The sequence below is a fragment of the Gopherus flavomarginatus genome, chromosome 6, assembly GCF_025201925.1.
Source record: "Gopherus flavomarginatus isolate rGopFla2 chromosome 6, rGopFla2.mat.asm, whole genome shotgun sequence".
NCBI lineage: Eukaryota > Metazoa > Chordata > Testudines > Testudinidae > Gopherus > Gopherus flavomarginatus.
The window spans coordinates 136774660-136846503 of NC_066622.1; the positions used below are offsets into that span (position 1 = coordinate 136774660).

The 71844-nt window shown below is 44.0% G+C and overlaps 1 protein-coding gene across 1 annotated transcript; it reads left to right on the forward strand.

Annotated features, from left to right (window-relative positions):
* The first annotated feature begins 1344 nt into the window (after positions 1-1344).
* On the forward strand, positions 1345-57485 carry SLF2 (SMC5-SMC6 complex localization factor 2). The gene is made up of 20 exons (XM_050957994.1): positions 1345-1529; positions 19028-19071; positions 19789-20498; positions 21553-21595; positions 23632-24815; positions 27205-27287; positions 28142-28261; positions 28876-29043; positions 32969-33071; positions 37064-37139; positions 39492-39633; positions 40432-40534; positions 41516-41692; positions 42329-42426; positions 46803-46890; positions 47487-47615; positions 48280-48357; positions 52394-52480; positions 54135-54203; positions 55152-57485. The coding sequence occupies exons 1-20, from the start codon at positions 1435-1437 to the stop codon at positions 55185-55187; spliced, it is 3633 nt and encodes a 1210-aa protein (XP_050813951.1). The 5' UTR covers positions 1345-1434; the 3' UTR covers positions 55188-57485.
* The last annotated feature ends 14359 nt before the right edge of the window (positions 57486-71844 follow it).

Here is a 71844-nt window from a genome sequence, read left to right on the forward strand (position 1 = left end):
TGTGTAGCTGCAAGCCCCACGCCAGAGCCTGGCAGCTGCGTCACAACGCCATCCAGGACCGCCTGGTAAAGGCCATCGCTCCGCACCTGGGAGAAAAAGCCACCAACCGCACCGTCCCTGGCACCGACAGCCCACTGCGCCCGGACATCGTCGTCACGGACGAGGCTCGAAAAAAGATCATCCTCGTTGATGTGACGGTTCCTTTTGAGAACAGGACCCTGGCCTTCCGCGAGGCCCGAGCCCGAAAGCTCGAAAAATACACCCCCTTGGTGGACACTCTGAGGTCAAAGGGCTACGAGGTCTATACCGACGCCCTGATCGTTGGGGCCCTGGGCGCCTGGGACCCTTGTAATGAACGCGTGCTTCGGGCTTGCGGGGTAGGCCGTCGCTACGCGCAGCTCATGAGACGCCTGATGGTCTCGGACACTATCAGATGGTCCAGAGACATCTACACGGAGCACGTCACCGGTCACCGCCAATACCAGGAGTAAGCGGGCGTGACTCCGTGCACCCGAAGGGGGGAGGAGATTTTCACACTCCCCCGTTGGACTCTATCCCGAGCCCTGAACCCACCAAACCAAACTCCACTACGTGAGGGTCGCCCTATCCTCATCACCCAGCTCGCTCCTTTATTCCCACGGCTGTCTGTAACCTGTTTGTATGAGCGATGTACCCTCACTGCCTCCCGACTGTATCTTGATCTCACCCCCCGTTCACCCCGCATTGGGGACATGGCAGACTGTATATGGTATATGCTGCCCAATACCAAAATACTGAACCCCCCCCCCCCCGTAGTCTGTATGCTATCCCCGATGAAACAATAACTGATGCTTTAAACTCTCTGTATCGTTTATTTTCAAATATTCACTTAGTTACTCGTGGGGGCATCTGAAGGGGAAGAGAATGAAAATACAAAACCAGCAACTGTTTTATTGAACAGACTAGACATGTGGGGTGGGGGGGTCACTACGATGAGCCCCAGGCCGGGGCGGTAACTCCCCTCACCCCCTATCGCTTTGTGACGCGCAGACGACGCTTCGCGCGCGCAATAAAGGGAACGGGGCGAACCTTTCCCGCCTTCCGTGCACGGACCAATGGGAGAGGCGGAGGCAGCACACGGGAGACTCGCCAGACATCTTCCCACTCCCCGCCTCCATCCGTCGAGAGGCGGAGTCTAAAGGCAGTTGCCCCGCCCTTACAGCCTAGCACCCAATCAGAGGGGACCTCGGTCTCTTGTTCCCCCCCATCCATCCTGAGAGCCAATTGGAGAGTCCGCCCTTCGCCTATGTAGCCAATCAGAGGGCTTCAGACAAAGGGGCGGTGCCGGCAGGGGCGCCGCTCACAGCTGGGCGGTGCTGTGGAGAAGGGCGCGGGCGCGGGCAGGGCTCTGGTTTCCTCTCGCGGCCGAACGGAGGCCTCCGTGCCGCCGGAGACATGACCCGGCAGCTCAGCGCCGGCTCCGCACAGGGCTCGCCCGGCCGCCATTTTAAGCCGGCGGCTGGAGGCAGAGAGGGCGCCCGGGACTGCAGGTAGCTGCGGGCAGGGCCTGGCTCTGGGGCGCGGAAGCAGGTGTAAGCCGGTGTCCTGGCGCGCCCTCTGCCGGCGGGGGTGCCTGCCCCGCGGGAGACCGCAGCGCCCAGCCTGCCTTGTGGGGGGGGTGTCCCCTCCCCATCACCCAGGGGGACTGCAGTGCCCAGCCTGCCCTGGGTGTGTGTGTGTGTGTGTGTGTGTGTGTGTCCCCACCCAGGGGGACCACAGCGCCCAGCCTGCCCTGAGTGTGTGTGTGTGTGTGTGTGTGTGTGTGTGTCCCCACCCAGGGGGACTGCAGTGCCCAGCCTGCCCTGAGTGTGTGTGTGTGTGTGTGTGTGTGTGTGTGTGTGTGTGTCCCCACCCAGGGGGACTGCAGTGCCCAGCCTGCCCTGAGTGTGTGTGTGTGTGTGTGTGTGTGTCCATCCCACCCAGGGGGACTGCAGCGCCCAGCCTGCCTTGTGGGGGGGGTGTCCCCTCCCCATCACCCAGGGGGACCGCAGCGCCCAGCCTGCCCTGAGTGTGTGTGTGTGTGTGTGTGTCCCCACCCAGGGGGACTGCAGTGCCCAGCCTGCCCTGGGGGGTGTGTGTGTCCCCCCCCCCACCCAGGGGGACTGCAGCGCCCAGCCTGCCCTGGGGTGTGTGTGTGTGTGTGTGTGTGTCCACCCAGGGGGACTGCAGCGCCCAGCCTGCCCTGAGTGTGTGTGTGTCCCCCACCCAGGGGGACCGCAGCGCCCAGCCTGCCCTGGGGTGTGTGTGTGTGTGTGTGTGTGTGTGTGTCCCCCACCCAGGGGGACCGCAGCGCCCAGCCTGCCCTGGGGTGTGTGTGTGTGTGTGTCCACCCAGGGGGACTGCAGTGCCCAGCCTGCCCTGGGTGTGTGTGTGTGTGTGTGTGTGTGTGTCCCACCCAGGGGGACTGCAGTGCCCAGCCTGCCCTGGGTGTGTGTGTGTGTGTGTGTGTCCATCCCACCCAGGGGGACTGCAGCGCCCAGCCTGCCTTGTGGGGGGGGTGTCCCCTCCCCATCACCCAGGGGGACCGCAGCGCCCAGCCTGCCCTGGTGGGGGGGTGTCCCCTCCCCATCACCCAGGGGGACCGCAGCGCCCAGCCTGCCCTGAGTGTGTGTGTGTGTGTGTGTGTGTGTGTCCCCAGGGGGACTGCAGTGCCCAGCCTGCCCTGAGTGTGTGTGTGTCCCCACCCAGGGGGACTGCAGTGCCCAGCCTGCCCTGGGGGGTGTGTGTGTCCCCCCCCCCCCACCCAGGGGGACTGCAGCGCCCAGCCTGCCCTGGGGTGTGTGTGTGTGTGTGTGTGTGTGTGTCCACCCAGGGGGACTGCAGCGCCCAGCCTGCCCTGAGTGTGTGTGTGTGTGTGTGTGTGTGTGTGTCCCCCACCCAGGGGGACCGCAGCGCCCAGCCTGCCCTGGGGTGTGTGTGTGTGTGTGTGTGTGTGTCCCCCACCCAGGGGGACCGCAGCGCCCAGCCTGCCCTGGTGTGTGTGTGTGTGTGTGTCCCCTACCCAGGGGGACTGCAGCGCCCAGCCTGCCCTGGGGGGTGTGTGTGTGTGTGTGTCCCCTACCCAGGGGGACTGCAGTGCCCATCCTGCCCTGGGGGGGGCTGTGTCCCCCCCCACCCAGGGGGACCGCAGCGCCCAGCCTGCCCTGAGTGTGTGTGTGTGTGTCCCCCACCCAGGGGGACCGCAGCGCCCAGCCTGCCCTGAGTGTGTGTGTGTGTGTCCCCACCCAGGGGGACCGCAGCGCCCAGCCTGCCCTGAGTGTGTGTGTGTGTCCCCACCCAGGGGGACCGCAGCACCCAGCCTGCCTTGGGGGTGTGTGTGTCCCCTCCCCACCACCTAGGGGGACCGCAGCGCCCAGCGTGCCCTGGGGGGAGTGTCCCCCCTACCCAGGGGGACCACAGCACCCAGTGTGCCCAGGGTGTGTGTGTGCCCTCCCACCCCCCTCCCAGGGAGACCGCAGCGCCCAGCCTGCCCTGGGGGGTGCCCCACACCCCTCCAAAGGTGACACCAGAACTCAGCATCTGCTGCTGCATCTCAGTTTTTCTAGGAGGAGTCTCTAATATATACATGGGCAAGTGCCCGACTCAGAGGAAAATAAGTACTGTAGCATGCTACTTTCCCAAATTCGAGACTGTTGGGCAGGTGCCTTCTGGGCTTGGTTTGGCCTTCATGGGGTGCAAAGTACTACTTGTGGTTTAGGAGGGTTGTGAGATAGCTCAGTGGTTTGAGCATTGGCCTGTTAAACTCAGGGTTGTGAGCTCAATCCTTGAGGGATCCTTTTAGGGATCTGGGAATTGGTCCTGCTTTGAGCAGGGGGTTGGACTAGATGATCTCCTGAGGTCCCTTCCAACCCTGACATTCTATGATTCTATGACTCGCCTCTGTGGAGCTCTGGGTTGTTGCTTGTGAAATTCCTGTGTTGATTCTGCTGTTTATCAGTTCTTCACCTGCTTGTGAGAAAAACAGTGTTGTGTTGTTTAATAACAGGTGCTGATGGCAAATTGATCTCTGCTTTTCGGAGGGTTGTAGGCAATGGGCTAGATCTTTCTTTTATTTGGTGCCAGTGAGTCTGATAACACAAGATGGCTGAATGGCAGACTTGGGAGCAAATTGAAAATGGTGACTGAACCAAAAAGTACTAATTCAGCAAGTCAGTCATACTGGAGTCCTACCCATGTGTGCAGAGGTTGCAGCTCTCAACATGTACTGATCTGTTTGGCTACAATTCTTCTGGACTCAAATCAAGAGAACTGGTCTTAAGCACTAGAACTTCTGTTTATGTTTAGCTCTAGTTGGCATGTCCCAGATATGACTAATACTAGCTCATTATATTGAAATAAAAGCAATGTGAGTGTGGCACCAAATGAAATTTTTTTTATACCAGCTGGGTTCATCTGTCCATCTGTTCTTGTAACCCATGCTTGCTTGGTGTGCTGTGTTCCCCACTAGTGGCACCTAGCCCAGCTAGAGATGGATGAGGCAGCTACAGTCTTAGGTAAGAGCCATATTACTTTTAGCTCGTGCAGTAGAGGCTCATACACTAAGCTTCAGAGGTCTCGGGTTCAATCCTGCCACTGATGACCAGGTTCTGTTGGTGTTAACGCTTGCGATCAGCTGAATTCTGCTGATGACTTGGTCAGCTCCATCCCAAACTTTCTGTATGTGACAGGAGGTTTTCTCCTACATGATGGAACACCTTATTTTGCCCTTCTGTTCCCTTTGTTTTTCCTCCGTCTTAATATTACCTGTTCTGGAGGGGAAATGGGTATGGTTTCATTTTCCTTTCTGCATGACTTCCTGTTTGGGAAAGTGAAACTGATCTGTATGGCTTTTGTTCTTTGTGAAGCATTCAGATGAAAGTGGTTATTTTGAAAATGTCTGTTGGCCAACTTGCATCCTGTTACTTTGCAGACTTTGAAAACTGTCATGAGATGGTAGATGTTAAGCTTCCAGAAGGACAAAATGAAGCCATCACTCTTATAGATCTATTAGTTTGAGATGCTGTTGTGGCAAGGGTAGGTATGTTTGGTACCCTGCTCCCATTTTGTGTAACTGTGGTTTGTTTGTTGGACTAGCGATATTGGTGCTGCTGCAGATTTCTTTAAAGATTAAACGTGAATCTGACTGGATCTGAATAAGATGGATATAGATAATAAACACGTTGGAAGGACTGTGGGTCCTTATGTTCTTAAGCTATTAAACAGATTAGTTTCAGTGGTTAAAAGTCCTTTATAAGGAGCTTTTTTTAAAAGTAGGTTTGTGGTGTTATTTCCTGTTTTATGAGATGCAAAGAAGGCTTGAAAAGTATTAGATGGAATGTTTGCTTTTTTTCCCCTTAAATTGAAGGATTTTGTTTATGCTTCTTGTCTTCTTATCATGAATGTTGAAAAAGATCATCCCAGTTGTGTGGGGGGTCCCCCTGAGTCCTTTTTGGTGGTCTCAGATGTATTGTGTACTTGCACACTAATTGAAAGAGAGAGTTGGTAAACACTTTTTTCCCCCTTGAAAACATAAATTGAAGAAGATGTTGACAAAAACATGTTAAAGTCTGACTGAAAAATCTTTCCCCTCTCAATTACTTCAGTGGTTGTAACACTGTCACTTCACACCTCAACTGCTAGAACAGGGCCTCATCCTCCCTGTTTGACCTACCTCATTATCTCTAGCTTGCCTGCATATATATACCTGCCCCTGGAAATTTCCACTACATGCATCTGACGAAGTGGGTATTCACCCACAAAAGCTCATGCTCCAAAACGTCCCTTAGTCTATAAGGTGCCACAGGACTCTTTGCTGCTTTTACAGATCCAGACTAACACGGCTACCCCTTTGATACTGTCACTTCACTAGTTCTCCGTCTTCCAGGCTGATGACCTGGATTTTCAATTTTTTTTTTAAAGGGGAGGCAAAAATGCACTCCTTCCCCAAATACACACAAACCTATGCATCCTTTTAGGTTTTTACCCCCACTGAGTTATTTGTCTTTGTTGTGTTTGCCTTTTTCTGAAGTATCTAATATATTTCATTGTCTGAGAGAGGATATTAGCCTTGAGTGATCATTGACCTATTAATAGGACAGATACTATTGCCCATGGTTACAAAAGGCAGCGTGTCTTTAAGGTCTATCCTTCTACCCTTTCTGTTCTAAATTTTACAGTGACATTAAAAAAAAAAAAAAATGATGAAAAGAACAAATATCAAATAAAATTGCATGCCATTTACTATTTTAGCCCTGAAAGAAAGGTGCATATACTCAGGTTTTTCTGTCCCTTCTTTGGGACTGAAGTTTCTGACCACTTGCTTCAGAGTGCAAGGGCCGGGAAGATGGTGCTTGTGTGGGCCTGCAGGGAGAAAGCTGGAGAATAGAGCTTCCTACAAGAGCCTTTCTTCTCCTGCTGGGTGATGCAATGGTGGAAGATATTTAATTATCAAAATAATGATGATCAGGGCTTTTTATGTACTGTTCATGACTTGTCTGTCTTGATGATATGTAAAATTATTTTCTCCAAAGTATGGATTTTCCCCCAAGTGTGGCTGTGATGTTACATCTACCCATGATGTTAACAAGAATACATAATTAGTTTTCATGTAGTCATATAGTCTGGTCACAGCACACATTTGTTGCAACTGTGAGTATACTTTGAAATTCAAATTTTAATTTAACCCATTTAAATTAACATTAGGGGCAGGAAATTTCCCATGTGTGCGCGCCTTAAAAGCAAGGAAAACAAAAGTTAATGGGCTTTTTTAAAGATAAGATTTCTCCTCCAGTCTTTTTTAAAATCAAATGTAAAAATTAATATATTAGTATTCTTAAAAGGTGACTGAAAAGTGCTGCAAACTCAAACCTCAGTTCAGCAGGGTACTTAAGTATGTTCCTAACACTAAGTGTGTGAGTACTGTAGTCACACTGACTTTCTGGGGGCATGTGCTCAAGTCCCTGAATTGAGGCGTTTGCTAGACTTCTAGATACAGAGCTAACTGTCATTTTCTGGCTCGGAGCTAAAGACCATTTTGTAACGTCTCTCATAGCTTGTTTTATTGGAATTATGTAATCACTTCAATCTGTAAAAGCATAACCAAAATATGGGTAATTGGAGATCTTAAATGACAGTCCTCAGCAAATAAAGCTGGTCTTTGTAATCTTATACTTTCCATCTGCATACTAATTCAGTTTGACTAGAGTGTTAGAAAGTACTCTCTGGTTACATCACCCCTAGGAAACTATTTTAATAAAGACCACTCACCGTACATCAGACTCCTCCTTTCAACATCATCTATTTGGAACCTAAAGAAACTTCCACAATAAAAATAGGAACCATCTTGCAAGTCAGCAATAGACTCATGGACTTTAGGGTCAGAAGGGACCAATATGATCATCTAGTCTGACCTCCTGCACAAAGCAGGCCACAGAATGCACAAAGCAGGCCACAGCACCAGAACCTTCCAGGACAACAGATGCAAAAGCTGCAGACACAAATCTCCACTGCTACAATGATCAACATTTCCCACAACACACGTTTCAAGATCCATGGGCCCTACACATGCCTATCACAATCTGTAGTGTACCTCATTCAGTGCACTAAATGCCCTAACAACTATGTGAGTGCAACCAGACAGTCCTCATGCTCTCAAGAGGCAAACAATAGGACAAAAAAATACACTATCACCCGTGGATTAAAACTTTTCGCAAAATGATCACCCTACATCTGACCTCTCAGTCCTCCTCCTCAAAGGAAACTTGCACAACACTTTCTAAAGACAAGCCTGGGAGCTTAAATTCATAACTTTGCCAGACTAAAAATCGTGGACTGAAAAAAAGAGACTGGATTAATGGCTTATTATAACAATCTATAATTAAAGCTGCGAGTTTGTCATAACTTCATTCTCTTCTTGTAGATGGTGCTCATTCCATTACTTTTGAGTTAGACTGTTACAAGTTCTGCCTCCAGTGGCAAGACTTCAGGAGACAGGCTCAACCCTGCCCTTGCCCCCATTGCCCTGGGCCCTCACTGCCTTTCCCCTCTGACCTCCTCATCTAGGGCTTAATTTTCCTGAGTCTTGCTGAGAAGTAATGTTAACAAACATAGATGTATCAGTTTTCACAGCAGACTTACTAACTAGCTGGGAGGCTGTGGTAAGTGGTACTTGTATGTTGGTTAGTATCCCATATGGTTTATCACAACCTCCCAGCTAGCTACTGAGTGTGCTGTGAAAAGTGACATTAACAAATATCATACAAATCAGCAAAAACAATGAGGAGTCCTTATGGCGCCTTAGAGGCTAACATTTATTTGGGCATAAGCTTTCATGGGCTATAACCCACTTCATCAGATGCATGGAGTGGAAAACACAGTAAGCAAGTATGAATACACAGCATGTGAAAAGATGGGAGTCGCCTTACTGAGTGGGGGGGGGTCAATGGTAAGGAGGCCAATTCAATTAGGGTGAATGTGTTGTACTTAAAGTACTGTACAGGATCTTTTCCAGAGGGTAAGGCAGAACACCTCATTTATTAGTAATACATATATTAATTAACACTGTATCATATGCATATGATATATATATTTTACACTTATACATGTGCACACACACAATATTAGTTGCTCCCCCTAACTGCACTGGCCAGGTGAGTTAGATGGGGGAGGGAGTGGAGCCGGGCTTCTGCCGATCCGGATTGATGCTCCCATGTTGACAAGGTGAGACCTGGGTTCCTCTGCAAGACACCTCACATTTATAGCAGCTTCCCTCTTATGCAGATCTGTACCAAATTCAAAATCTGTGTCTGTGTCCATTGGTCCTTTGTCCTGCTTTCTTCTGGGTGTTGTCCCAATGCTGCAAAGAGGGTGTTTCCAAAAGAAGGTGCTTGCTTCTAATCCCCACAGCTGTCAATAAGTCTGCTCTTCTTTAACGAGCCCACTTGACAGGTTTTATTGTCCTTGGGTCTGGCTTCCATCCGCTCTCCAAGGGTTGCAACATCTGGAGGTGCTGCGTTTCACGCCTTGCTCATTCAACAGGGCAGTTGATTAAGGGAGTAGGGGGGAAGATCTTATTCTACTCCTTGCAAAAAGACATTTTTCTTCTACTTTAACTATCCTTAGGGGCTATAACGTAATACCAAGGCTTAACACTAAGTTTTCTATAAGTGTTTCTACATAGGGATCTGATACTAAGTTCCTATATCAAAGGACTTGGTACAAAGTTGTATGAAAATAGCTTAATACAAGGCTATACAAAGAAGCATAATACAAAATCATATGAAAGTTATGTGAAGATGCTTAATACAGAGATTTATCTACAACAGTTGACAAGAAGGGGTGAATATCAATGGAGGGAAAATTACTTTTTGTAGTGACCCAGCCTCTCCCAGTCTTTATTCTGGCCTGATTTGATGGTGTCAAGTTTGCAAATTAATTTTAGTTCTGCAGTTTCTCCCTGAAGTCTGTTTTTGAAGTTTTTTGTTGAAGAATTGCCACTTTTAAGTCTCTTATTGAGTGTTCAAGGAGATTGAAGTGCTCTCCTATTGGTTTTAGAATGTTACAATTCTTGAGGTCTGATTTGTGTCCATTTATTCTTTTGCGTAGAGACTGTCCGGTTTGGCCAATGTACATGGCAGAAGGGCATTGCTGGCACATAATGGCATCTATCACATGGGTAGATGTGCAGGTGAACAAGCCCCTGATGGTGGGGCTGATGTGGTTAGGTCCTATGATGGCGTCGCTTGAATAGATATGCGGACAGAGTTGGCAATGCGGTTTGTTGCAGGGATTGGTTCCTGGGTTAGTGTTTCAGTTGTGTAGTGTATAGTTGCTGGTGAGTATTTGCTTCAAGGCTGGGCTAGGAACCCTGTTCTACTGAATGTAATCCATTGTTCTGTCCATTAGACCATACTGCTTCTCGTTTTACTATCATATTTTTTTCCTGGTTAGTGGCTGAGATTTCTGTTTCAATTAAAGGATTTAATCCTTGATCAGGGTAGATAACGTTGCTTGACTGGCTCCTTTCTGAAAGGACACAGAAGTTAGAGCTGGCCAACTTACCTATCTTGAGTCTCTCTTGTGTGGATTTTCGCAAGATTTAATTGTTACCCCTTTTGATAGATAGGTATTTGGGTGATTAATGCAGCCAAAGCAACTCGCTCTCATCACTGCACTGACATTGAGTTTTATGTCATGTGATCCAAAAGGGGAGTCTTTCTGCTTCTGTACTGTCTAACTGAGTTTGGGATCTGAAAAAGGGCTACCTGGCTAAGCACAATCCACAGAAGATGGAGGTGATACTGATTTGATTTGGAGTGACCTCTAGAGAGAATGGTAGAGTTTTTATCTATCCTCTTGAAGGTCGTTGGTTTGGTTTTGTCAGCTTCTTATAGTAAGATACGCAACATATACCGTATGTACTCGATCATAAGCCGGTTCATTTATAAGCCGACCCACCTCAAGATGGATGAGTAAAAATGGAAAATTTTTATAACCTGTTCATAAACCGACCCTATAATTCACAGGTCAGCAAACTTTGACTCCTGGGCCATCAGGATAAGCCACTGGTGGTCCGAGATGGTTTGTTTACCTCGAGTGTCCGCAGGCATGGAGGTAAACCTAAGTAACAAAGTGTCCTGGCATGCCAGCTGCTTACCCTGATGGGCTGGGACAGCAACTGGTGGGGAAATTTTTTTGGGGGAGAAGCTGGGAGTCAGAGGAGTAACTCCTCTGACCACCCCCCACATGACCCCCTCTCTAGCCCAGGACCCCCACACTCTCCCCATCCCATCCCTTCCCACCTTATCTGGGGAGGGCCAGGGGAGGATGTCTCTGAGCTGGCCGCAGCCTGCTCCAGAGCTGCAGCTGCTTTGGAGGCTGTGGGGAGAGCAGCGTGGCCAAAAGTGGAGAGACTCTAGCCCTGCCTCTTCCCTTCTGTCTCTGCTGGCTGTGCTGCCTCTCCTTGCTCTCTCTGTTGGGGAGGGGGGGGGGAAGAAGGGGCTGTATCCCATCTCTCCCTCTCTATACCTGTTTATAAGCCATGTCGGATTGCTGTTGCTGCACATAAATGTCAAATAGCAGCAGTGCCCAAAAGTTTGCTTTTGAGGGAAAGGGTGTGTACATTTGGCAAAGAGATTCCCCTTGGATGTGTACCTGGTCAGATAGACAAAAGGTGAGTGAGGTAATATCTTTTATAGGACCAGCTTCTGTTGGTGGAAGAGACTAGTTTTTTGAGGTTACTCAGAGCTCTTCTTCAGGTCTGGGAAACTTATTCAGGCCAGGACTACACTATAGACCTACGTCAGTATAACTACATTGCTCACACACCTGAGCGATATAATTATACCGGCGTAACCCCCTGTGTAGCTAGTGCTGTGTCAGTGGGAGAGCTTCTCCTATCAACATAGCTACCGCCTGTTGGAGAGGTTGTTACACCAATTATATTAGACCAGTAAAAACCAGCAGGATCTTATTAAAGGGGACAAGACAAAGATGCCACATTTATTATGATAACAATTTGATTCATGACTAACAACTAATATCTTAATTCTTATACACACACATTATACCTCGCGCGCGCACGCACACGCACACGCGCACACACACACACACACACACACATATCCATCAGATGTTCTGTAGCTGCTGCATAGTTACCAGTCCTGAAGATAGCTTAAGTTCATAGCCTGATTTTGTAGCTTGGGTTTGTAGCTTGTGGCGGCTAACTGGCCAGGAAAGCCGGGCACAAGGACAAGCTGGATCTCTGTTGGGCAGGCACTGATGTCCTTCCATGTTGGCAGCAGAATGTTACCCAGAGTCTCTCATCTCACCCTTCTTTTTTATAGGCTTTTAGTTTGGATTCAAAGTCTATAGGTCTTGCTGTGTCACACTGCCTCTGGGTTTAGATTGATCACCCATCAATTGCAGGCGTGACTTTCAGCCTTGAACCTGGCTTTGATCTTCCTTCTGTTGTTCCGTTGTCCTTTTCTTTTTAAGGTGGATGCTTCTTACTTTGTTTAGGGCTGTTGTCTAGGTCTTCAGCTGTTGGTATTTGAACTTTATCTCATCAGGACAGGCTGGGCCTGGAGGTTGATTCCGTCATTCATACATACCTCATTCACACATCTAAACTAAACTAATAAGATTACAGCAGGGTTTGCAAAAATGAAGGTTGGAGGAAGCTTTTACAAAATGGAGTGAGTGTTTTAAAGTGGGGTTTGAATTACAATATGGAACAGAAGTTACAGTGTAGGCAAGTGTAGTGAATGGTGAACAGAAGTTACATTAATAAAGTGAACTACTAAAAACGATTTCATTTATCAGTTCTACAAGATGGATTAACTACACTGATGGGAGAAGCTCTCCCATCAGTGTAGTAGCATTTTCAGTAAAGTGATGCAGCTAAGCTGTAGTGCTGTACATGAAGGAAAGCCCTCAGGGCGGGGTCTACACTTAAAATGCTGCATCTGATACAGTTTCACGTGGGAAATTATTGATGATGGGAATCAGTATGAAAATTGAAAGATGGATAAGGAACTGGCTAAAGGTGAAACTACAATGGGTCATACTGAAAGGTGAACTGTCAGACTGGAGGGAAGTTACTAATGGAATTCCTTAGGGATTGGTCTTGCGACAAATCTTCATTAACATTTTTATTAATGACCTTGGCACAAAAAGTGGGAGTGTGCTAATACAATTTGCAAATGAAACAAAGTTGGGAGGTATTGTAAGTATGGAAGAGGACCAGAATATCGTACAAGAAGATCCGCAGGACTTTGAAAAATTGAGTAATAAATAGTAATGGGATGAAATTTAATAGTGCAGAGTGCAAGGTCTTGCACTTAGAGACTAACAACAAGAATTTTTGCTGTAAGCTGAGAACTATCATTTGGAAGAGACAGAGGAGAAGAGAGACCTGGGTGTATTGGTTGATCACAGGATGACTATGCCCATGTGATACAACCGTGAAAAAGGCCAAAGAAGTCCTGGTATGCATCAGGCGAGGTATTTCCAGTAGAGATAGAGAAGTATTAGTACCCTTATACAAGGCAATGGTGAGCCCTCATCTGGAATATTCTGTGCAATTCTGGTCTTCCATGTTGAAGAAAGATTAATTCAAACTGGAACAGGTGCAGAGAAGGGCTAGTAGGATGAACTGAGGAATTGAAAACCTACCTTATGAGAGGAGACTCAAAGAACTTTGCTTGATTAGCTTAACCAAAAGAAGGCTGAGGGGGAGGTATGATCGCTGTCGGGGATAAATACCAGGGGGGAGAGGAGTTATGTAAGTTAAGTCGCCAATGTAGACACAAGAACAAATGAATATAAACTGTCAATCAATAAGTTTAGGCTTTGAAATTAGGCAAAGGTTTCTAACCATCAGAGGAGTGAAGTTCTGGAACAGCCTCCCAAGGGGAGCAGTGGGGGCAAAAAACCTAACTGGCTTCCCGACTGACCTTGATAAGTTAATGAAGGGGATGTTATGTTGAGACTGCTTACAGTGGCACGTGACCCATCTGCGACTGCTAGCAGCAGATATCTCCAATGGCCGGTGATGGGATACAAGATGGGGAGGGTGTGACAGGGTATCCCATAAGGCTTTGGGGGGGGGGTGCTCATAAATGTATGTGTGGTATAACTGGAATAGGGTTTTGCTACATATGCTATGTAACATCTGTGTGAAGGTTATGCTCTACTGGTTATGGTCATCCTAGTTGTATGCAGGCACCGTTTGTGTCTTCAAAGTTATGAACATTGGCTGTATAATTGCTTGATTTCTAAGTAGCCTTAGTTAGAACATTTGGTCACTTGGGAAAAGAATGTGCAAATGAAGTGCTCAATACAAAAGCACTTAATGGATAAAAGAGCTTGGAAGACTCCAATCCATGCAAGAAGTCTACCTGAGGATGTTCAAAGTAGCATGTGGGTAATGGCTGCTACCTGCAAGTCCTGAGTCATGCATGGGCATGTGACTTGCCCATGTGATTCTGAATCTCCATTTTGTGACTGGATTCTACACAAGGTGAGGATGGGGTCTGGACCCACAAGAGAGAGTCTATTTAAACCCCCGGGAGACCCCTCCATTTTGTCTTCAGCTGGCTAAAGAAGGAGCCTCTCCACCCCTCGGGATACTTGAAGGAAACTAGAACAAAGGACAGTAACTACAGGGGGTGTGAGTGATTGCTGGACCCAGGCTAAAAGGAGATTAGTGTGTGTGAAAGCAGAATGAATTGTGAAAATAGAAAGGATTAAAGAAATGCTGTCTGTACCTTTAAGAAAACTGTTGGAATGCTGCAATTCAGGTGTCAGGAATACAGACATTAACATAGAACAATTGCACCGTTTAAGGGCAATTGGTGAAGTATTAGCCTTAGATGATAAGAGTTAGTAAGGAAGTAGGATATGCATGCTGTGCCGCAGGTGAATTTTACTGTTTTGCTTTCTTTGTCCCTTTGTCTAAGGGCTTGTCTACATCACAAAGTTGCAGCGCTGGTGAGGGGGTTACAGCGCTGCAACTTAGGAGGTGTACATATCTGCAGGGCATCACCAGCACTGCAACTCCCTGTTTGCAGTGCTGGCCGTACTCCCGTTTTGTCTCGGGTGTAGAGGATCCAGCGCTGGTGATCCAGCGCTGGTAATCAAGTGTAGACACTTACCAGCGCTTTTCTTGACCTCCGTGGAATAAGCAGGTATCCCAGCATACCTGAGGAAGCCTCTGGTAATCAAGCTGGTCTCCTTCCCCGGTTTGCTCTCGCGTTCCCCGAACCCCTGTGCAAGCAGGTCTCCTTCCCTGCGGTTTGCAGGGTGGTTCGGGGAACGCGAGAGCAAACCGCGGCAAAGCTGGTCTCCTTCCCCGGTTTGCTCTCGCGTTCCCCGAACCTCCGTGCAAGCAGGTCTCCTTCCCTGCGGTTTGCAGGGGATTCGGGGAACGCGAGAGCAAACCGCGGCAAAGCTGGTCTCCTTCCCCGGTTTGCTTTCGCGTTCCCCGAACCCCCCTTGAAGCCGCCCAACAGCGCTGCAGTATGGCCACATCTAACACCACTTGCAGCGCTGGTTGCTGTAAGTGTGGCCACTCTGCAGCGCTGGCCCTATACAGCTGTACTAATACAGCTGTAACAACCAGCGCTGCAAAATTTTAGATGTAGACATACCCTAATTCCCGCTCTTTTATCTGTATAAATAAGACTGTTTGGGTCTTGCATGGCCACTCACATTGTTATTGGCGGAGCGCTGCGCTAATAAAACAGGGTAGTCTGACAAATTGTGAGTCCTGATTCTAACTTTGACATGTGTAAAAGGAAGCATTCTGGAACTGGTGAGGATCTTATCTGTATTTAGTTTGATTAGACATAGATTTGCGCATTTTATTTTATTTTGCTTAGTGACTTACTTTGTTCTGTCTGTTACTACTTGGAACCACTTAAATCCTACTTTCTGTATTTAATAAATCACTTTTTACTTCTTAATTAACCCAGAGTATGTATTAATACCTGGAGGAGCAAACAACTGCATATCTCTCTATCAGCATTATAGAGGGTGAACAATTTGAGTTTAGCCTGCATAAGATTTATACAGGGTAAAACGATTTATTTGGGTTTAGACCCCATTGGGAGTTGGGCATCTGAGTGCTAAAGACAAGCACACTTTTGTGAGCTGTTTTCAGGTAAACCTGCAGCTTTGGGCAAGTAATTCAGACCCTGGGTCTGTGTTGGCTCTGACAAGAGTGTCCGGCTCAGCAAGACAGGGTGCACAAGTCCTGAGCTGGCAGGGAAAGCAGGGGGCAGAAGTAGTCTTGGCCCATCGAGTGCTGACTCCCAGGGGGTTTCTGTGGTCCAACCTGTCACAGAGGGCTCTGAGTTGTGACTGAGAATTCTTTCCCATGTTTCTGGCTGGTGGGTCTTGTCCACATGTTCAGGGTCTGTCTGATTGCCATATATGGGATTGGGAAGGAATTTTCCCCCAGGTCAGATGGGGAGAGACCCTAGGGTTTTTTTCTCCTTCCTGTGTAGCATGGGGCATGGATCAATTGCAGGTTTAAACTAGTGTACCTGGTGGATTCTCTGTCACTTGAAGTCTTTAAACCATGGCTTGAGGACTTCTGTAGCTCAGCCAGAGGTTAGTGGTCTATGACAGAAATAGGTGTGTGAGGCTTTATGGCCTGCAGTGTGCAGGAGGTCAGATTAGATGATCACGATGGTCCCTTCTGGCCTTAAAGTCTGAGTCTGAGATGTGTCGCTGTAGCACTTAAGTGAAGATGCTCCTGTGCCGATGGGAGAGATCTCTCTGGTTGGTGTAGTTAATCCACCTTCCTGAGAGGCAGTAGTTACATCGATGGGAGAAGCTCTCCTGTACATGGTTTTGTGTGTGTATATTCAGGGTGAAGTGGCCCATTACCACCCCTCCAGTTATAGGGAGGAAAAGAAGGCGGGGGGGAAGCAACTGGAGGGGGGGCTTGTTAGTGGATTATAGGTTGTTGTAATAAGACATCAATCCAGTGTGTCTATTGAGTCCATTATTTTTAGTGTCTAGCAAAATTTTTAATTCAAGCTCCCAGGCTTTCTTTTGAAAGTGTTGTGCTGATTTTCCTTTGACGATTCTGACTGATAGGTCAGAGATGGTGATCGCTTTGTGAAAAGCGTTCACCCACTTCTGATGTAGTGTTTTTGTCTCTTATCACTTTCCTTTGTGAGTACGTTTGACAGCCTAGTGATTGTCTGGTTTCACCCACATAGTTACTATTGGGTATTTAGTGCATTGGATGAGGAACACCACATTGTGCTAGGCATGTATAGGATCAATGGATCTTGAAAGTTTTGTTGTGTGGGGTGTTGATCTTTTTACAGTAGAAATAGGGCATAGCAGCATCTCTAGTGTTGCTTTGCAGTCTGGCTGTTCTAGGTCATGCTAGACTCAAAAAGAGTTATACTAAAGAGAGAAGTGGGGAGGAGCTTATAGAGTGAAGTGTAAAGGTCTTAAAAGGTCTGACGAGAAGCTTGAAGGGGCTGTGTTGGAAGAGTGGAGCCAGCGGAGGGATTCAGTTAGGGGCATGATGTGATGATTGGATAACAGAGAGAGAAGGCATTGTGTTCAGAGAGGAGGAGGTTGCAATTGTTGTAAATAAGTATAGTTTTTAAAACATCCCTGATCTCCAGAGTTTGATCAACAAGACTGGTTGATTGAGATTTTCAGAGTCGAATGCAGGGGTTTTAGCCATGCAGGTTCAGTTGAAATTAATGGAAGCTGTTGTCAGTGGATACCGGTGTGGTGCTCTGCTCTTGTCCAATGATAACAGTCGGCTGCGTGCGTGTTCCCACTGTGCGCTGCCCCAGCTCTGCGCAGATCGCTGACACAGACTTGAGAGAACCCCCAAAGACCACAGACTCTAGTAAGGTATGAAGGAACCCGAGCCAGGTTTATTGTCAAACGAAGCACAGTAATAGTTTCCCATAGACCAGGCAGGGGTCAGCAACCTTTCAGAAGTGGTGTGCTGAGTCTTCATTTATTCACTCTAATTTAAGGTTTTGCGTGCCAGTAATACATTGTAATGTTTTTAGAAGGTCTCTTTCTATAAGTCTATAATTTATAACTCAACTATTGTTGTACGTAAAGTAAATTAGGTTTTTAAAATGTTTAAGAAGCTTCATTTAAAATTAAATTAAAATGCAGAGTCCCCCCGGACCCAGTGGCTAGGACCCGGGCAGTATGAGTGCCACTGAAAATCAGTTTGTGTGCCACCTTTGGCATGCGTGCCACAGGTTGCCTACCCCTGCCTTAGACTCTACAAGACGTACTACGAATTTGTACCCCCTGGCAATGGACCGGCTCAGTCAGTGGTGGGACTTTCCACTGCCCCCTAGGCCAGACAAAGATGTGCACTCTGGGACCTATATTTATACAGTTACAGGACAGATAACTCATCCCTACTGACATATTGAGGTACAGCCCCTTGACTCGTTAGGGTGCTGTCTCCTCCTTTGATCATGTTGTTTCAGGCCTTAGACGGGCCTTTAATACAAGAGTTTGTTTCAGGGCCTCATCTTACTACAGAAGCAGTGTGGCTAAATCCCCATATCGGCTTTGAAAAATCTCACCCGTAAAAAATGACCACTTACTACCAATGTTCCCTCTAATTTTTCCCACCCATGTGCAGAATGAATTTTGTTATGTGCACCATTATGGACGTGATGTATGGCACATCACTTTCATATCGGTACACATAACAAAATCCATGTTGTGGGGGTGGGGCCAAGGGGTTTGGTGTGTGGGAGGGGGCTCAGGGCTGGGGCAGAGGGATGGGGTGCAAGGTGTGAGGGTTCTGGCTGGGGGTGCAGACTCTGGGATGGGGCCAGGGATGAGGGGCTCAAGGCTGGGGCAGAGGGTTGGGGTCCAGGGATGTGAGGGATCTCTCTGGTGCAGACTGAGGCGGGGATGGATATGAGGGGTTTGGGGTGCAGGTGGGGGCTATGGTGGGAAGAGAGGACTTTTCTCCCCTCCCCACAGCAGCACCTGGGCGGGGGGGGGGGCCCGTGGCAGGGAAGAGGAGGCACCTCTCCCTGCTGTGGCAGCTCTGGGGCTGGGTCTGTAGGATAGGTGCCCCTCCCCGGCCCCCGCAGGTCTGGCTGGGTTCAAGGAGGGGCGCCTCATGACAAGTCCAGACTGGGGCCAGGCTGTTCTGCCCCGTCCAGGCCCTGGCATAGTTGGGGCTGGGGGCCTGCCCTGGCTGCAGTAGGTTGGGGGCCAGGCTAGGTTGGGGCTTACAGAGAACTTAGCTTAGTACTTTTTATAATTTCTCATACCATTCAGAGTGGGAAAAGGAATTCTGTCATCTGCTTGTTTTTTCAAGGCTTTATACTGGACAGACTGCTATTGGAACTTAGTTTTAACACTTACAAACTTTCTGAACAAATAGGTAAAATATTACAGGATTTCAGTTTTATCAGTATTTCCTACAGCAGCATTGATATCATGAAAACTGTATATTTAGGATACAATACTTCTGTTTACTTTTCAGAAATCAGTCTATTACAGATTTCTTCAAACCAGCTCCAAAACAAGGTAAGTTAATCATTGTTATGAAAGATCTTTTGTACATGAGTTTTCTTAAATTATTCAAGTCCAGAAATGTAACTCACCTTATTTCCAGTTTTGAAACTTCTAATCTATAGAAGACCCTTAGCTGTATAACCAGATATGTAAGAAATGTTGCTGATCAGTTTCATTTTTGTCTTGGGCATGAAAATACTGTTTGAAATAATTTACATGGTGCAAGTGAACATTGAATTGCTTAATAGTCTATTTGGCTGATGAGAGAGAGAGATGGAATCTGCAGGTGTATCTATGCTTTGCAAAAAAGGTTGTTCTTAATTCGGGTTAGTTAACTAAACTAGCTGTAAAGAGACAGCAACTCAGTTTTTAACTCTGATTAGCAGGTTGAGTTAGTCTCTGGGAGCATGGCGTTGAACTCAAGCTGCTAATCCAAATTAGTTTTTAACTTGGGTTCACCGGTTGAGTTCAACCCCACATTCCTACAGAGGCTTTAACTCAAGCTGCTAAACAGAGTTAAAAGCTAAGTTGCTGTGTCTTCACTGCCATATTAACCAGATAACCTGAACTAAGGACATATTTTTTTATTTATTTGGCAGTAGGTTTCTGCATTGTTACTTCATATTTTGTGTCTAAAAACTTCTTTATTTCTCTTTGTAATAGTGTGGTGACTAAATTATGCATAATTAATTGTTTATATTTTGTATCTCTTTAAATTTGACAATAAAGACAGAATTGTATTGTGTTCTCCGGACAAAAGAAATGTAAAAAATGGGGATGTTGAACTGTCGGTCATACGTACAGAAAGATTTGAAAAGAAAATATCATCTCAGAAGAAAACTAGAAGGGAGAGGATTCCAGTCCAATCGCCAAACAAGAGTCCTGTAATGGATGACTTATTGAGAGGAGCTAACAGAGAGAAAAAGGACAGTCCAAAAGTTGTAGAGAACAATAGAGCATGCCCGGTGCTAAGCGCAAAGTATCCAAAGGTTGTGGTTCGAAAACTCCTTATGTCTGGAGGCCCTCCCAACTATTCCTTGACAAAAAAGGATACGGCCAGTAAGAGAGAACCTGGGAGAAATGAGAAGTGTCCAATTAAAACAAGAACACCCTTGTTTTATGAAAATGGTAGGGAACAGCGGATTGACTGTATGGATCGAGAGGAGGCCAGTTCAGATGCCAGCAAATGGGTTTCAACATCAAAAGCTGACATCTTAAAAAACTATGCCAGAAGTCATGGTAATGTGAACAATAAGCCTTTGTGCCAAAAAGCCGGGCATTCCACAAAGCTCCAGTATAGCCCTGGTGAGTCTCAATATTGGTTACCATTGGAAACTTACTGCAAAGAGGAAGAGCAGACAAGACAAAGAATGGAACAGTCTAAACTGCAGCCCTTCAGTCCAGTAAAGGTATTCTTAGGAACAGGTATATCAAACCAGGTATGTCTGCAAGTGTCAATAAGGGCCAAACCTGACCAGTATTTTAGGTGAATGTGATTACATAGTATTGTTGCCTTAAGCAAAGCATTGGTAAACTGATTAATAGTTATTTTTAGGTTAGTCAGAAATAACTAGCTTAAAAATTACCTGCTCAAAACAGAAGACTACCCAAGCTAGGTATAAGTTTACTTTAATGCACCAAATCTTGAGGACCCATCTGATAATTCATAACCTTAAGTCATAACCATTGAGCAATAGGAAGGGACATTAGCTCTCTTCCTGGCAGCAGTGGTCTGCTTTTCATTCTTGATTTTCAGTGCAAACACAGTGCTTTGGAAATTGCAGACCCCCTCACAGTAGTAAACTTAAATGCAAAGGCAGATGTACTGATGCTGGAAACCAGTACAAATATGCAAAAATAGTATAAAGTGAAGTATATTGATATAACTGGCATTTTATTTAAAAAAAACTTGTTTTGACAAGGTAATTTTAGGTGAAGCAGTAATCCTCTCTCCCTGTATGCCACTTTTTGGGTATTTACAACTTCAGAATTAAGGCAGCAGTTCTCAGACTGGGTGGGGACCAAAGTGATCATGACCCCATTTTAATAGGGTCACCAGTGCTGGTGTTAGACGTGCTGGGGCTTCATCCCTGGGCGGTGGGGTAGGGCTCTGGCTTCGGCTTTAGCCCTGGGCGGTGGGGCTCAGGTTACAGGCGTCCCGCTCGGGGCTGAAGTCCTTGGGCTAGGACTTTGTCCCCCCACCTGGGGTGGCCGGGCTCGTGCATGCCCAGGATTTGGTTCCTCCTCTTGGTGTCATGTAGTAGTTTTTGTTGTCAGAAGAGGGTCATGGTGCAATGAGGTTAGAGAAACCCTGAGTTAGATGTGAACCTTACAGTCAACAGAAACAAAAAGTAGTTTTAAATAAATGGAAATGGCATTGGTGTTTTTTTTCCTAAAATTTAATACGGCTTTTATTTCACCAACCAATGAACCCTGTTTAAAAACACTGTCAAGCTCAAACAAGTAACTTTTTTTTTTTTATCTTATTAACAGGGCAATGGATGTCTCTTAAGAAAAAGATCAAGCTCTGCCTCAGGTAGAAACAACAGTGCTAATGATGTAGAATTAGTTGGTGCAAACCGGTTACCTCATTTTAATGATTAATAAATGACAATGGCTAGAGTCTTTTTGAAGTTTGAATACTCCTTGTATGTGCATGAGGATGAATTGAGATTCTCATAATTTCGTAGAGGCTCATCAGTAACTAAGAAACTAAACCTGAAATTTTACCACACTTTATACCACATATATATAATTATGCATTGCAATGGTTTGGTCTGTTGTGGCAAAGTTTAGAAATGACTTGGAGCTGGTGAAAATATTCAAAAACAGTATATGCACCTCTACCCTGATATAACACGACCTGATATAACACGAATTCGAATATAACACGGTAAAGCAGTGCTCCGGGGGGGCAGGGTTTCGCGCTCCAGTGGATCAAAGCAAGTTCGATATAATGCGGTTTCACCTATAATGCGGTAAGATTTTTTTCCAATTTATACAATCTGTTTCCAAAAATCAGTTTCTGTAAAAGTCGAGTGCACGCAGCCATATTAAGCACATTAATTCGGCAGTGTGCGTCCATGTACCGAGTCTAGCGTCGACTTCCGGAGCGTTGCACTGTGGGTAGCTATCCCATAGTTCCCGCAGTCTCCTCTGCCCATTGGAATTCTATGTTGAGATCCCAATGCTTGATGGGTCAAAAAACATTGTCGCAGGTGGTTCTGGATACAGCCTCACCCCTCCCTCCGTGAAAGCAACAGCAGACAACCATTTTGCGTCATTTTTTCCTGGGTGAACTGTGCAGACGCCATACCACAGCAAGCGTGGACCCCGCTTAGCTCAAGATAGCAGTCATGAACATTGTAAACACCTCGCGCATTCTCGTGCAGTTTATGCTGAACAAGGACCTGAAAAACCAGGTGAGGAGGAGGCGGCTACGGCAGCACGGTGACGAGAGCGATGAGGACATGGACACAGAATTCTCTCAAACGGCAGGCCCTGGCACTTTGGAAATCATGCTGTTAATGGGGCAGGTTCTAGCCGTGGAACACCGATTTTGGGCCTGGGAAACAAGCACAGATTTCTATTACAACACAGAATGCAAAGTATACAGTGCTCACTTTGTATTTTTTATTACAAATGTTTGCACTGTAAAATGATAAAAGAAATAGTATTTTTCACTTCACCTCATGCAAGTACTGTAGTGCAATCTCTTTATCATAGAAGTGTAACTTAGAAATGTAGATTTTTTTTTGGTTTCATAACGGCATTCAAAACCAAAACAATGTAAAACTTTAGGACCTACAAGTCCTCTCAGTCCTAGTTCTTGTTCAGCCAATTGCTAAGACAAACAAGTTTGTTTACATTTATGGGAAGTTGGATGGACTTACCAGCAAATAGCTTTATATATGGTAGTATTTCCTAATCTCTTCTCTTCTCTCTTCCCGTGTGCTCCCCCGCCCTCCCAGGCTGCTAGAGGTGATAATGTCTAATTAGAACATTGGAATTGGACCAGGACCCAGAGATCAGTACTTATATTTTAAGAGAATCTTTATCCAAAAAGGAATGGGATCTGTTAAGTGTGTTAGTTATTGTCATACTTCTAATTCTGTTTTCAAAATCTGTTTTCAGAAACACATTTATTTATATCTGGATTTGAAATAAACTACTTCAGGCTTATGGAAACTTTTCTCTGTTCTCAGACATGATCCCTCTTCCCTTAGTCTGAGCTACGATCAGTCCAACATATTTTAATTCTAGCATGTGGAGCAGGTGCCCCAATATGCTACTGAGCTCCTTTCTTAAAAGAAACTGTTCTTAGTTCATTGCCAAATTAGTTACAAGTAGTGACACACCTGTATAATCTCAACTAAAGATAACTGGTTTTAGCCTGAATACTGTGGACTAAGTGAGAGAGTTGCTGTTTGTGCCCAAACATTTTGTCAGTTATGTAATTTAATGAGGAACTAACAGTTGTCTAGTACTTCTTAAAAGAATGTTGAGACAGTTTCACGTGATACACTGAAATTTTTCCAAATATGAAACTTTTTTTTCAAACTTTTTCCACAGATGATTCAACTCAATCAAAGCAGGTTTCAAAACCTAAAGTTTCTTCAGTTATTTCAAGATGGTCATCTGAAAAGGCTATTAATGTATGGAAAAACCAGTCATTCTGCCTAAACTCAAAAATTTCTTCAGGACTGTCCAAACAAAAAGACTTTACTGGAAAAAGACAAAGGATATCTATGCATATAGATTCGAAAAGTTCAGGAAAACCTGTGGCACAAACTTTGAATGAACTTCATTTCAGCAGGTCATCTGAAAAATGCAAAACTAGACAGTCTGAATTCATGAATCATGTACTAGAGTCTCCAGGTGATGGTGTTTTGCAACTAGTGGATGCTGCTATGTCACATAGAGAAGACTTGTCTCTTTCACAGGAATATTTTGACATAAGCCACAAAAAGGAAAAAGATAATCCCACGTGTGAGGAATTATCACCTTTATATTCTGGACACCGTACTAATAAAAATGACCAAATCTGTGTTGCAGATACCAAAGAGAATCAGTTGCAAGCAACCCGCTCACATTTCCTCTTAGAAAAGTCAACATCTCTTTCTCAGGAAAATGCTACTGTAAAGACTCATCTTCATGAATTAACTAAAACTCAGTCAAACACAATGTGCACAGAAAAAATGAAATGCCTGCATTCTTCTTCCCCCATTCAAAGTGCTAGTACATGTCAGATATTGGAAACTGAGAGAGAGCGAGACAGAGTGAGACAAATTGAACCTGGCCTTTGTAAAGATAACATACAGCTTCCCCCAGATTCTCTCAAGAATTTTACTAAATCAAAAGAGAACACTGTAAAGGCTTCAGAAGATAATTCTAACTTGCCTTCAGTGGAAATTTTTGAGAAGCCTGTATTTTCAGTAAAGATTGGCAAAGTTGTTGCACGTTCACTGTATTTTGAAGATGGATGTTCAGCTAGTAGCACTAGTTCTTCACAGATTTCAAATGAGTTGAACATTGAAAGCTCCAACATAACTTCTATGTTGAATGGAAAATTAAGCAACAGTTCTGATAGTGAAGATGAGAGTTTTGACTATAATTTGGACAGCGATGAAGAAGAAATACTCTTGCCACTACAAGATATCCTGTCCTCAAGTTCAAAACCACATGTTGGAACTCCAGAGGAAGCTTGTCTCAAGGATCTTTCACAGGACACCTTGACTCCATCACCCAAACTTCCTGTAAGTGGCTAAAAAAATTTTTTCATCTGAGTCAAATTTGTCAGTGTTTGTTTCTTCTGACACTTCAGTGTTTCCTATAAAAGAAGAATCTCTTCTAAAGTCTTGTGTCTGGCTGTAAAACTGGGTAGTCAGTCTGATCCTATAATGTCCTTCTATCGTGTATTACACCTGTGCTATCTGAGCATTTGCGGAGATTACATAAAGTAAATAAGTTCCTTTGGCTCTGTTCCACTTGAGCATATTAGAAGTTTCAGGAACTTTGTTTTCCTCTTACCCTTCCTGTTAAAACAGAAATAGCTTTACATTTTCATATTGTCTTGAATGTGGCAAGATTGTTCCTTGGTCAACTTCAGTTCTTTTGGGAGTTCAATATTTGTTGGGCTAGCTGCTGAGTAAGATGTTTCCTTGTCTTAAGAAGTTCATCCACCTTGATGAATTTAAAAGTCGTTGTGGTGTTCCCTCTAATTTTTCCCACGCATGTGTGGAATGAATTTTGTTATATGCACCAGTATGGAGGTGATGTGTGCCATATTGGTGCACGTAACAAAATTCATGTCGCGGGAGCAGGGCCGAGGGTTTGGAGTGTGGGAGGGGGCTCAGGGCTGGAGCAGAGGGTTGGGATGTGGGGGGTGACGGCTCTGACTGGGGGTGGGGCTGGGGATCAGCAGTTTGGGGTGCAGTCTGCCCTGGACTACAGTGGGGAGAGAAGACTCCCCGCAGCTCGCTCTCCCCACAGCAGTGCCTGGGTTGGGCAGGAGAGGCACCTCTCCCCTTCCCAGCTGTGGCAGGTCCAGGGCGGGGTTGAGGCCTGGGGAGGGGCACCTCTCCCCCAGCCATGGCAGGTCTGGAACTAGGGGAGAGGCGTCTCTTCCCACCGCAACCCTGAAACTTAATAGTCTGCTGAGCGGCCACACAGCTTAGGGGGAACTTGGGTAGTTAGTGAGCTCTAAAGGCTCAGGAGGTTGACCTGTGAGCATGAAGTGTTCTCTGAAGTGTATAAGACCATCCTATTGAGGGAGCCTAAATTTCAAAGAAGCTGAGAATACTTGACAACTTGCAGGAGGGGCCAGGACTCGTCCTGCAGTCACTTCTCATTTTTTCCTCAGTCTGTCCATTAGGATGAACCCCATCTTACAATTTACGTGGGTATTATGGGGATAACTTAAGGTTAGCACTTTACAAATTATTTGTTCAGTAGCACAGCCTGGCAAAAAAAGCTGTTTTTTTAAATTTAAAATTTATATAAAAAAATATAAAAGAGGGTTAACTTTAAGCACTTCTAGCGTAAGACTTTCCTAATGTAGTGCTCCTAACAGAAGGCTAATTACCTTGAAAACAGCTGATTTTTTAAAAAAACCTTATTTCTAAGACAACTTTGACTATCATGATTACATAAAAATGTATTCTGTTTCTAACTCTTGAAATAGTGGGAGAGTGCTGTTTGCCTTTTTTCCTGAAAAAACACAAATGTAATACATGTAATGACCATTAGAGGCACATACTAGCTCAGATGTCTGGTCGCATACATTTACTGCAAACATATTTCCTAGTATGTGTCTGTAGAATTAAATGGACACTACTGATAAATAGTATGTTACTCAAGAATTGCCATGACCATATCTTTTGTGAGATAGTCTCCTGTTTTGTTTTTTAAAAAGGGCGTGCACAAAATGTAGAAGACAAAGAGGCTCCTGAATTGTGCTAAAGCTGTCTCAGGCTGAATTTCTAAATGCTAATCAAATGCAGAATCTAGGGGGGTGTGTGTGTGTGTGTGTGTGTGTGTGTGTTTAAAAAAAAAAGTTCTTTTGAGCTTCTGTGATTGGACCCAGCTGACTCTCAACCCTGTGCCCAGTGTTTTAGACTCCTCTATTCTATTGACTAGCCTTAATTCTCTTCAGCCCTTTTATTTGGTAAATCCTGGTATCACTTCCTTAAGAAGGGAGCAAGTGCATTTGTTTAACTTTTATATGGTGCTTTTCACTGCAGTATCTGACACACATTTTACATATCGGTTAAATGAGGCTAAGAGAGGTTGTGATTTTTTTTTTTTGCCCAGTGTCACCATAGGAAGCTTGTAGTAGAGCTGAAAACAGAACTAAGATCTGAGATGGTAAGACCAATGTTTCATCTGCTGGTCGGTGCTGTCTGTCAGAGAGAAAATGTTTCTGCTCTTTGCAATTGATTGTGTAATCTGTCAAATGGGGCTCTTCGGCTTAGATTTTATTTTTTAGGAGCTCCTGTATGTTTCTAAATGCAAATTCATATAATAGATCTTCTTGAGCAGATGGATTAAATTACGTCTAGACATGAATCTAGACATGAATCTTCTTAAGAAGACTGTTTTCCCTATTCGTAAAAAAAAAAAAACCTTCATGCTACTTCATTACAGCTTTCTAAGATTCCTGTTGTGAGTCAAGTGTCTTATGTGAACAGCCTAGAGCATCTCTTGAAGGAGAAGGAAGAATCCAAAAGGTTAGCATGTTTATTATTTTAAGCTAAATCTAATAATACTTGTGAAAAATGCTAAACTTGCTTGTGGAATCATAGGTTCTTTATTCCTCCCAGAACTGGCATAGCATGAGCAGTGGCAAGTTAAGATTTGGTTACTGCTGCCAATGTGCCTCAGTCTGTACCTAGAAGGACCACCTGAATGTGTGTTAATGAGACTGTCAGTAAAGGGACATATTGTTAGTTGTGGCTTTTGTGATGTGTTTACTTGTCCTTAGTCTCATTCCAGTTCCTATCAACTCCCTGTAGGCAGGCATGAAATACAATTACTTGCATAGACTTTTTACTGTAGCTTCTTCTGAGCTGGTTGCTGTTACAGAGGTAGGCCTATCAGACTCTAAAATCTTTCTTGCTGCCTACTAGGATCACAACAGCCAGTTTTGGTGGATGCAGTCAATTACCATCCTTCCAAGATGTCCTTAAGGCAAAAGGCCTAGGCTGGAATGTGTATTGATGCCCATTTGTAATGATGGGAGGGGGTACTATTGACAATCTAGCTAGTAATGAACTTGATCTTAGAAGTATATTCAAAAGCTGATTAAAGTAAGAGTATTCTTCCCGTTGATCTTTTACCTGCCAGTAGTAATTTCTTGATATCGTTTACAAATAGGATCATACAGCTATAGCAGTCTTCATCAAATTTTTGTTTTAAACTGATATACTCATAAGAGTGTATTCAGGAAGTTTTATCACATTATAATGAGCTTCACATGATGCTTTAATCCAAGATCTGAACTCTAATCTACAATGGAATATACTTGTTTGTTGTAAAAATGGACTAGCAATAATATAGTGTTCTGCTCTTGCCGCCACCGCAGGGTAGATGACCTGGAGAAGCAACTACAGGAAGACATACAGGAAATTGGATTAAATTTGGCATCTGGAGAGGAAGAGCAGGAAAACTCTGATGAAGATAGAGATCTGTCAGAAGAACACAGGTTTTTCCTCTTTAATATCACCTAAATCTGTTCTTTAGTTTCTTTAGTCTCCCACATGGGCACGCATACTCAGTGTAATGTTATTTATGTCAGTAGTTCTCAACCAGGCATCTGGGCCTCTCAGGGGGCCACAAGCAGGTTTCAGAGGGTCCACCAAGCAGGGCCGACAGACTCACTGGGGCCCAGGACAGAAAGCCAAAGCCCTGGGCTCTGAGCCCCGACATCCAGGGCTAAGGGCTAAAGCCGAAGCCTCAGCAACTCAGCTTTGTGGGGCCCCAGGCAATTGCTTTTTATATGCAAAAAACAGTTGTTGTGGCCCAGGTGGGCCGTGGAGTTTTTATAGCATGTTGGGGGTGACTTGGAAAGAGGGAGGTTGAGAACCCCTGATTTAGGTGGCTGCTGTAACCTATCCCTGTTACCTTTTAGTTTTTTAAAATACAAGCTCCTCCTTTGTCTTCAGGGTCCTACATAATTACTTGGCAATAACTGTATTGAATCTAGGCTAAAGAGGCTTTTCAGTTTAAGACTGAAATTTTCATCAGCCCAGGATACATCTGTCTTAGACAGGAAGTACCAGTTATCTAAGTTCACAGGAACAATTTTGTGTATTACAGGGCATTTATAAAGAGGTTTTCGGTAGTATCTGATGCCATTCCTGATTATCATCCTGGAGAAGAAATATTTCGCTTACCAAATTCTGGGAAAATCTTCAATCAGCATAACCTTGATTTGAGGAATTCTGGTTTCATCCCTCAAAATCCTATAGAAAAACTACTTCTTAGGTAAGGATACCTTTTTTTTTTTTTTTTCCTGTGTTGTTGCCCTTTATTTGGAAGACTGTCATAATGGCTAACTCTTTCTGAAGATTAAAAAGAATACCTTTGAATGGAAGTGAGTTCTGCTTTAACTTGGAAAACAGTGCTAACCCCTTTATTTGGAACTGAGGTTTTCCCAGAGGGCTTTACAATACAATTGTGCTGCTCGAAGGGAGGCTTTGCTGTTTCCCCCGTAGATGGAAACCTGGGTCTCCTGCCCAGTGGTTATGGCTCCAGGTGGCAGCTCCACCTCGTGGGCACAGTTCCCGAGTAGCAGCCCTACCTTGGTGCAGTTCTCAGATGGGGTAGGGAACCCCAAGCCCTCCCACTTCACTGGGTTCTGATCCGGGGGCTCAGGAGGTTGGTTTGGCTTCACTCATCTGGTAGTGCCTTGCATCAACCTCAAGCCAGCTTCCCTGGGTCACTTCCTACCTTCCTCTGCATCCTCGCTGGCAGTCCCTGGGGAGTGCTGTCTTCTGGGCTTCCTGCTCTAGTCCCATTCTCTACGTGCTAGGTGCTGTGGCTCCTCTGTTCCTTGACTTGGTGTGGTTTTGGGTCACCTTCCCTGGAGCTCCTGGAGTCTATCCTTCTCCATGGCTTGCCAGCCCCAACTATGCTGTCTGGCTGCCTTTTCAATCCCATCTCCGACCCAAGGATGCTGGGCACAGGTGGAGGTGCAGGGCTTCCTGAGCCCAGAGTTGCTCCTTAACCCCGCCTGTTCAGTGAGGGGTTTATAAACCCAGTCACACCACCTCAAGGCTCATTGAATAACCCTCCTCCATTTTTCATTAGCATGGATGAAGAAGGATTCAAGATGGAGGGCTTCCCCCTGTTTCTGTTGGCTCTTGGAATCCATGGCCCATGGAATCCTTCACAAACTTGACAGTTTGCTAAAGCAGAACTGAAAAATACAATATAATGAATGAAGAAAGTTAGCTGCTTGGGTATGGCAAGACCAAGAAGATAGGGTCTCATAAAATGGACTCTGAGCTGTAGTACTTGTTGCACACGTTTGTAGAAAGATTTCCATGCTAAGGAGGATTTAAACAAAAGTTTTTACAACTTACTCATTATGTTCTGGAATGACATTAAACCTAGAATCCTCCGTGTTTTTAATCACACAGCCCATCAGAACTAGTTGAGTCTCATTGACAAAAACCCTAGAACTGATTTAAGCCTATGGCTGTCTTGTCATGAGAAAATTTGGAAGAAATGATGAGTCAGTCATGGCAAACTTCTTTCATCCTCCTTCCCTTACAGGGAGATGGCACTTTATTCTTTGTTTTACATTAGCGTTTAGAGACCCCAACTGTATCTGAAACCCAGCTGTGTCAAGCACTGCACAAAGATCTGACAGGGGACAGTCCATGCCAAGAAGAGCTTGGCATCTCGAGAGACAAAACAAACCACCTTGTAAGGGAAATAGAGGCACAAAGAGGTGAAGTGGCCTGTCTTAGGTCACATAACACATCAGCTGCAAAAAGAACCAAATTCTTCTGACTCCTAATCCAGTTCTCTATCCACTGAACCAAACTGCCTTCCAGAGGAAGGGGAGGGAAACCAAGGCTCCAGCAGCTTCTCTTCATTCCCTTTTGGGGAAATAAACAGAAGTGGTTTCTCTTCACCTGCCATCAGAGGATGAAATTAATAGGGACCTAAAAAAAAGTTACGATCTGTGACATCCCTATCCCTGTTATCAAGGCTTAATCATAGAACTAAGATCCTTTGTATGCCTGTGTAACCCACAAGAGCAAAATTTCCTCATACTTTAAATGGTTTCATACACATCACAGAAGCCACAGCTGACACTGTGCCCCTTTGATAGTTCCATAAAGATCAAAACTCAGTTTTAAAATTCTAACATTTCAGTACTCAGTTTTTAAGTTTCCCTTTGCATTTCTCTTGGCTTGGGTGGGAAATTAGACTATGCTGCTTTCTTTTTATTCTTTTTTTAAGTTAGTCAGTTTCACCTCCAGAATCTCTTGTTTTTATAACGCTGTGGTGACAACTATTTGCATTCCATCTTTAATTTTATGAAACAATTTCCAGAATAGAGACTGAGGTGATTGGCACTTTCAGTTTAGAGAAGGGATCTATAATATATATAGTTAGTTTGTGTGTGTGTGTGGTGTGTGTGTAGATAGATATATTTTTTATATATATATCTCAATCAATGAGGTATACAAAATTATGCTTTGGACATAGGATAAATAAGAGCATCTAGTTTTTTTTTTTCTCATAATATAGGAACAAAAGATTCAATAGGATTGCAATTCCACAAGAATAAAACTAATAAAAGGAAATACTACTATGCATAATTAACCTGTGAAACTCTTACCACAAGCTGTTATAATTGAGGCCAGTGATTCAGCAAATTAGACACTGATGATAAAAACATACATGGTTATATTAGATGGTTGCTTAAAAGGGGTAAAAACATACACGCTTCAAGGTATAATCAAGTATCTAATTAGGAAGACACTTCATCTATGGGCTTATTTCAGAAGTGTTCACTATAAAGTTTCTTCTGTTTTTCCACTAAAGGAACTGGTAGCACTTACTTTCAGAGGCAGGGTACTGAACTAGAGGGGCCCCTGGTTTGATCCAGCTTAGCAGTGCATGTATTTCGTTATAAAAATAGACTCCAAATTAGTCTTAGAATTTGTTTCTTTATTCATAGAGCTAGTACACCGTTTAAAAAGTAGTGCTTTAAAACACCACGGAGAAGTCGCCTTTTTGGTTGATGTACTGTGTTGCAAGATGGTCAGGGATCAAAACTGGGATATGCATTCCATCTATCACCCCGTTGCAGCTAGGGAATCTCATTGCCTCAAAGCCATCAATTATTTCCTGGACATTACCGATAGTCACAGTCGTTCATAGCTGGAGGCAATTAATGGCCCTGCACACTTGCATCACCGCAGCACCCATGGTGGACTTTCCCACTCCAAACTGATTTGCGACTGACCGGTAGCATTCTGGAGGTGCCAGCTTCCGTACAGCAATTACCACTCATTTTTTTCCCAAGTGAGGGCAGCTCTCATTCTGGTGTCCTTAGGCCTCTATCTGGGGCGAGCTCCGCGCACAGTTCCAAGAAGGTTGCTTTACGCATCTGAAAGTTCTGCAGCCACTGCTTGTCATCCCATACATGCATCATGAGGTGATCCCACTACTCAATGCTTGTTTCCCGAGCCCAGTACTGACAGTCCACTGTGGCAAGCTGTTCCGTGAATGCCAGCAGCAATCTTGAATAATTTGTTTCCATGGCAGACTGCAGGGCAGGCATCACCGATTCACTCTTCTGCAGCTCATGAAATACTGCAGGACCAGCTGCATTGTGTTTGTAATGTTCATCACCACAGTGGTCAACAGCTGATGATCCATGCGGTCAGGAAGAGGTAGTGGGCACACAGTTTACAAGGGCTGTTGAAAAATGGTATGAAACGAAGTAGGAAGCCCATGGAATGATGGGACAGAAAGAATTGCATCACAGGATGGCGAGCGCATCCCCATGATGCACTGTGATCCATTTCCAGAGCTCCCAGCAGCAGAGGGTGACAAAGGGTGGTGAGTTGCACAGTGGAATAGCTATCCACAATGCAACCACTGTGGATATGCTCAGCTGACACAAGTAACATTGCATGGACATGTTCCACCAATGTTGTTAAAGTAACTTATGATCGTTGACGAAACTTAAGGTGACTTAACTCGGTAGCGTAGACATGGCCTACAACTTGTATTCGTCAGAAATATAGTGCAAAGAATATCTGTAGTGGAGGTTTCATAAACTCAAATTCTTAAGTGAGATCTTGGAAAAAATTTTTTTATGGTTTTAAAGATATCAATTTTATCACCAAATTGATTCCTGTTCTCTTACTTACTATTTTCACAGATCAGAAGTAACACAGCAGCTTTCTTTAACAACTCAGGGTTTCCTCAGTTGTGCTTACAGTTGTACACAGTGCCCCATACCAGTTTTAAAGTGGCTGTTTCAGGTAAGATCATTGGTATTTTCCACTTCTCCTAGGTTAGATTATACAATTGTATTCATTATTGGTTTATTTGGGGACCAAATGTGATGCGAACTTCATACAGTTAGAACACCCAAGATTCTGAATCTACTAGATGAGTTTCTAATTTTAAACATAAATCACCCTCTTTCTGGATCCTGATCTGTTCTCCAGTCTGAAATATTTCAGATGCACATCTCTTCCTGCAAACACCAGAGACATTTCAGACATTGTGGGGTTCCGGGGCTTGGTCATGCCACTTCTTTCTTTTCATCTTCCTGGCGCTACAAACAGAATAGGACTTTGACAATCCTGCCTTATTCTTTAGAATCCTAGTGTCTTAAATCTTATTTTAGGGGCAACAGAAAGCTGTCTTCCGTTTTCCCATCCCTGCTATCCCTTTTAGGAGATCAAATTTCTTGTACCATTCTGTCTAGTAGGACCAACTGCCAAACTTATTTTTTCTCCTCTTCCCTCCCCAATCAAGGCAGAGTAGGCCAAACAGAGCAAGTGGAAGACCAGTAGGTGCTCCTTCTCTCAGGAGTCATAGAAGGGTTAGGGAGCTCTGCTGCACCTACTCCCATTCCATAGAACCTTATGGTGGGGAAGGGTCTCTGACTTTGGACAGCAAATTAGGATTTCCATTCCTTTGTGACCCTTCCACCATTAGCAGCAGGCTTCTCTAGAGACCCTCAGCAGGAGTGATTCTGTCCTGAAATAGGCCTAAGGTTGAGATATCTCCTCTATCATGTGGATACTATTGACTTCAGACATGTGGGTACAGGAGTCCGTACAGCACAGATGTTCTCTGGAGCTCCTCCATGCCCTTCATTCCCTCTTTAGATCCAGAGAAATACTAAACCGACTGAAGGAGACCTTTCACTTCTATCGTTAAGGACCTTAAAGCCTGTCTTTCATGATAAAAGATGCTCAAGGCTGTAGTCTATATTCTCCATGTAGTAAAATGAGGCCCTGAAACAAACTTTTGTGTCAGAGGCCCAGTCTGAGGCTTGAAGCCTGAACCAAAGTACTTACAGGCATTGCTAAGCAAAAGCTGGGCTGTGAGCCAGAGGCAGGCCCTGCACACAGAAGTTGGCGAGAAGAGGGTTGCTAGAAGCAGGTGCATCTTAAGGGCAGGGTCAAAAGGACAGCCTGATGGATAGATCTGTTTGAAACAACATGATCGAAGAGGAGACAGCCCCCAGTGAGTCAAGGGGCTGTACCTCAATACGTCAGTAGGGATGAGTAATCTGTCCTGTAACTGTATAAAAGGAGGAGCTGGAGTGTGCATCTTTGTCTAGCTTAGAGAGTAGTGGAGTGTCCCGCCATTGACTGATCCATGTCCATTGCTGGGGGCACATATTCGTAGTATGTCCTGTAGAGTCTATAGGAAACTATTACTGTGCTTCGTTTAGCAACAAACCTAGCTTGGGTTCCTTCGTACCTTACTAGAGTCTGTGGTCTTTGGGGGTTCTCTCAAGTCTGCTGTGTCAGCTATTTGCACAGAGCAGGGGCAGCACACAGAAGGAACATGTACGCAGCCGACTGTTTATCAATCGTCGAACAGGAGCAGAGCACCACATCTGTAGCTACTGACAACACTCCACAGTAAAGAACTGATTATGAAGAGTTTGAGCTGTCTTAGACCTCAGGAAACTGCACAGGTAGATGAAGGCAAAGTTCAAGATGGAGGCTCTAGTTTCTGCTATAAGTGCAATCTCTCCATCAAACATATTGACACTGGTAGTTATGGCAGAAGCTTTTCTGCATGTCTCTATCAGACCCTGTTTAATTTCGGTTCAGCTGCAGAAATCCCCACAAGTACAAAAGCGTTACTTTTTAGTCTGTCTTCTGCCCCCAGGATGTTCTGATGATGTTAGTAGTGACAGCAGCTAGACTTACGGCATCGAGGAATTATCTTGATGTCATCAGAGCCCCATCCTTAGGGGCCCTACAGGAAGTGCCCCAGGGCACTTTCCTGGTCACATGATTCAGGCCCATGGGATTCTGATAAATAGTTCTGACACCCCCCCTGGCCCCCCCCCCCCCCTGCAACTGCTAGAATGAGTGATTCAGAAGATCAAAACTGAAGAAGCAATCAGTGGTCATTCTCATCACCCCAGATTGGCCAAAAATATATGGTTCTCAGCTAGCTGAATGAAGAGATGTAACCGTTCCTCCTCTGCAGACAGCCTTTCCTGTCCCGTGATCTGTTCTTGCATACCGCCTCAACTCCCGACACTGGGTAGCTTGGCTGTTGAACAGCAATTCCTAAACAAGGTACTCTCTTAGCTTTCTTGTGGGCATTTTACCCTTTTCAGCTTACTCTGAGTATTGACAGAATTCTAGTAATGGTGACAAGGGAGGTGAATCAACTTGAAAACCAGGCATTCCATCTCCACTGGATTACATGCAGCTCATCCTAGACTTGGACTTAAACAATTGCATCTCAACAGTGAATAATGTTCACAGGCTTGTCATAAGGTAGCTCACAGACTGATATCAAAGTTTTTAGGGCAATTTGTCTATTCAAAAGTTAAAGCTGCTTTCCAACCCAGGAGGTGCCTGTAGGGTTATAAGCTCTTGCAACCCATCAAGACACTGGAAAGTAGATGTCCCCTCCATTTTTTCTCTCCATAAAGACATGCTTCCTGGTGCCAAATACATATACAGAAAGAGTCTGAAGTCTCTGCTCTTAGAAGGTACTGACTTTATAACATATTACATATGGCAGTTCTCTGTAGTTCATTTATTATCAAGGTGAACATCCTTCCATTTATCACAAGGAATTATTCATCTTGCCCAAAATCCTCAACGTGCATAAATTCACTGTGGGTAGGTAGGTCAAGTTCTGAATCATTGGAGAATATGTAGCTTCAGAAAAACTGATTCCAGAAGGCAGGAGCCCACTTACCACATTCCACAGTGGCCCTAGGAAAAGACGTGAACCACCATTTAGGAAATCTTCAGGGTTTTCTTAATACCTTTTAAAAAAAAAAAAAGAAAAAAAAAAAAGAAAAAAAAGAAACTTACTCCCCAGTTCTCAGCAACAATATTCAGGAAGATGGTCCCCAAATGGATTAATACAGTACTGCTGGTTTTAGGAAATGCTGCTCTCTTGCCTTACCAATTTTTCTTTACTGTTTGCTACATCTCAAATGTTTGAGGGAAGAGGTCAAGATTCAGAGAGCAGATCTTATTTCCTTTCTTTCCCCCAATCTGCCTGACTCAAAATAAGTTCTTCCTCTACAATTGCCTCTTCAAGGGTCGTGTATATGCACCTCTACCTCAATATGACGCAACTTGATATAACACGAATTCAAATATAACTCGGTAAAGCAGCGCTCCAGGGGGGCGGGGCTGCGCATTCTGGTGGGCCAAAGCAAGTTCGATATAACATGATTTCACCTATAATGTGGTAAGCTTTTTTCGGCTCCCGAGGACAGCATTATATTGAGGTAGAGGGGTAGTAATACATTTGAATAATGTCTTAAGAGTTTATCTACTGAGAATTCAGTATTTCAGTACAGTATTATGGATGCTTATCTGGCCAAGAGTTGAAATCAAGTTACAACTGCTGGTTAGAAGAGAGACTCTGTCCAGGTGGCTTGGCCTGGGGGAGACGTCAGTTCCAGAAGGAAAATCCTCATGTGACATATCTGACATTGAGGTTGCCGCTACTAGAATTAATCTTCCCGTGGACTGTTGAGACATGGGGATGTAGTATTCTGACCTTATCCTTTGCAAGAATGTAACTTTTTATTAAACATTCACAAGATAAGAACTCTGTTTGAATGACGCAAATAGCCTGAATATCTTGTGGTATCATTCCTCACACTGTTCCTTGCTTAGGAGGCTTTGGCATTTATTTATTTTCTGTTACCTGTTTCTTCTCTTAACAAGGATTCAGATTATTTTATTAATAAAACCTCAGTGTAACTAATACGTAACTTAGTTTGTAATGCTTCTTTCAACAGATGATGTCAGTTCATTCAGACTACTATGTTTCAATGCAGATCTTGGATACGCTGATGGATACAACAATTAAAAATGGTGAGTCTTTAAATAAGAGACAGTTGTAATGGACTGAGGATAATGGTCATGGGTCCCAAATCTAGAAAAAGGAAAAACAGAGAATTCTCTGATTCTCTTTGTTTTCATTGCCCTTGTAAGTTCAGGTCCCTTCACTGGGTGATGTAGCACACATTTCATAGCCATTAGTCTTTCAGTGATTGTGTGCAAGCCAAGTAGCTGGTCATGATCTCAGTGTACAGCTGTAGAGGCAATACACCCAATACAAAGATCACTCTGGTCAATTACCTTCCGTCATTGCCCAAATAGCATTAAAACTAGAAGGACATCTGTCCAGTAGATCAAATAGATCAGAAGTCTTTACCTTTTCCTCCTCACTTATTTTGTGAGGTATAGGCAGACAGTCCATAGACTGAAAATTAGAAGACAGTGTTATTTTCAAATGGTTATAGCCGGGACTCTAAACAGAAAACGCTGCATGGTTTTCCTTCAAGATGAATAGCATAAATGGTAAGAGGGCCCCATATATGGAAATTGCCTTCAAGCATCTGCCTCTGCTCTCATTTCCTGCTTATCCTCCCCTCTCTCATTTGTAGTCTTAAGGACTTCTGTCTGACCACTCCATATATTCTCCAGCTTTTTTGTTCATTCGAATCCCTCAAAACTCGCTACTACTTGAAGCCTACCAGCTAATTCTTGTAATTAAAATGCAGTCACTCACCCATTTCATATAAACTTTTAAAAAGCTGGTATGGGTTTAGAGTTTCTCTGAACCATCCTATTTATTTTGTACTTGATTTCTGTTGTCTGTTTAGATTGTAAGCTTCCGGGACAGGAAGCATGTCCTCCTTTGTCTCAGATGTTGTTCAGTAGGAGTAGGGTTTGATCCTGTCTCGGGCACTCAGTTCCCACCGTTTTCAGTGTTCCTCGCAGTAGCATCAACTCTCAGTTTACAAAAACTTAACCCAGTTCAGAGCTATAATCCTGATTTTTTTTTTTTTGTCTGAAAAATTTTGCATCCAGTTTCTATCTTCCCTTCTTAATTTAGCTCCCCTAGACTCTAGAGCAGTGGGCTCCAAAGTGGGGTGCGCAAGACGATCCATTGAGGGGCGTGCAGCCAGCAGCGGGAAAGAAGCTGCGCTTTCCCCTTCAAAGCTGGCTGGAGAGAAGTGACGCTTCACTCCGGCCGCTGGCTGTGCAGCTGCCCCTGCTCCTCCTGAGCCCTCTGGCCCGGGCTTTAGAGCTGCAGGCCAGGGCTCCGGGGCCCCCTTAGCCCAGGGCCCTGTAGCCCCTAAAGTCCCTGCGTCCCGGGTGGCCCTGCCCGAGGTAGGGGGGAGCTCCCATAATCATGGCCATGGGGGCAGTGCCGTGCTGTGCAGAGCCACCTGCTCACTCCCTGCACCAAACAGGAGCTGCCCCAGGTAAGTGCTCTGCACCTCCTGCCTGCCCCAGTCCTGAGCCGCCTCGTGCACTCTCCCAGACCCCGCACCCCAACCTGAGCTCCCTCCCGCACCCTAACCCTAATCCAGACCTTCGAATGGCTGTATCACAAAGTGTTAAACCAAGATTTTCAGGAATAATGAAGCATATTCAATCACATTGCTCTCACTAAAAAAATTAATACTTTTTTTGAGAGCAAAAAGGTTTTTTTGTACTGTTAATAAAATACAATAAAAAATATTTTAAGAATAGTTTTTCATCTTTATCTCATCCTTTTTTAATTTCTATTTTTTGTATGTTTTATAATGTACATAATGTAGTAGTACATGTATATAACTGAGGTGCGTGCTCAAAAAGTTTTTAATGATAGGGGTGCGCGATCAAAAAAGTTGAGACCACCGCTCTAGAGCATCTTCTGCAATTACTGTGTGTGTGTCAGACGGTAATACATGCTGTAAACCAACATCCCTTAGGCTTTGAGCATCATCTCTTTGTTAGCTGCCATCAAGCATAAGTAAGTTATACCTGTACAATGCTTTCTGGTTTAGAAATTGTGTCCTTTCTTAGAGGCAAGCATAACCCTTCCAGTGTTACAGCAGGCCCACTGGCAGTTTATCTGATCCTCTGGAAGTAACTCACTCCACATATCATGCCCTTGGTTGGGCAGCAACTTCAAAAACTTACAAAATCATAAACTGCTGTCAACTGGACAACCAGTACCACCTTTCAGTGTCAAGCTCCACACCTTGGTGCTACAAAATTATCCTGGTGGCTTTGAGGATAAAAGGCTTCCACTTTGATGTACAGAAGATCCTCATGTTAGTAGTGCTTAGCACTGGCGTCACATAGGGCCGTTACACACATTCAGTTTCTTAAAAAGCAACAAACTAAAATTAACTTTTTAAACATTAATTTCTTGTTTTGTACTTGTAGCTACCATCAGTGATGCACAGTCTGAAGTGTGGATTCCCTCACTGTCTGATATATCAGCTGTATTGATCAATATGGGAGTACCTTTTAGATCTTTATTTCCTCTGCAGCATCTACAGCCCACTTTTACTGAAGATGACATTTTGTAAGTATTTTGCTCTTGTTTTCTTTGCTCTAAACAATAAATATCCTCTCTTGTGCTGTAATGTAAACTAGAAGCTGCTTCCCTGGTTTTCTTCCGTCATGCCCACTCTTTTACCGGTGTACAACAGCCTGTTAACCATATAGCACATAGAACATATACCATTATAACAATTTCTGCCAGTTAAATGTTAAACTCTCTGGTTTGTTGATCGATCCTTCGCTCTTCCTGCTTTAATCTGAGTTTTGCGAAAAGCACAACCTAGGAAATTGGGCCAAACCGTTAAGAATGCTTTAGAACAGTGGTTCTCAACCAAGGACCTGGGGTTCTCCAGGAAGCCTCAAGCAGGTTTCAGGGGGACCTCCAAGCAGGGCCAGCATTAGACTTGCTGGAGCCCAGGTCCGAAAGCCGAAGCCCCACCGCATGGGGCTGAAGCCTGAGGACCTGAGCCCTGCCACCTGGGCTGAAGCTGAAGCCTGAGCAAAGTGGCTTCGTGAGGGCCCCTGTGGCATGGGGCCCCAGGCAATTGTCCTGCTTGCAACTCCATAACGCTGGCCCTGGCTTTTATTTGCAGAAAACCAGTTATTGGGGCACAGGTGGGCCGTGGAGTTTTTATAGCATGTTATGGGGGCCTTCAAAAGGAAAAGGTTGAGAACCCCTGTTTAGAGAGTCCCAGAGCTTGTTCCCTATGACACTTTCTAAGAAACCATGCAATATTTTCTTAAATTGAATCAAAATGGCTTTGGAGTATCTTTTTAAAAAAAAAAAAATTTATAGGTCATTTAATATGTTTTCTGTTAGATCTGAAATGCAAATAACAGTGGGAAAACAAACAAGTGGAGACACATCTGCAGGTCCCGCTTTTTCTTGTCTGCCAGAAACCAACCTAATTAATGTGGTCAAGGTGAGATTCTCAGTGCTTTTTTTTTTTTTTTTTTTTTTTTTTTTTTTTTTTTTTTAAGGGAGACCTATGTCTGAGTGCAGTACTGTGTATGTCTTGTGAAGGTAATACTATCCTGAGAGAAAGCCAAGCTTGTGTTTTTGAGAGAGCTGCTATGAGTAAAAATTTAAATACAAAATTTTTAACTGGCTTCAAAAATATCTTGTGGAAATACTTTGTCGTAACATACCATTTGTGTAGGGAAAGTGACAACTGTATTGATAGCATTACTGTTTACAGGAAATATTTAGGGCAACATTCCTGAGAAATCCAGAATAATACGTGTGTCTCAGGATGTCAGTTAAGGAACACATATATTTTCAGAAAAAAATAGTGAGATTAACCCATAAATACCTGAAAAATCTATAATTTTGACTAGATGCTCTCAATTATTGTTTGTTTAGCTGGGAGGGTTGTCAGCAACTCACACCATGTATAAACAGGATGTGTGTTCCATGGGGGATGATCACTGCTGCAGCACCTTTTCGCAGCCTCTCAAGGGAATATTGTATTGGAATCAGCTGAAAAGACACCCTGTCTGAATGACAAAAAGTGAATAGCTTAAGAAAAATGTGCTACTGTAAAGGAAAGAATACTCCCTTTCAGTGCCCTTGTATGATAGGAGGTGTTGCAAATTTATCAGTTGATACACATTTAATATGCCTGCTGACCAATTTAAGTTCCGAGAATATATTTTAAAATACAGCAGAGCCCTGTTTTTCTGGTCTCATTGGGACCCCTTTCCAGATCAGATAAAGAATGGGAAAATGCAATGCTGCATCACCATCTAGTGGCCACAGGCGAGATCACCTGCTTCTGGCCCTGGAGTCCTGGTGGTTCCGTAAATGCAGAGAGCTGGTTAAGGAGGAGGTCGGGTAAATGGGATTCTACTGTAGTAATTTAACTAAAATATCATAATTTAATGTTTGTTTTTTCCCCAAAAAGTTTCTTAGTTTTTGTACGACTATGTATCCAGATGCTTATGCGGACCAAGAAATATTGCTGCTGCTGTCACTGCTATTTAAAATTAGCCTGGAAAAACTGTTGAAGCAAATTCCATTGATAGATTTTCAGTGCCTAGTGTTAAAACTACTGAAAAATATCAGAGACTGGGATGCCAAGGTAACTTCATAACTAATTGTATAGTGCTACGTATACAAAATTACAGCTTGAGTCCAAGGAAATCCTCTCTTGTTTAAACCTTGGCCTGTATTTAAGTACATTAAGCAAAAAAATTTTTAACATAAATAACAAAATCCCTGTTGGAAAATTCAGTCTAAGCAAGATGAGTTTTGGATCTCTCCATGATTCCATGGGGGAGTGACTGAGTATGTGGGGGAGAGGGTTAAGTGTAGATGTTTCTTTGCCATTGTGCTTGTCTGTCTTGTTTGTAAGTGAGCAGTATATTGAAATGTACAAGAATCTAACTCAACAGAATTCTTGTAAATTTAGAATGTCTGGTTGAAAGAATGAAGCAAAGCATTATACTAAATGTAGCTCGCAAACAAGTTTTTTGGCATACAACCTTGACTGTCCTACTATAAATTAATAAACCTGGAATATATATGGCCTACTAGCTACAAATGCAATGCAAAAAATATCATTAAGGACATACTTTCCCTTCTTTCTACCCGGCTCGAGGGAGGGGATAATCTTTTGACTGCAGATATGTGGATTTTCAGACAACTTTTCATACATGTAACAGCTGACCTTTGTAATATAATCCATTCTTAGTAAATCCTTTCTTTTCATTTTAAGATGCCTCAGCTCTGTCTGACAATAAGTGAACTTTCCAGTCATCACCATGATCTCCTTTGGTTAGTTCAACTGGTCCCTAGCTGGGAAAAGCGTGGAAGGTAATAACAGTGTTGCATTTATTTGATGTTAACAGTTTATGTAATATCAAAATTGTGCTAATAAGCATATTAGACATATCTTGAAATACACACAGTTTTAAGGAAAGAATCCTATAAAAAGTAGAAACGTTGGAAGAAATTGCTAAGGAGAAGTATAAAAGAATAGCATAAGCATGTAGGTACTAAATCAAAAAAGCTAAAGCACAAAATGTGTTGCTTCTAGTAAGGGACGTAAAAGGCAATACAAAGTTTCTTTAATTACATCAGGAGCAAGAGAAAGGCAAAGGAAAGGTGTAGGTCCTTTGCTTAGTGGGCAGGAAAAGATAACTGATCACATCAAGAAGACTGAGATAGTTTTGCTTCAGTCTTCACTAAAAAGGTACTCAACATAATATCAAGAACAAGGGGGAAGGAAGACAAACCAAAATAGGGAAAAGAACAAGTTAAAGAATATTTGGTTAAGTTAGATATATTCAGTTCAGCAAGGCCTGATCAAATTCATCCTCAGTTACTTAAGGAACTAGCTGAAGCAATCTCTGAACGATTAGCAATTATCTTCGAGAATTCATGAAGGACAGTTGAGGCCCCTGAAGGTTGGAAAAGGGCAAACATAGTGCCTGTCTTTTTAAAAAGTGAAACAAAGAGGACCTTGGGAATTATAGACCTATCAGCCTAACTTCGATACCTGGAAAGACTCAGGAACAAATTATTAAACAATCCAAATTAAATTTATTAAACGGTTTGTAAGCACCTAGAAGATAATAGGATTAGAAGGAATAGCCAGCATGGATTTGTCAAGAACAAATCATTCCAAACCAACCTGATTTCCTTATTTGACAGGGTTATTGGCCTAGTGGATATGGGGGGGGAAGCACTACAACTGTTGACACAGTACCACATGGCTTTTTTTCATAAGCAAACTAGGGAACTGTGGTTTAGATGAAATTCCTGTAAGGTGGGTGCACAACTGGTTGAAAGACTGTTCTCGCAGTAACTACCAGTGGCTCTCTGTCAGACGGTGAGGATGTTTCTAGGGGGGTCTCGCAGGCATCAATTCTGGGTCTGGTATACAATGTTTTCATTAATGACTTGCAAATGATGCCCAGCTGAGAGGTATTGCAAGCACTTTGGAGGGCAGGATTAGAATTCAAAATGACCTTGACAAATTGGAGAATTCGTCTGAAATCAACAAGATAGAATTCACTAAAGACAAGTGCAAAGTACTTCACTAAGGAAAGAAAAATGCACAACTGCAAAATGGGGAGTAACTGGCTAGGTGGTGCTGCTGAAAAGGATTTGGGGGTTAGAATGGATCACAAATTGAATGAGTTAACAATGTGAGGCAGTCCTGAAAAGGGCTAATATTCTGGGGTGTATTAACAGAATTCTTGTGTGTAAGACCTGGGAAGTAATTGGGTCCCACAGTACTTTGCACTGGTGAGGCCCAAGCTGGAGTACTGTGTCCAGCTTTAGGAAAGATGTGGACAAATTAGAGAGTCCAGAGGAGAGCAACAAAAATGAGAAAAAATTTAGAAAACCTGACCTATGAGGGAAGATTTTAAAAAAAGCTGGGCCTGTTTTAATCTTGAAAAAAGACGACTGAGGAGGCACCTAATCTTCAAATACCTTGAAGACTGTGATTAATTGTTCTGTGTCACTGGAGGTAGAACAAGAAGTGTAATGGGCTTAATCTGCAGCAAGGGAGACTTAGGTTAGATGTTAGGAAAAACTAGCTAACTATAAATGTAGTTAAGCTCTGGAATAGGCTTCCCAGGTTTTTAAAAACAGGTTGGACAAACTCCTGTCTCAAGGATGGTCTGGGTTTACTTGGTCCTGGTTCAGCGCACAGACTTGATGACTTCTCGAGATCCCTTCCAGCCCTACATTTCTATGATTCAATAATTATATATGTAATTTGTGATTAACTCTTAGACCACAAACTTAGTTTTAGTACATAGGCTTAAGTACTTGGGCCTGAAACACACTTTAGTTCTATTGCAAGGATTTAACTACTTGATTCTTTCTAACGTCAGTTTTTCAATCACTCTGTCTGAATGCTCTCTGAAAGTAGTAATGTCAGTTTTTTCCCTATTTTATTTTTTGTAGGAAGTATTAATAGGTTTACAAATTCTTGCCATATAAATATTGGAAACGAAACAATTATTACAACAGTGTTTTTTGTTTAGAGATGTTTATACAATAACACAATGATCTAATCTATTTAATAGAGTGTTACCATATTGTAGAGTGAGCATCATTACAACACTTGTGTGTTTTTAGTAAAAATCATGGACAGGTCACAGGCAGTAAACAAAAATTAACAGCCCGTGAATTGTCCATGAGTTGTACAATATACCCCTGATTAAATCTTGGGGAGGGGAGCTGCCTGGGAGGGTGCCAACGGGGGGTGTCTCTCCTGTGACTCCCACTGGTGCTTTGTGGGGGGGGTGTTGGCGGTGCTGGCAGGCTCCCTCCCCAGAAATGGCAACATACCTCAGCTCCTAGGCAGAGGTGTGACCATACAGCTCTGCGTGCTGCCTCCTCCTCGAGCGCCAGCTCCGCAGCTCCTGTTGGCCAGGAACTGTGACCAATGGGAGCTGCAGGGGCAGTGCCTGCAGGCAGAGGCAGCATGCAGAGACCCCTGGCCGCGCTTCCCCCTAGCAGCCGAGGGATGTTGCCACTTCCGGGGAGACCCCCCGGAGGTAGGTGCCACCCAGAGCCCTCACCCCCTCCTGCACCCCAGCCCTACGCCCCCCCACCCAAACTCCTGCTGCTGGGAGGGGGGAGGTGAGGTTGTGGCTGCTGCAGAAGCCTCGGGAGTCTCAGAATCCATGACCTCTGTGACAAACTCACAGTCTTACTCATGAAATACCGTTTTTAGTAATTTCATTAAGTTGAGTTAAGTATCTGGGTAGCCATGTTAGTCTGTATCCACAAAAACAACAAGGAGTCCGGTGTCTCCTTAAAGATCAACAGATTTATTTGGGCATAAGCTTTTGTGGGTAAAAAATCACTTCTTCAGATGCATGGAGTGAAAATTACAGATGCAGACATTATATACTGACACATGAAGAGAAAGGAGTTACCTCACAAGTGGAGAACCAGTGTTGACAGGGCCAATTCAATCAGGGTGGATGTGGTCCAGTCCCAATAATAGATGAGGAGGTGTAAATTCCAGGAGAGGCAAAGCTGCTTTTGTAATGAGCCAGCCACTCCCAGTCCCTATTCAAGCCCAAATTAATGGTGTTAAATTTGAAAATGAATTTTAGTTCTGCTGTTTCTCTTTTGAAGTCTGTTTCTGAAGTTTTTTGTTGAAGTATGGCTACTTTTAAATGTTATAGAGTGTCCGGGAAGATTGAAGTGTTCTCCTAAAACTGACTTTTGTATGTTACCATTCCTGATGTCTGATTTGTCCATTTATTCTTTTACGTAGGGACGTCTGGTTTGACCAATGTACCTAGCAGAGGGGCACTGCTGGCACATGGCATATGTAACATTAGACGTGCAAGTGAATGAGCCCCTGATGGTGTGGCTGATGTGATTGGGTCCTCTGATGGTGTCACTAGAATAGATATGGGGACAGAGTAGGCAATGAGATTTGCTACAGGGATTGGTTCCTGGGTTGTTAGTGTTTTTGTGGTGTGGTGTGTCGTTGCTGGTGAGTGTTTGTTTCAGGTTGGGGAGCTGTCTGTAAGCAAGGACTGGCCTGTCTCCCAAGGTCTGTGAAAGTGAGGGATCGTTTTCCCAGGATAGGTTGTAGATCGTTGATGATGCGCTGGAGAGGTTTTAGCTGGGGTCTGTGTGTGATGGCCAGTGGTGTTCTGTTATTTTCCTTGTCGGGCCTGTCCTGTAGTAGGTGATTTCTAGGTACCTGTCTCGCTGTGTCAATCTGTTTCCTCACTTCCCCAGGTGGATATTGTAGTTTTAAGAATGCTTGATAAGGAACTTGTAGGTGTTTGTCTCTGTCTGAGGGATTGGAGCAAATTTGTTTGTATCTTATTGAATTGAGTGAGATCTGTCAGTATTTTAATATCTCAACCAGCCAAGGATCCATAAATAGAAGCTGGTATAACATTCCTGGAGAGAGAGGGCCTGTGTCCTGCACTGTGGGCTTAGAGGCAAGCCTCTGAGATGACCTCTACATGTGCATGAGAAGGATTGCAGCAGAAAGAGGGAAACTCCTCCTGACAGATGTTCACCCACTTGTTTGTTTTGGGGGCTTTTACTCTTATTCAGTGAAGCTGGAAGAGCTTCACTAGGTATGCAAAAAAGCACATGCTAAAATACTTTAGGGAGATCATATTTTGCCCAATATGCAATGTAAAAAGCACTTCTTTGAGATGTTCATTTTTTAAAAAAACAAACTTCTCTTTCAGACAAATAAGACGACATCTTAGCCTAATGATAATTTCAAAGCTTCTTAACAAAAACTATACAAGTTTACCTGTTACCAGTGACCTGCAGGTACTGTATACATACCTTTTGTTAAAATTTGTGTGTGTGTGTGTGGGTGGGTTTTGTTTCATTTTGTCATTTAGTGATTAACTGTGTTTAATTTACATCGTGGTCTTGACTCTCTGAGGCTGATATTTGCTATGGTTTAGGAGCTCTGCAAGATGACAGATTAGATTTCTAAAATTCTTTAAATCACTAGTGATGTATGCTGTTAAATATAGCTTTCAGTTCCCTGACTTATTCCACAGCTATCATTGCTTTATTCTGTAATATGTGATTTTTTTTTTTTAATGTTAACTCCTGAAGATCCATTTTACTGACAAAAAGAGTACCCTGCCCTTTGCAAATTTCTCCTGCTTATTGCTTCTCATGCAAAAATCAGCCCTTGGTTACTAACATAGTGTTGGTTGAGTGGTGCAACACACAAGAATTAACTTGTTAGTTTGTGAATAGAGTAAAATTACCTGCTATTTTAGATGTTGTTTTCATTTCAGTGAACAAAATCTCCAACTGGTGGTGGTCTGTTGTTTTATACTGTATTGAGCTGTGCAATGTCAGTAAACTTTACTAATTCCTAGAACATTTGTTTGTTTGCTTTTATATAGATGTCTCTTCTATATCAGTATCTGGTGCAGATGAAGCCTTCTAACTTGTTAAAGAGAAAGATAGAAGCAAGAAAGGAGCAGCAGGATGACGTCAACAGAGAGTTTGATCATACAGAACTAGAGCAGCAGGTATATGTGTAGGGCTAGTGATTTGCATTCCACTTACACATTTATTTTGTAATTTGGAACATGCTGACTTTCATAATTTTAGAGTTAAGTGCTTGAAGGGTTCTATGTATGGAATGCCTAGCACATAATAAGGAACTTTGCACCCCAAAGAGCTTACAGTCTATATAGAAGTTGACTACTCAGCATTGATATTATTCTTTGCCTATATTGGAAGACTGGAGATTGCCATAGGATGGCTTTTTCTGAAAGCCATTCCTTCAGGATCTTGGTATACGTGTTTTGTTAGGCAGTAAGATGAGAGAAAAAGATAGCTACTCATTTTATGCATCCAGTTTGTTTTAATTATAATAATTGGAAATACAGAAGACCTTTCGGGTCATGTAGGGACCCATGTAAAATTGTTCCTAAATTGTATTTTCCAGTGCTCTTGCCCATAATGTTTCAAATTATTTAGGCAAACTTTCAGATATACATGTTTGATGATCTGGCCATCTGGCTTTCTGGAGGGCTTAAAACGAGATATTATTGCAGTAAAATAAAATGATCCTAAACTAAATTATCAGTGGTGTAATTTCAGAGAAGGGTGGCTGCACTCTGAATGTGACTAAGATTCAGATTCATAATTGTAATATTAAAAGTATTAATTATGTTGGCTTCTTTCCAGGCATACTACTTGACCTACAGTCTTCTTCACTTGGTCAGTGAAGTTAGTTGTTTTAACGTTGTGAATTCTAATCAAAGAGTAAGTAACTGGCTTAAGTGATTGGCTGTTTATGATGGTGCTTTTTTGTATAGGGTCACAATTTAAATTCTGTTAAATATTAGAGGAAAATGTTTCTTACTTGTGTAAGAGATCAGTGGAGCTGGCTGGAGGGCAATTCTGCTTTGCAACAAATTTCAAGGCTTCAAAATTTGTTTTCATTCCAAAGTAGAATAGAAACAAAATCTTCTTTGAGTAGTGTCTCTAAGGATGCTCCACTTTACGTGTCTTGACGCCCTGTGCTTGTCATTGAAGATTTGTGGTAGCAGTGCTCGGTTGGCCCGTGCACACACCGTAGCCATCTACAGGTCACCAAATGAAGTTAATAGATGATAGCAGGTTTAAAACAAACAAAAAAGTATTTTTTCATACAACACACAGTCACCCTGTGGAACTCCTTGCCAGATCCTATGTATCCCTCTGTATCCTATCCCTACCCTATAGCGTATCTACCACTCCTCCCAGTTTAGTGTCATCTGCAAACTTACTGAGAGTGCAGTCCACGCCGTCCTCCAGATCATTAATGAAGATATTGAACAAAACCGGCCCCAGGACCGACCCTTGGGGCACTCCTCTTGATACCAGCTGCCAACTAGACATGGAACCATTGATCACTACCCGTTGAGCCCGACAATCCAGCCAGCTTTCTATCCACCTTATAGTCCAATCATCCAGCCCATACTTCTTTAACTTGCCAACAAGAATACTGTGGGAGACTGTACCAAAAGCTTTGTTAAAGTCAAGAAATAACACATCCACTGCTTTCCCCTCATCCACAGAGCCATTTATCTCCTCATTGAAGGCGATTAGGTTCGTCAGGCATGACTTGCCCTTGGTGAATCCATGCTGACTGTTCCTGATCACTTTCCTCTCCTCTAGTGCTTCAGAATTGATTCCTTGAGGACCTGCTCCATGATTTTTCCAGGAACTGAGGTGAGGCTGATTGGCCTGTGGTTCCCTGGATCATCCTCCTTCCCATTTTTAAAGATGGGCACTACATTAGCATTTTTCCAGTCATCCGGGACCTCCCCCGATTGCCAGGAGTTTTCAGAGATAATGGCCAATGGCTCTGCAATCACATCCACCAACTCCTTTAGCACCCTCGGATGCAGCACATCCGGCCCCATGGATTTGTGCGTGTCCAGCTTTTCTAAATAGTCCCGAATCACTTCTTTCTCCATAGAGGGCTGGTCACCTTCTCCCCATACTGTGCTGCTCAATGCAGCAGTCTGGGAGCTGACCTTGTTTGTGAAGTCAGAGGCAAAAAAAGCATTGAGTACTTTAGCTTATTCTGTATCCTCTGTCACTAAGTTGCCTCCCTCATTCAGTAAGGGCCCACACTTTCCTTGACTTTCTTCTTGTTGCTAACATACCTGTAGAAACCCTTCTTGTTACGCTTAACATCGCTTGCTAGCTGCAACTACAAGTGTGATTTGGCCTTTCTGATTTCACTCCTGCTTGTCTGAGCAATATTTTTATACTCCTTCCCATGTCATTTGTCCAATCTTCCACTTCTTGTAGACTTATTTTTTGTGTTTAAGATCAGCAAGGATTTCACTGTTAAGCCAAGCTGGTCGCCTGTTACGTTTACTATTCGTTCAGCACAGTGGGATGGTTTGTTCCTGCAACCTCAATAAGGATTCTTTAAAATACAGCCCCTCATGTTATTCTCTGAGGGGATCCTGCCCATCAGTTCCCTGAGGGAGTCTAGAGTCTGCTTTTCTGAAGTCCAGGGTCCATATTCTGCTGCTCTCCTTTCTTCCTTGTGTCAGGATCCTGAACTCGACCATCTCATAGTCACTGCCTCCCAGGTTCCCATCCACTTTTGCTTCCCCTACTAATTCTTCCCGGTTTGTGAGCAGCAGGTCAAGAAGAGCTCTGCCCCTAGTTGTTTCCTCCAGCACTTGCACCAGGAAATTGTCCTCTACACTTTCCAAAAACTTCCTGGATTGTCTATGCACCGCTGTATTGCTCTCCCAGCAGATATCAGGGTGATTAAAGTCTCCCATGAGAACCAGGGCCTGCTTTCTAGTAACTTCTGCTAGTTGCCGGAAGAAAGCCTTGTCCACTTCATCCCCCTGGTCTGGTAGTCTATAGCAGACTCCCACCACAATATTGCCCTTGTTGCTCACACTTCTAAACTTAATTCAGAGACTCTCAGGTTTTTCCTGCAGTTTCATACCAGAGCTCTGAGCAGTCATACTGCTCTCTTACATACAATGCAACTCCCCCACCTTTTCTGCCCTGCCTGTCCTTCCTGAACAGTTTATATCCATCCATGATAGTAGTCCAGTCATGTGAGTTATCCCACCGAGTCTGTTGTTCTAATCACATCGTAGTTCCTTGACTATGCCGGGGCTTCCAGTTCTCCCTGCTTGTTTCCCAGGTTTCTTGCATTTGTGTATAGACATTTAAGATAACTCGCTGATAATCCTGCTTTCTCAGTGTGAGACAGGAGTCCTCCCCTCTTGCGCTCTCCTGCTCTTGCTTCCTGACAGTATCCCATTTCCCTACTGACCTCAGGGCTTTGGTCTCCTTCTTCTCCTATTTGAACCTAGTTTAAAGCTTCAATCTCCTCTGAAAGTGGAGAAAGAGTCATAGTAGCTTTATTGTGAGGATGTTAGTGACTTGTATTGTATAAACCTTTTGTTTACATATTTTTTCCTGGAATTTTTTTTTCTAAATAAGTACCTCAATAATACATTCTCCACCTGCCATGTTGTTTTTCAGTTAGAAATCCCACTAATCTCTTCTCCACCAGATTTACATTTTAATGAAAAGTGGCATTGTGGCATGATAGAATACTTTTCTACTGTCTAGTTAGCGGGATAGGCAATGTATAAAGCCGGCAGCACTTGCTGCTGTCTTCAGGATTCTCTCTCTCCTGATTAGACTGTAACAAGTACGCAGGATTGTGTGATGTGATATTGTGATACTTGTGGATGTACCTGAGAAGTGGTTCTCTACTGTGAATCAGCAGTGGTCCACAGAATGAAACCTTTTGACAGCAATGCACTGGGAGATTGAGGGCAGAAATCTCTTATGAAGTGGTCCACAGAATGGAAAAAAGGTCGGGGTACTACTGCTGTGGAGAGTAGGATGTTGTCAGCCTGCTTCACTTCTGATGATCTTAAGTCAGAGATTGGAATATGAGGTTTCTAGAAGTGAAAGGCCTGTCCATAACCCACTAGTATGTTTTGCATTTAAGTAATCTACCTTGAGATTCAGACCTTTCTTGGTTTTTCCATTTTTATTAATCAAAAATAAAAGGTCCATGCTTCAAGGTGCAAGCTTCCCTCCTCCAAGCACACAATTCCAGGCTCCACAGAGTAAAATCAAGCTCTGCTTTTTGAAGACTTGTTTAGGAAGGAAACAGAATTCTCCAGTGAAGTTTCTGTTAGATATGGGAACCAGCTTTCATTGTCCAAAACTCCTATAAAATAGGATCCTAGTTCATTTTAAGCAAAAGGATGTTGCCAGAAGATTAGTCATCTTCTAGGAGAGCTGCCACAAACATGGAAAGACCATTAATTCCTCTGGGAAATGCCCCTTGATTACCTGACTTGTCTGCTAAAATTATATTTTGACTATTGTAGTTTCAATGTTTTCCATGAAAATTTGATCTGAGTGGCACCTTTGGTCTTATTACTTCTAGGGCATTGAAGACTCAAAAAACTAGCCAGTTAGAATTAATTTTCCACTGCATAATTCTGCTAAATTAATATAACTCTGGAAATACTATTTTAAAAAATGTTTAATCATGAGTTAAGCGGTGTTAATGGTGCCGAACAGCAGTGGCCTTATGGTTCTATTAGTAGTCCTGCTGGGTCATCCAAATGTGTGTGTTGGAGAAAATGCTTCAAAAAAAAAAAAAAAAACCCTACAAAAAACAATTTAAAAAGCCCTGCAAAAACTGCATGTGCATTTTCCTATGTTTGCAGTTTTTCTGTTTAGGATTTAGATTAAGTTCATCACTTCAAAATTAATCTTTAACAATTTTGAATTTGTGTTTATTTAGAAGTGCTTACTGAGGCTCTGTGGTGCCTTAGAAAAACATGTGAAGTGTGATATTAGGGAAGATGCAAGGCTGTTTTATAGAACTAAGGTAAGCATACGTGTGTCTTTGAAATGTGTTCCATTTCCGTGCCCCAGTAGGGAGGTTCTAGAAGTACTGATGATTCCTTCACATTTCCTTGCTGGCTTTATATACAACACTACCCCGTTATAATGTGACCCGATATAACACGAATTCGGATATAATGCGGTAAAGCAGCACTGCGGGGGGGCGGTGGCTGTGTGCTCTGGTGGATCAAATCAAGTTCGATATAACCTGGTAAGATTTTTTTGTCTCCCGAGGACAGCGTTATATCGAGGGAGAGGTGTATGTAGGCCCTAATCCTGCCAAGACTTGCACATGTTGCTTAACTCTGTGCACTGCAAGTGGTCTCATTTGCTGTCAGAAAAGGGCTCTTCAGTGCATAGAGTCAAGCATGTGTGTAAGTCACTGCAAGATCTGGGCCAAATTGCAGCATCTTTTTTTTTTTTTCTGGCCAAGGATCTCTGGCTATTGCTGCTTTTTCCAGCCTAGAGACGTCACTGATTGTTGATGGGGGAAGCGCTCTTTGGGACTAAGGAAACTGTCCAAGCAGCACTTACAGAGAAATAGAGGACTGGGAAAGTAATCTGATTCTTTTGCACAGTGATCCATAACTTTTATTTGAATTAACAAGTAACTTGCATACATAAATAATTAATTAGGCCACCAAAAAACCCAAGTTGATGCAGAGTTTCGCCTAGCTCACCTATTTTAGAATATGTTATGGTGCTTTACTTATGAGGTTCTCAAGTTTGTTACTTGAGTACTTTCATGTGCATTAGTAGCAAGCCACGTCAGAGTAGATGGACGGCATGGCAGTCCTTACCTTTCAAAAGCCTTTTGTTCAGTTAAGTCAAACCTCTATATTTTTACGCTTTTTTTACACCAGCTTAGAGACTTCACTAAAATTCTACCCTTCAAAAAGCCTCTTTATTGACATTTGATTCTATGGAGGTGTCATTTGGTGCAGTTAATACTGCAGACCCACTTTAACTATTTTCAAGTTTACACTGAATCCCCACCACCATACATATTTTTTGTGTGCTGCTTCCGCTTACCCTTGAGGTGGGAAGCGGTTATTGTGTTCCTGTTTGACTGCTTCTCCCCACCACTTCTGCTTATATGTAGTGTCATGACGTAGCTCTTGTGGGGTACCAATGTGTTGGGTGCTGTACAAGCAGAGTAAGAAATAATGTAAGCTCTTCAGAGCAGAAGTTTAAGTGCATGCTCAAGATTGGTAGCCATGAAGTATGGCCTTATGTATGAGGAACACCTTTTAGAGGCTGTCTGTGCTGCTGCTTATTGGCCTGAGTAATTACTGTACCAAGACAATCAATCCACTGGCAAACGGCAAGACTTGCATTTTACACCCTGCTAGCCCAAAAAGAGAGAGACACCGGTATTTAAGGCAAATGCTTTCACGCTGATCTCTAGCACTTATATTATCCATGTGTTAAATTGAGATAAGTTCATCTTGCTTGTAAAATTCTCACTATAGTATCTGCATATGGAGTACAAGCATTAGATTAAGAGCTCAAATGTCATCACCCCAAAGCCCTGCTGTATCGCAGCTTTAAAAGAGATCTTCATATGCTCTCTTTATAAGTGTCACACTTGTTTTTATTTCTATTAAATAGTTAAATGAATTAATTTTTGTTTATAGGTCAAAGACTTAGTTGCTAGGATATATGGCAAGTGGCTGGAAATGATACAAAATTCTCGGCCTACTCAGGTACTATTAAACCAATTTTTCTTACTGCTAAGTGCATTTCACTAATTTCTGTGTTACCTGAAAGTATAATGTAGCAATTTTAAAAAGCAAGTTCTAATTAGTAAATGAGTCAGTAGTAAAGTACACTATCTACTAGCTGTGCTGCTATAATCCTTGTGTGAAATCCTGCCTGTGACTTCAGTAGGCTTTCAACCTTGTTTTTAACAAATGGCTTGAGTGACCAACTAAACTATAGTCTACTTTGATTTCACTTTGTAAGTGGTATGCCTTCAGATATGTAGGTGGTCTTGTGTGGAATGTACAAATATCCAAGTTGGATTGGGGCTATTTCTATCAATCTCTAGGTTAGTATCTCAGTAGGATGCCATAGTATTGGAGTACCTGTTTTTACTTTTTTAGTACTAACCAGGGATATAAAAAATTATCTTAAAGGGAAGTTTGTTTAGCTTAAACCAGTAGTCGGAAGAGGGTTCTTGGACTGAGTTTTAAGCATGTATAAACACTTACATCTATTGGAAATAATTCTTGAATAATTAAACACTGGCATTGTTAGCATATTGATAGCTCTTACAATCTTGCTGAAAAGTTGACATAACTGTAACATTGGTAAAATGAATGGAATCCCTATGTGTGAGAGAAAATGCCATGAAAGGAAAGGAACTAGAGGGTGATGCCCTAAAAAAACGCTTTCTATAAATCAGTTTGTGGAAATTGCTGACAGTGCAATTCTCAAATTATTTTTTAATTAGATATGTGTTTGCCTGTTGCCTAGGAAACTTGCTTTTCATTGGTAGGCTTATTGTTTAAAATAAGATGATTATGTGGTTTACAGGTTTAGTTGCAATTACAGGTAGCTCAAGCTAACTCACTTATCTACTCACTTTATTACTCTCTCAGAAATAAAATTTGTGTGTTTCTCAATTTTTTCCTGTGTTTTTTTCTTTTAAGGGGAAGCTGCATGATTTCTGGGAGCCAGATTTGTGAAACATAAACCAGGTCAGAGAAAACAACAAAGAAAGAAATTGAACAAGAACTTTTGCAACTGAGAGAGACTTTCCCAGAGGATTGAAACTCTAGCCTGGTCAAAGAACAGACTAAATCAACAACTGGAATCAAAATTTCAGCTTGGTGCAGGCAACTAGAAAAAACATAACCTCTGCAATTTATTTCTGACTTTCTGATATATGATAGATATACACAATTTTTCAGGAATGTTATTGTATGTATGTGCAACATTTAAAAAAAAAAAAAACTTTCTCCAGTATGTCTGTCTGAATGGGCCACTAATGTTATATCCTATTGAAAGCTGAGAGAGTTTTCTCATTTCCCTTCCCTTGATAATCACTACAACGTGAAACTATGGTATACTTCTTGTTTTGGTCTGTTGCCCAGATGCATCTATAAGTATTGTTATTGCACAGCTAGAAAATGAACAGCCATGAATTGAGTGCGCGAAGTAGGAAATGGTGGCCCCTCAATGAAAAGGATGGGGGCTGTGATGTAAATAGTTGTCGAGGCAGATTGATGGTTGAACTTTTCTTTGCTCCAGGGCTGTGCTGCACTAATAAACAAAGGAGAATTTCAGAGGTCATGACAGTGAGGTATTAGCTTCAATTTAAACTTAATTTTCCTCCTTGATGCTTTACCAGGTCTGTTTAATTTATATCTAGTGACAGTGTGCAGAAAATTAAGTTGTATGTAAGGTGAATATCACAAGGAGAAATCTTGCTGCAGCGTTAGTATCTGCTGTCACAGTATCCAAAACACAAATTTCACCTGTTTATATATGTAGTCTGACTTCAGCACCTTTCTGTAAATGTCCAAAATATCAACTTAAAAATATCAATTTAAAAATGTCAGCAGAGATTTGGGAAAATGAGAACCTATTTGACTTTGCTAGCATGGAAGTAGCTGTGAAAGTCATATTAGACTTGTCCAAAATAATTTTTGCTAAATTTTGCCCTTAGAGGTGTGCTCAGAACTCTTGTTGAAATCTTTGCACTGTGTATAATATTCTAAGGACAAAATACCTTTGTTTTGTGAGCAAATGTTGGCACTCACTACTTATAGTGTGCTTAGCATGCCGCTTCATCTACGAAATATATGTGCTTAAATAGATAAGTTCAAGTATTTGGTAGAAACATCAACAAAGAATCTTTAGCTAATTAAGACTTAGGCTATGTCTACATGGCCCTCCAGTTCAGACTACCAGAGTGTGAACTGCAGAACGCACTGCCCCGTGTCGATGCTGCTGGTGCAAACTAAAAGGTGTACCTGGTTGGTGTGAATGTAGTCCTCTGTTAAACAGGACTGCATTAATGCGAACTAAGTACCTTTTCATTCACGCTCCCAGGGTCTGTATGGGGAAGTTATAGCATAGCATACTAGTGTGGGCTGCTGGGTTGTGTAGGCAAGCCCAGAGATTCTAATGATACCAACATAGAATACACACCATCTTTTTTCTTTGGTTTACAAGTGTTCTTATGGTTGATTTGTATAATATTCATATGCCAAACTCTTTCCCAGAAAAAATGGGCAAAAAAGACTCAATTTTAAAAAAAGCTCCCACATGTAAATATGTAGAAGAAACTACTATAGAATTGTGGAGTAACCTATAAGGAGGAGAAAAGTATCCTTACCTGATTTTATTTGCTTTTGATACTTGCTGCTAAATTGCTTTTAAGTGACTATTTCTTGTCCTCCATTTCAAGTGTTGCTGTGTGAATTTATTAATAAAGTTGAAAGCCACAGCATCTATGTGCCTTTCACAAGGCGAAACAGTCTGCATATGTTAGAACAAGATTCATGCTGATGGCACTATTAAAAACAAAGACACAGAAAATTTTAACCTGTCATCAGGATTTGGAGAAATCTACCTGAAGGGTATTTTTTTGTTTGGGTACAGAACTATTTAAGCCTAAACATTACAGTGGTAATGTAGGGTAGGGGACTGCGCGCGCTCTCTCTCTCTCCAGTTTGTCCTATATAAATGCTCTTTAGTGTCAGATTGTTATTCTGTGAATATATAATTGTACATAATTTTATTAGTGTTTATATTTTTCTCACATTGTGTAAAGCTTAAAAAAAGTGCCGAACATACTGGTTTTTATTTACTGTAATTAATGTGTATATATTTTCTTACTATGTGAAGAGGAGGCTACTGTCTTGTACATTTCTGAGGAATGATAGATAGGTGAGGGTTTGGGCAGCCAGTCTCGTTTTGTATTGCAGTTCAAAGCCCATTGAAACTGCTGATTTTTTCAGATTAAATAGCCACTTTGATATTTGGTTTTTTATTTAATAGCTTCGATAGAATATAAAGCTAGAATTGTTTTTTAATTAAATGTGTCTGCACATAAAACAGGCAGTATTCAAATATCAGCTTTCACTTTGTGAAAAATTGCTGCATATCATATTTCTGTCTTTCTTCAAAACTTCTTGTAAGGCATTGCAGTAACAGCACTTGTACTACTGCACTTTTTTCACTTAATTCCTTTTGCCTTTTTTGTAAACCCTGGGATTTTTCCTCTCTCTTAATTTGTACATAATCACTTTCAGCTCTCCCGTGTTTGAAGGAACAGCTCCCCAGCCAGTGGAGGTTGGACAGTGGTTCTGTGGGAACCCATCAGTGATTACAGAGATGGGTCCAAAGGTTTGCTTGAGTGTCATGCCAGGGATTCCTTCCATTCTCGTCATCTGTTCTGAGCTGAGTGCTGCTGGCTGTTGCCAACTTTGACCAAACCCAGGGCTGTTGTGCTTTGCTAGCCCACTGTGCTCCTGCTAGCCCCCTTTAATGCTAACGATCCAATGGAGAAAGGCCAATTGCACAATTAATGTCACACAGCTTCTGCTGTCTTCAGATAAGCACTTTACACTGAGGCTCATCTTTCAAAATGATGCTAGCTGCACCAAGAGCCACTTTATCTCATTCCATGGGTAGCTAGGTACACCTTGCTACAGTGTCACAGGCAGGAAATGAGAGGATGGCTACGCGATGTACATTCCTGCTTCTGCACAACAAATTTATTTTACTGACAAACTGAGACCTTGAACGTAGTATTCTGTGGGAAGTCAGTGTAGAGGATGGAGATTAGGTTTGATGTGATTGCAGTAGCCCGTGATGCTGAGGTGACATGCTGCAGAGCTCTGTACTAGCTAGAGTTTCCTAAGAGCGGAGGGTTTCGTGCTCTGGTGTATTGCATTGCTGCAGTGCAGATAGGCAGTGAAGATAGAGTGGATAACCAAGGGCCCCACCACTGTCAGGCGGGATGAGCATGTCTCCTAGACAATTTATATGGTTCCTCTCATCTGCCAAGCAGTTAAAAATAGAAATAAAAATAAGTCTCCCATCTTGCCCAGCCTGTAAGAGAGCTTGGTTAGTTGATAAATTGGTGAGTTTCTCACTGTGAGAAGAATTTTTGGGAGGGGGGCAGGGTTTGCAGGATCTAAATGCAAAATCTTCCTCTGACTTAACATAGCTGATTTCTGTTGTCACTTCTGTGATCTAGGCTTAGCTCCTGAGAATCTTCTGCCTCCAGCACTCATGAGCCTATCATTTACCACTTTATTTTTCAGTGAAATGTAGTAATTGGTGGTGGGGGTTGGATTCTGGTTGCAGAGGGAGTAGCAACCTCTGAGGAAGCCAGGGTGATCCCATGGAGGTTTTCAAGGACTACTTGAACTGAAATTCCTTTCTATGGTGAAGGAGTGCAGAGAGCATAGTGTAGGGGTGATGTGTTCGGTGACGTGTTGCTGATCAGATGGGCTCCTGTGTTTTGAATCATTGGGAGCTTTTTTAGGCTCTGTGGCTGCATATCTAGCCAAAAGTTTTTCAATCAATCCTGGAGGTTATTGTGGCCAGATGTGTGCAAACGTAATGGGATATAAATCTTCTGGTTGGTCACAAATGGAAGTACTCATGTTCTTCCCCCATGACTCTTGGAGCACCCAGTAGCATCCTAGGACATCTGAGGCAGTGAAATAATTTTGAAGACAGGTGCCCTTGAAAATGGGGGCTGTTAAAGTTCTTCAAAGTATTTCCCTCTTCTTACCAGCATTGCTTTAGTCTTGCCTGAGTTCAGCTTTGGGCATCCCCTCTTCATCCTCGTGGTGAAAGTTGAGAGGTGATGCAGAGCTGGGTGTCTGCAAGCTGCTTGGCACCTGATCCCAATTCATCTCACTGATTCTTTCATGACAGGTGTTGAATAATAGGGACCAATGGAATCTTGAGGATTCTGCAGGTGACTGCTCTGGGGATGAAAAATCGTATCCCCCCTCAGCCTTCCTTTGGTTAGGCTAAACAGCCCAAGCTCTTTGAGTCTCCTTTCAGATGACAATTTTTCCATTCCTCAGATCATCCTAGTAGCCCTTCTCTGAACCTGTTCCAGTTTGAAGTCATCCTTCTTAAACATGGGAGACCAGAACTACACACACTATTCCAGATGAGGTCTCACCAGTGCCTTGTATAATGGTACTAACACCTCCTTATCTCTACTGGAAATATCTCGCCTGATGCGTCCCAAGACCGCATTAGCTTTTTTCACAGCCATATCACGTTGGCGGCTCATAGTCATTCTGTGATCAACCAATACTCCGAGGTCCTTCTTCTCCTCCATCACTTGGTAGAGAGGCTTATTTAAGGGCTAGGTTGCCATGCCCCAGTTGGTAATAAGTCACCAGACTAGATGGTATTCACCCATGAGTTCTGAAGGAACCCAAATTTGAAATTATAGCTACCATTTAATTTATCAATTTGTCCCCAAACCACCTGTACTGACACCTCAATTTGGGACCGTTCTTCAGATTTGTCACCTAAGCCCACCTCCCCTATATCCTCTTATTTGAAGACTGATGCAAAGAATTAATTTAGCTTCTCTGCAACAGCCTTGTCTTCCTTGAATGCTCTTTTTAGCCCCTCAGTCATCGAGCTGATTATTTGGCAGGTTTCCTACTTCTGATGTATTTAACTATTTTTTTCCCTTTGCTTGAAAACTGCATGTGCACCTGTTTCCAAATTGGCTCTAATTCAACGGCACCAATCCACTATGCTGCCATCAGTCATCATGTGGAAAAAAAAAATTGGCACAGTGAGTATTTAACCACAAGCAGATTGCTGGTTGTTCTCTCAGAGCTGCAGCGACTAACTACCTGCTTAATTTGGAGATATAAAAACAATCTGCGGCCGTGGAATTTCAAAGTGTCAAACAGTATTGGCAATGGAATTTCAAAGTGTCTTCCTCCCCCCACGTTTCATAAATATAACACATGGGAGGGATGTTGGATTTATAGCAAGTCTGAAGTCTGTCTATTGCCAGATCAGGTATATGGGGCATAGGTGGTTATGGGGCAAACTCCAACACACAGGCCTACTAAGGCAACTCACTGTAGAGCGGGGGGCTGCACTTAAAATGCTGCACCAGTGCAGCTGTAGTGTTTTAATGAAGATACTCTAAGCCAATGGAAGAGCTCCTCCCGCTGGCGTAGTTAATCCACTTTCCTGTGAGGCAGTAGCTATGTTGATGGGAGAAGCTCCCCCACCAACAGAGCACTGTCTACACCTGGGGCTAGGTCAGTATAACTTCCTTATTCAAGGGTGTGTGGATTTTTCACACCCCTGAGCAATGGAGTTGTTCTGATATAGCTCTGTAACGTAGACCAGACCTAACTCTCTGGTTCATTCAGTCCTTGCCCTCTTTACTGAAAGTGCCAGGGCATGGCCTGACCAGAGTCAACGGTGGGGGTTGGGGGAGACAGAAGAGAGAGGCTCTTCATCCCATCACCAAACAGCCAGTAGACCTTCTCCCACAAGTGTCTCCATAGAAGTTATCTCTGCGATGCACTCACCCACCGTGACTAGCAATGAAGGAACTTGTCCAGAGTCACACAGCACCTCAGTGGCAGAGCGTACAATGCTGGACTTCCTGCTGTCTAAACCTTGCTTTCCTTCCTCTAGACTGGCCCATCTTCTGTAGCCAGGCATATATATTTTAGGCCATCTTACTTCAGCTTTTCCTGGTATGCTGCCAAGCTGCACCAATTTATTTGGGGGAAATTTCCAAAATTGAGATGTTAAAATTGATCACTTTGAAATGCTGCAACCTCCTTCACTACATGAAGATCATTTTTAAAATGCCCTGAAATAAATCCAGAATGAGGGATTCTCCCTCCAACGAAATGAGATTTGGACAATCAGCATTTTTTATTGTAAATTGCACTGCCAGCATGACCCTTTGCAAACCACCCAGGCTGTGCATTACAAGTTTCCTTTAAAAGAAAAATGTTGGTGATACAATTAACTATGGTTTAATCCCTCCAGTCTTGTGATAACATAAGCCTTAAGGCAGAATTTGTCCTGTCACCTTTAATCTTATTGTATTCATTTGCCTATACGCCCTTAATCTCCTAGCAGTCCATGCACGTTAAGATTTCCATAGTCACACATGGGAACAGAAGCTCCCTTGTAAAAATCTGACTACATATAATTTTGCTACATCATCTTTAAGGCAAAGAGATTGTATAACTACTAGAGCCACATGAAGGTCAGGGAGACCCTATGCAATATTACACACTTGGAGCTTTACAGATGTAGTCTCACTATAGGGGAACCTCAGGAGTAAATAGCTGAAAAATATTTGAAGTTAATATTAATTGATTGAGCTTTACTGCCAATAATCTCAATGCAAGTATTTATTTGAACAGATGAAATTAGTGAGCAATTTTAATCTTAAACATTTTTTCTTTTGAAGGTGTGTGTGCAAATGTGGTGCTGAGGGGGATGTTAAATTGGTAGCCCTAGAAATGGAAGTGGGCTCTCTACAGAAGTGGTACAGCATGAGTAATATGTACAAGATTCCACATGTTGCCTGACTAGCAGAGATACTCGGTGATACCTAGACCTCAGTGGTTCAGGAGCCATTACCCAAAGGAGTCACCATAGTGTGAATTCATGGATTCATTTACTAGATATGATTCTCTCAGCAAAATGACTGACCAAGTAGTATTATTTTATCAAGTACAATTGGTTAATAACATGGTAAAAGCATCCTGATTGGTGAATAACTTAGACTGGTTACTAATTAAATCACACTGCGTTTTCATATCGTGTTGCAAAGAACCACAGCAGGCACAGGAAGGAGTCTGTCTGACTAGCGTTGCTGTCTAGCATCTGTGGCCCCACTCAGCCTTTGGCCTCCCTTCTGAGTCATGGTGCCGTTTAGGTTGCTGGGTTTTGTGATGTAAACACCTGTCCACTAGGAACTGGACTAAAATATATCGACTTGTACCACAACCGGAGGTGAAACTGGTGCGCTGTACTGGGGCGGATTGGCTTCCCCTGGCGGCCATTTAAAGGGCCTGGGGCTTCTCCCGGCGGCTGGAGCCCCGAGTCCTTTAAATGGCTGGCAGAGCCCTGCTGCCAGAGCCCTAGGGAAGCGGTGGTGGGGCTTGGCCGGCGATTTAAAGGGCCCAGGGCCCCTGCCACTGCTACTCTGGGGCTCCAGCAACGTGGCTTGGGGCTCCCACTGCCGCTACCCTCTGGGGCCCTTTGAATTGCCACCCGATCTCTGCTGCTGGAGCCCTGGGGTAGCGGGAGCGGGGTCTGGCAGTGATTTAAAGGGCCAGGGGCTCCTGGCTGCTGCTACTGCAGCGGTGCCCCGGGCCCTTTAAAGCTCTGCCAGAGGCTGGGGCCCCCTCTGATGGTGATTGAAAGGGCCTGGGGCTGTGCTGCAGTAGCAGCAGCTGGAGCCCCGGACCTGTTAAATCACCCCTGAGGCTCCCAGCCACCTCTGCAGCTGGTAGCTCTGGGGGTGATTTAAAGGGCCTGGGTCTCCCAGCTGCTGCTACCACAGCCCCAGGCACTTTAAATCCCAGTAGATGGTAATTCTTGCTCTCCACTGAACTGGGCTTTGTTTATCTTTCTCAGTTAACACATTGGCATTAGTGTATCTGTCCTGATGCTATTTTTTTTGGTTGGGGGGGGGGGGGTTCCAGCTTACATATAGCAGCTTCAGGTACCCACCATAACATAGTTTTGGGTACAAATGCTACATTAAATGCTATTCTATGCAAATAGATACTGTAGTCAGTGAAGTTTCTCTGGTGGTTTTAGCAAACGTATCACATCACACTACTACCTGTTACCCTGGTCAGATTCTGAATTAGGTAATGTATACAACAATGTACTTTCAAAATGAATCCGATTTTTGAAGGTGTAAGCAGACAATTTACAATCTGACTCTATCCTTAGATTTCCATACTGGACTGCACCTGGATCCTGGTTTTATAGCACTTCTACTATCGCTGGAGTTTGTACATGCAAATTTACACAGAGCCAGCAGAATTCCTTCGACGTCATGTTCTCTCTCACCCATACAGCTCCCTAAAAGCGCCATAAGAAAAGGACAGAGTCCAAGCCCACACACCAACTGCTGGGTGGAGCCATCGGTTCCATTCCCAGGAGGGGTGACCCAAATCTTCATCGTTCTGGGTCAGAAAAAACAGAGCTCTTTGCAGCTTCCTGTGTCTCATTTTAGGATGGGACCTAAAATTCAAGGTCTTCTCTGCTCTGTCGTGGCACTTTCCATAAAAGCTTTGTTCCAGTGTCCCAGGATTTACACTGTCCCTACTGCTGTGCAGCCCAGTGTGTGCTCGTTGATTGCTGCCCAGCCCTCGGCGCAGACAGGCAGATGCCTTTCATGGGGGCTGTGTGGTTAAAAAAACATAGAGACGCTTCAGCCTGAAGTGTAAAATGTTAATACTGATAAACTGACCTGCCCGCCACAGCTTACGTGTGACTCTTTCCACAGTCATCCTCTTCTCCTGTCTTGTAACCAGAAGAGTTGATGGTTTCTTTCGTACGACTCTAGTAATGTTAAACTGCTGGGTCACAAGGACACTTGCAAGGTGAGGGAAAGAATTACGTTGGTCATGATACTGTACATGTACCTCGGACTGTCCTTTCTGCCCCCCAAAGCAAGCATATCCTAGCACCCCATAGACCTGGGAGGCCAGTGATCAATGTAGAGTTACCTAGAGAGGAAAATTCTGTTAATAACACCACACGGCATTAATTCGGGGCTTTAGCCGTCCAGAGATTACAATGCACTTTTAAACAGTGGGTACTAGCCCCTTTACAGCGAGGGAAGCTGAAGACTGGGTAAGTGGGGTGACTCAGTGAGGCAGAATTGGAGCGGGAAATAATCCTACATCTCTCTCTGACTTCTGTGCAATCTATTAGGCCTCAGCTGTAACAGCCTTTTTGCAGCACCCGGCTCTTTTTGGAGGGGGAGACAGGCAGCAGGTGCGATGGGATAAGGACGTAGGAACTAGGAGAAGACTTTCTGAGACCGTCTTGTCATTTTTAAAAGCTAGGTAGCATTTCAGCCCAGTCAACCTTGGCCCTGTCCCCTTTTAAGCCTTTCAGCAAATAACATCTGTTGCCAAAAATGATCTTGTCTGTTTTGTTCCATTATCAGCTGACTCATTGGGTAAGTGCATATTCAACTCCCTTGTCCTTTGCAATGCCAAAAGCGATACTCTCAGCTGCACCTGGGGAAGGTTGCCCTCAACAAGCAAATCCTATACAGCAACTTTAGCTGGAAATCAGTGACCTCAGCTCTTAAAATGTGACCTACAAAGGATTTAAAAAAAACAAAGAAAGCGGTCATGTGTCCTTGTTTTTGCATCTTCAGGAGGGAAAGAGAAGTGGAAAGGATCAGGGGTTTGCTTTGTCTTTAAAAATGTTTTTCCTCTGCTTGGTTCTAGAAATCTTAGATTATAACGTAGATAACATGTCGGACTTAGGATACAACTAGAGATATCAAGAATGCCCTCAAATCTTCCTGGGTTATGCTCACTCATTTGATCCCATGGCAGTTCATCCTAAGCTGGGACCAGCTAGTTGGGCAAGGATGTGCATGAGAAGTCTTTCTGAAATTATCCCATGCTTCAGAAAGAGAAGTTGGAAATGCAGGAGGCCAGTGGTTTCCAACCTGTGGTCCTCAGACCCCTAGGGGTCTGCAGACAATGTGTAAGGGGTCCATGAAAGGTTGTCGTTACCATAAAACAGTGGTTTTCAACCTGTAGTCCACAGACCCCTGAGGGTTGACAGACTGTCTAAGATTTCCAAAGGGATCCGTGCCTCCGTTCATAATTTTTCAGAGGTCCACAAATTAAAAAAGGTTGAAAACCACTGCTGTACGTGTCCCTCCAAGTCATTAGTGACCCTAGGGCTGGTGAAGGAACAACGAGATGAGATGTAAAAATTTAGCTTTTGGCCAGTGGAGGGAGACTGCAATTTGGTTTATTCACATCCTACTGACCTAATTGTTTCCCCCCCTAGAGGTGGCTGCACTGGTGGTAGATAAAATAATCTATACACATGGCCAAGATCTTCAGACCAATTGGAATGAATTCATATCAGCAGGGCCGGATGCTATTCACCTGAGGTACTGAAGGAATTACCTGAAGGAATCTCAGAGCCGCTGGCGATTAATATTTACAAACTCATGGTCCCAGGAGAGGTCCTGGAAGACTGGAGAAGGGCTAACGTAGTGCCTGTCTTTGAAAAGGGGGAAAAGGAAGAGCTGAGGAACTACAGACTAGTCAGCCTGACTCCGATATCTGGGAAGCTATTAGAGCAATGGATAGAACATTCAATTTGCAATACCTGGAGGATGAAGGGGTGATCGCTAGCAGCCTGTATGGATTTACCAAGAACAAATCGTGCCAAGCCAGCTTGTTTTCCTCCTTTGACAGGGTAACTGGTTTGGTGGATGGGGAATGCAGTAGCCATAATATACCTGGACTTCAGCAAGGCTTTTGATGCAGTCCCGCACACTGGCGCCAACTTTCCTTGGCACTGGTGGATGCTTGCACCCCCCGGCCCTGCCCTGACTCCATCCCCTCCCCAAACCCCGCAAGCACTGGGAGAGACGGGGGAGAAGCAGAACTCGGCAGCGCGCTCAGGGGAGGAGGCAGAGGCAGGGTGGAGGTGAGCTGGGGCGGATCAGGGAGCTGACAGTGGGTGCAAAGCACCCACCAATTTTTCCCCATCGGTGCCTATGGTCCCACATGACATTCTGATAAGTAAGCTGGAGAACTGTGGTCTTGGCAGAACTACCATTGAGTGTCAAGTATCAGAGGGGTAGCCATGTTAGTCTGGATCTGTAAAAGCAGCAAAGAATCCTGTGGCACCTTATAGACTAACAGACGTTTTGGAGCATGAGCTTTCGTGGGTGAATACATGCCTCCGATGAAGTGGATATTCACCCACGAAAGCTCATGCTCCAAAATGTCTGTTAGTCTATAAGGTGCCACAGAATTCTTTGCTGCTTTTACCATTGCGTAGACCCATCATTGGTTGAACAACCGCTAACAAAGAGTAACTATTAATGGAATGAGGTTAGATTCGGGGGAGGTCCCAAGTGGGGTTCCCCAGGGATCTGTCCAGTGTTGTTTACCAGCCCTATTGATTACCTGGATGTAGGTATACAGAATACTAATCAAGTTTGCAGGTGACACAAAGCTAGGAGGGATTGCCAGTACTTTGGAGGATAGAACTAAAATGCCGAGGGATCTTGATCTGGAGAACTGGGTTATAGACGACAAAATGAAATTCAGTAAAGACAACTGTGAGGTGTTATACTTAAGGAAGAAAAACCAAATACACAAATGCAGAATGGGGGCTAACTGGCTGGGCAGCAGCACTGCTGAGAAGGAACTGGGAGTTGTGGTGGATCACAACCTCGACATGAGTCAGCAATGTGAGACTGTTGCAAAAAAAGCAAATGCAATGTTAGGTTGCATTAAGAGAGGCAGATCCTGCAAGTCACGGGAGGTGATAGTACCGCTCTACTCGGCGCTGGTTAGGCCTCAGCTGGAGAACTGTGTCCAGTTTTGGTCTCCATTGTAGAGAAGCTGGAAAGGATCCAGAGGCGAGTGACAAAGCTGATCAGAGGGATGGAACACAAGCCCTGTGAGCAAAGGCTGAAGGAGCTGGGTATGTTTAGTTTGGAAAAGAGGAGAGCAAAGGGGGATATGACTGTGGTCTTCAAATACTTCAAAGGCTACCAGAGAAAAGATGGAGAAAAGTTGTTCTCTTGTTATAGAGAGCAGGACAAAAGGCAACAGGTTCAAACTCCAGCAGAGCAGATTTAGATTAAATCAGAGGAAAAACTTCCCAACTGTAAGAGCAGTAGGACAATGGAACAGACACCTGTCCTGATTTTTCACACTTGCTCTCTGGGTGTGGAGAAAGTGAATCAGGAAGTGTTATTTACCCCCATCACATAACACAAGAACCAGGAGTCACCCAATGAAATTGATAAGCAGCAGGTTTAAAACAAACAAAAGGAAGTATTTCTTCACAGAACACACAGTCAATATGTGGCGCTCTCTGCCAGCAAGGCTGAAAGTATAACAGAGTTCAAAAAAGAATTAGTTAAGTTCCTGGAGGTTAGGTCCACCAGTGGCTATTGGCCAAGATGGTCAGAGATGCAGCCCCATGCTCTGGGTGTCCCTAAACCTCTGAGTGTCAGAAGCTGGGACTGGACGGCAGGGGATGGGTCACTTGGAATTGCCCTGTTCTGTTCATTCCCCCTGGGGCACCTGGTACTGGCCACGGTCAGAGACAGGACACTGGGCTAGATGGACCATTGCTCTGACCCAGTCTGGCTGTTCTTATGTTTGTATATAAAGTTTTGCTGGGGAAGGGGATGGGAATCTAAAGCAGAGGAAGGACAGTTCAGTAATGAAGACACTAGCTTGGTCCTGGGAGACCTGAGGTCAGTTGCCTGCTCTGCCGCAGATGGCCTGTGTGCCCTTGAGCAGATCATTTAGTCTCTCCGTGCCTCAGCTCCCCGCCTGGGAAACGGGGATAAAAGCCTGCCCTGTGTGGTGAAGAGGAACACATCAGAGAGTGGGAGGTGCTCGGATATGCTGCTTACGTGGCCCATGGAAGGAATACAGGTAGAAAGCGAGATGAGAAGCTCTGCTGTTTTTAAAAACAATTTCTGTCCCTCTGACATGGCCAGTTTTTGAAGCCAGCCATCATTTCCCTCACTTCACCTGCAGCAAGCAGCACAATAGAAGGAAGGGGAGTGTAATGGAGGGGGAGAACGCAGAGGGCTTCCCATATGATAATTCAGTGCCAGAGTCTGGTTGCTGCTTTGGCCATTTGACAGAGACAACCCACTGCTTCCTTGAGTAAGGCTGCAGGTAAACTCGAGCAATTCCTAACACCTGCTAATCCCATTCACCAGCGGTTCTCAATGTGCTTTGTACACACGCCATTAATCCCCATGGGAAGTAAATAAGTCTCACAATGGCTGTTTCTAAGGCCATGGAGAGAGATTTAAGGACATGCTCAGGGTCACACAGCAAATCAGTGGCGAAGCTGGAACAGATGCCAGTGTTGTGTTCTGACTGCCATACCACAAATGCACACACTTGTGATGGAAAGGCAGCCTGCATACTGCTCACAAGGCTGTTTCTCATCCAGCCAGCAATTTTAAAGTCTGGGGGAAAAGGCAACTGTCCTGATTTACCACAGCTTTGTGATTGCTCATTTGTGTGTGTGTTAGGCGCTGGACAGACATGGCAACTGGCAGTCTCTGACTGGAAGGACGATAAGGTGTTCTTTGCAAGGTGAACGATGGTGTCCTTGGCCTATCACCTGGCAGAGGTTGTTGCTTTTCATCCCGGTGCCTCTGAAAGAGAAGGGAGAATTGAGAATTAGGGCCACTTAGGATTTCTGCATGGCAGCTGCACAGGATAAGGGCAGGAGAGGACCCAACCTTGTATATCTGTTTATAAAAGCAATCGCAACTCCCATTTCCTGCAGCAATGACACATCCTGAGCCAGGGAAGTTAGTCACATTGTAACACAGGTCTAGGTAACGAATCAACCAGGCTCCTGATCCAAACTCTTGTCCACCGTGAGCCCTGAGCTTAATTTACATGTGGGAACAAATCATACACTGCCATGAATCACCCTCCTTTCTCCTGAGGAAATCCAGGCATTGCACTGCACGGCTGAGAGTCACATGGCAGGAGCCTGGGCTAATGATCAGCCTTAGGCAGAAAATCCCAATTTTCACCACCAAATGAGGCCAGCGGAGAAATACAGCATGTGCTCAGGAAGCTGGGGGAAAGTACGGCTGCTTTATGTAACTTGGGGAAGTAACTACTGCTGTTACTAAGCATTAGGAGCTAGCAATTCAGCACTTCGCAAGAGGAAATGAAAACCAAGTCCATTACAGCAGATACAAATAGGGTGTGCTTTAAGGATGACCCCAGGTTCTAATCTGACCTCCCCTTGTCAGCTGGTTATAACTTTCTCCTACACACGTTCCCTTGGAACTCAGATTTTTCCCTGCCGGCTCCCAGCCAAGAGATCATTATTTTGATAGTTAGCTTCAGCCTTTCCAATAAACCAAAACCAAGCTCTTTCAGCCAGAAATGGTGCTTGGTTTGCTTTGTAGATCTCACTGAGATCTAAAGAAATAAGCCATGGTTGATGAAAATTGGTTCAGCAGCTTGAAAGTAATGAGCATTTCTATTGGGACCTTTTGCACATGTGCTTTATCATCTTTCTGCTGGTTACATTTTATGAAATGTTCCATTGCTGACAAGCTTGGATCAACTGGCCACTGCACAGGAATAAAAGGTCTAACTCACTTGGAGTGAGCTGTGGTTTGTTACAGCAGATAATGCTGAAATCCCTATAAAGTATGTTGCCATAAAGCCCTGGAAAAAGATTTCAAAAACATCTAGGGGTTTTAGGTGCCTTGATTTTTGTGGTAGCCAACCTGAGACACCAGGAAGGAGATCTGACGGTCATGAAGTGTTGAGCAGCCACCTGCTGACAACCAAGTCCCTTTGAAACTGGGTACCTAAAATCACAACCTTTGTGTGATGGGGGTAAACCACCTATGCCAGCACTGGAGAGGTTAAGAGGAGCTGGAGAGCCCAATAAGTGCATTTAGTTGCACCGGGATGAGGGGTCAGGAGCAATTTGTGATGAGACCCACCTGGTGAGGACTGCTGGCTGCTCCAAGGGTAGAAGAGGAGGAGGCAGCCCTGGGATTGTTTGCTGAGAGGAAGCTCTGGAAAAAGGTCAGGAAAGCTGGGCTGAAGGGGAAGGGACTGGGACCATCCCTGGGCAGCAGGCAGGACTGGGTCAGGGCTTTGAGAAGGGAACTGAGCCCTGAGATAAGGGTCAGGCTCAAGATAAAGAGTGGGGGAGGGGGAACAGGCTGGGAACAGTGCGTGCCGGTCCCCGAAGGGCGGCCTGCGGGGGAACGGAGTCAACTGAAGTTTTTAAAGATGTTCTAACCCTGAAAGGAGCCAAATGCTAGAGAGAGTCTCTAGAGGCTCAGGGAAAAGTCTGAAGAGGCGTTATCCTCCCAAAAGGGGCGGACACAAACCATGAGGTGTGGGGAGGGCGGAGGCATGAGAAGACCCGACCATGGCAGGGCTGCAGCAGCCATTGGCAGGGGAGGGCAGAGGAGAGGAAGCCTGCTACGCTCGGCCACACCGGAGTGCCGGCAGCGAGCAAACACCTCCACGCTCGGCAGGATGGCGGCTGGCTGTGAGCACGGCGCTGACGTGCGGACCCATTGCTCTGGGCTGTTTCATGGAGCAGTTGACCGAGACACCCACATGGGGCCTGGGAAAGCCTGCAGAGTGCCTGGCATTCTGGCAAGTGCGGCTGGGCCCTGCTGAGTATTCCCACCATTTGGTTTTTGGAGACATGAACATACTCGCTGCTCATTCACCCTGACGAGTGATGCCAGCAGGGGAGGGGAAGGGATTGGAATTGATTTCAACCCATGTGCTGCCCCAGTACGTTTCCCAACAGGCCCATTCAGCTATTTAAAAGTCAGTGTCGGAGACCAGGATGTGGGTGGTTGTGCCTTGTGGTTGGCACAGGAGGCACTGGCCACTGTCAGAAGACAGGACACTGGGCTAGATGGACCCTTGGTCTGACCTAATGTGGCCGTTCTTATGTCCTTGGGGTGAGAAACTTCACGCCATCTAGGATAACAACACGTGGGGTGCATCCCTTCCATACACAGTGCCGTTACCCAGCCTGACCTTTGCAGTACTGTGAGATGTTTAAGGACCTGGTTTAATGCCTTTCAGGAGATGTGGGCTCTCATCTGGCAGGGTTGCCACAAGTTACAATGAGTCTGGGGGTTTCCTTCGGCGGCTGATGCACGTCCCAAAGCTATCATTGAAATCTGGCATTCTCCAGTTTGATAGTCTGGACTGTGGGGGTGCCCGGCCAGTTAGTCTAGCAGCCGTGTGTCTGCCTAAGGTTGAGGGGCCTTGGCAGGGCGGACAATGAGATGTTTCTAGGGCTGGAATAAGAGGTGAGGCTGCAGATCAAGAGGAGATGCATTGGCAGAGAGGTGTGCATGGGGTCCCAGGGCTGGAACAGCAGGAGCTGCTGTGGGTGGGGTTGAGGAGCATCAGCAGAGGTTCACATGGGAGGGAGCCCTAAACCGGACTAGCAGTGGGTCTGTTCTTTGGGAATTAAATGGTATTGGTAGGGGGTTGGGTATCGCCCAGGGCCAGTGCAGCTAAGAAATGAGGTATATTGGCAGAGCTGTATGGGCAAAACTTGCTCAGAGTCTACCCA

Excerpts from the sequence above, each read along its gene's own strand:
- SLF2 (XM_050957994.1), top strand. The coding sequence starts at position 1,435 with ATGACCCGGCAGCTCAGCGCCGGCTCCGCACAGGGCTCGCCCGGCCGC. Across the intron at positions 47,616-48,279 it reads ATACAGAACTAGAGCAGCAG|GCATACTACTTGACCTACAG; the intron begins GTATATGTGTAG and ends GCTTCTTTCCAG. Across the intron at positions 52,481-54,134 it reads GGCTGTTTTATAGAACTAAG|GTCAAAGACTTAGTTGCTAG; the intron begins GTAAGCATACGT and ends TTTTGTTTATAG.